Source organism: Nannobrachium achirus (genome assembly GCF_963921795.1).
Source record: "Nannobrachium achirus genome assembly, chromosome: 9".
Classification (NCBI taxonomy): Eukaryota; Metazoa; Chordata; class Actinopteri; order Myctophiformes; family Myctophidae; genus Nannobrachium; species Nannobrachium achirus.
In genome coordinates, this window is record NC_137818.1 from 33,161,660 (window position 1) to 33,233,569 (window position 71,910).

General features: G+C 41.8%; 4 protein-coding genes across 9 annotated transcripts; 2 read left to right on the top strand and 2 right to left on the bottom strand.

Annotated features, from left to right (window-relative positions):
* Window positions 1-13,767: 13,767 nt before the first annotated feature.
* cbx5 (chromobox homolog 5 (HP1 alpha homolog, Drosophila)) lies at window positions 13,768-21,039 on the bottom strand. 2 transcript variants are annotated; one of them, XM_080734270.1, is made up of 5 exons: window positions 20,927-21,039; window positions 18,673-18,879; window positions 15,823-16,063; window positions 15,268-15,368; window positions 13,768-15,157 (listed from the first exon to the last, which is right to left on the bottom strand). In XM_080734270.1, exons 2-5 carry the CDS (start codon window positions 18,801-18,803, stop codon window positions 15,016-15,018), a joined length of 615 nt encoding a protein of 204 aa, XP_080590396.1. In that variant the 5' UTR covers window positions 18,804-18,879; window positions 20,927-21,039; the 3' UTR covers window positions 13,768-15,015. The 2 variants fall into 2 exon arrangements, with proteins under 2 accessions (XP_080590396.1, XP_080590395.1); XM_080734269.1 differs by lacking the exon at window positions 20,927-21,039 and adding an exon at window positions 19,536-19,722.
* A 277-nt stretch (window positions 21,040-21,316) lies between these two features.
* On the top strand, window positions 21,317-25,708 carry hnrnpa1b (heterogeneous nuclear ribonucleoprotein A1b). Of its 4 annotated transcripts, none has more exons than XM_080734260.1 (12): window positions 21,317-21,445; window positions 22,023-22,139; window positions 22,845-22,991; window positions 23,080-23,290; window positions 23,387-23,476; window positions 23,557-23,667; window positions 23,764-23,826; window positions 24,010-24,057; window positions 24,169-24,348; window positions 24,489-24,665; window positions 25,112-25,184; window positions 25,380-25,708. In XM_080734260.1, exons 1-11 carry the CDS (start codon window positions 21,326-21,328, stop codon window positions 25,174-25,176), a joined length of 1,329 nt encoding a protein of 442 aa, XP_080590386.1. In that variant the 5' UTR covers window positions 21,317-21,325; the 3' UTR covers window positions 25,177-25,184; window positions 25,380-25,708. The 4 variants fall into 4 exon arrangements, with proteins under 4 accessions (XP_080590386.1, XP_080590387.1, XP_080590389.1 ...); XM_080734261.1 differs by having other exon boundaries at window positions 25,112-25,179; XM_080734263.1 differs by having other exon boundaries at window positions 24,169-24,333.
* Window positions 25,709-27,602: 1,894 nt separating this feature from the next.
* Window positions 27,603-30,621, bottom strand: nfe2 (nuclear factor, erythroid 2; the record flags this gene model as incomplete). Its single annotated transcript, XM_080732691.1, has 3 exons — window positions 27,603-28,883; window positions 30,318-30,455; window positions 30,574-30,621. The coding sequence occupies 3 exons, from the start codon at window positions 30,619-30,621 to the stop codon at window positions 27,603-27,605; spliced, it is 1,467 nt and encodes a 488-aa protein (XP_080588817.1).
* A 6,909-nt stretch (window positions 30,622-37,530) lies between these two features.
* Window positions 37,531-51,634, top strand: copz1 (COPI coat complex subunit zeta 1). 2 transcript variants are annotated; one of them, XM_080734271.1, is made up of 10 exons: window positions 37,531-37,613; window positions 39,471-39,539; window positions 41,392-41,473; window positions 42,038-42,129; window positions 44,689-44,744; window positions 45,114-45,191; window positions 45,313-45,364; window positions 46,805-46,843; window positions 50,001-50,105; window positions 50,803-51,634. In XM_080734271.1, the coding sequence occupies exons 1-9, from the start codon at window positions 37,596-37,598 to the stop codon at window positions 50,061-50,063; spliced, it is 549 nt and encodes a 182-aa protein (XP_080590397.1). In that variant the 5' UTR covers window positions 37,531-37,595; the 3' UTR covers window positions 50,064-50,105; window positions 50,803-51,634. The 2 variants fall into 2 exon arrangements, with proteins under 2 accessions (XP_080590397.1, XP_080590398.1); XM_080734272.1 differs by lacking the exon at window positions 50,001-50,105.
* The last annotated feature ends 20,276 nt before the right edge of the window (window positions 51,635-71,910 follow it).

Sequence of the window (71,910 nt, forward strand, 5' to 3'; positions counted from 1 at the left end):
ATTATTTTTCATAATCTTATCCATGTTGAAAAATGTTTATATATATATATATATATATATATATATATATATATATATATATATATATATATATATATATTTTTTTTTAAAGTAAAACATAGTGGAAATCGCAGATCTACAAGCTCACAACGCGTCGCATCTAGGCGCGTTGTGAGCTTGTAGATCGGTTGTAGATTTCCACTATCAATTTTCTTTTTTAAGTATAAAGTTGTCAAATATTTTAGTAATTTCTTTGTATATTTTTAGGTTATGTGTCATATCTACCATGTGCAACTTCAAAGCCAAACAGAAATGTAATTGTCAACGACAAAAACACAATTAAATCGTTAATCACAATTATTTGAGTGACAATTAATGGTCATGTAAAATGTCATAATCGTGACAGCCCTACAAAGTACTGTATAGACCCCTGAGGGACCCCGGTCAACGAAGTACATATAGGGTTTAAATTGTTTTTTAATTAAATTAACAACAACATATAAATATCGCAGAGACATTATGGGTCACTGGGGATACGGCTAATCCTATTACACTGTCATGACTGCACAGCAAAGAGCATCCCTATCTTGCTCATATATAACAGAGAGGGTGTCATCATTACGGCTGCATATCAAATGCAAAATAGAGATTTTGTTTTGGACAAAGAGAGATGGCTGTGTGTGTGATGATGGTTGACTGTTCCCACAGCATGAAGGAGATCATAGCGCTGGCAGGAGATGTTACACACTGCCTCTCTGCATGTTGCAACAGCTTCTATAGATCAGCAGCTGTGATAAAGTGTAGGTGTGTGTGTGTGTGTGTGTGTGTGTGTGTGTGTGTGTGTGTGTGTGTGTGTGTGTGTGTGTGTGTGTGTGTGTGTGTGTGTGTGTGCACGCACGTGCGTGTGTGTGTGCGTGTACAGGTGACGCATGCACCCACATGTGTGTAATCTTTGTGAGTGAAGGGCCGATGCGGAGATGAATAGCTTTTGCAGTAGCATAACATTGACTCAAGGATGCATCATATTCCAAGCATGATATTAGAGGCGGTGATGCTAGGTGGGTGGTTTGTGCCTAATTACTGGTCCTGGGAAGTCACGGAACCATCGCTTTGTAAACCTTTTGAATCTCGAAGGGGCAAAAAAAAGAAATGGTTTCTGTGGAAACTTAGATCCACAGAATTATTTCTATATACATGTGGAACTCCCATTTCTGTTTCAACAGTCAGTGGCAGGCTGGCTGAATGATGTTGCCCTCTGGTGGTGGAGGCAGGACACGGCATCAGTGGCTCCACAGGGCCTGAAGTCCATCAGCCAGCTGAAAGATTCACTGTATAGTACCCCATTTGTGCTTGAATGAATCTCAAGTTTTGATTTAGATAGAGTGTGCATGCATGTGTGCAGCCCACGTGTTTGTGTGTGCGCGCGCAAGAATGTGTGTGTGTGTGCGCGTGTGTGTGTGTGTGTGTGTGTGTGTGTGTGTGTGTGAGTGAGAGAGAGAGCGAGAGAGAGAGAGAGTGTGTGTGAGAGAGAGAGAGAGTGTGTGCACATGCGCCGTGAATGGACAAGTATAGTGGCCTTTGTCTGGGCTTGCATGCTAGTTGGCCATGCGCTTGCGCGTTCCTCCACTGGACAGCAGAGACACATAAAGCCTGGTAAATTGCACCAGGGCAATAAAATGGCAATAAAATGACAACAACAGTGCATTAATCCATCACCAGGGAGCGCTGGAGGTACTGTAAAGAGCTCTGGCTGGAGTCGAGAATGATTTCTAGGGTTTATCAGCTCAGCGGCTTGCAGCGCCCATTCACCGTACCAGGGGGCAGTGAGGAGCTGAAAAGGGTTGGAGCATTTCACTCCTACTGAGCCACTACCCTGCTGTCAGAACAGCGAAGAAGTGTTCAAGGATCACTGGATATGAGATTTTTTCCCCCCATTATCAAATGGTCCACTGTCTTTCACTTAGCACAGAAGAATATAATAAAGTGAGAGCGAGGAGCCTCCTTGAGCCAGCAGGGTTGATGGAAACCCCCGAGTGCTCTTCTGCGTCTCCCAGCATAGCCTATTTGTTGAAGTAGTATTTTCCATGACTTGTGCACAGGAGGAGGCAGAGTCTCAGTGTTCCAGCAACACAGCCCCTCCAGCAGCCTCCCCTTTGGCCTCACTGTCGCTCCCCGAGAAAGAAAGGCCTTATCCAGGAGCACCTGGATTTATGTGGGGGAACCAGAAGCAGCAGGTGTTGGAAACTGCCGGCCCAGTGGGTTGGCTGTGGCCAGGGGGTTCTGGCAAGGTAGTAAGTGGGCCCAGTGGGTCACGCTGTCATTTCCTGTTTCTCTGCCCCCACCCTCCAACCCTGCCTTCCTCCCAGTGGTGTCGCACCAAATTCTGGGCCCTGGGTACAAGGATTCACTGCGGGCCCCCCATGAATGTTCTTCATAGGGGAGGGGGTTTAACCCATTTAGACTGGGAACACACATTATTACGCATTATTTTGTGCTTTAACTATTGAAAAATAGCAGATATACAAGCTCACAGCACGGGCAAGCTTGTAGATGTGCTATTTTTAAGAATTCTTCTGTTTCTATGTCAGTGGTACTCAACCTTTTCATGTGAAGGACCCCCAAAATTATATGTATTTGGCCACGGACCCCCATCTCAAAATATTTATTTCCAGGGACTCCCCAGAAGCGAATTTTAAGTTACAAATGTTCGCTTAAAGAATATTATAAAAATAATCACACCCAATGTGAAGTGAGCGGTGGTCGTGCTTGTATAAGCAGACTAGGATTTAAGTCTAGGATGTACAGACTATACTACACACACACGTTTTGCTATGGCAAAACGTACACACATTTTACTATGGCAAAACGCTGAGGAAAAAGGCTACAGACACACGCACAGCCACTTATAGGAGCGGTTTGCACCGCTCAAAAAGATATATAATGATTTGCACACATTTTCACGACTTTTCAAAAATAGCAGATCTATAAGCTCGCAGCGCGGCACTCGGTGCCGCACTGTGAGCTTGTATATCTGCTATTTTTTAATAGCTAAAGTATAGAATAATTAAGGCCCCTCCACCTTGGGCCCTAGTAACTCAGTTCCACTTCCCCCCCCTTGTGACGCCCCTGCTGCCTGCCTCCATCACTTCAATAGGAAACAGATGAACACTTTCAGAGTTTAAGGTGGCCCTGCGTTGCCCTTCCCATCGTCAAGGCAACACATCTGACATACATTTTCACATAGTTTGGACTGAAATACGCTTTTAAAAGTTGTCGTTTTGAAGTAACACACACTCGGTAACAAAAACTATCAAAGGCTATTTTTCTTGGCTAATAGAGGCATACGTATGCCGCTTTCCATTGCTCCAATGGTTTTTTTGCCAGCGGAGTCTACTGGCTCTGCTGGGTTTTCCAGTCGTATCCCCAGCTCTTGGTTATATCCCGAGTTATCCGAGCTGTCTGTGATATTTGCCGTTGTATCACTGTGTAGGGCCTTAATGCTATCATGATGACAATGCATTTCAGGGCACACAAGCGATGAGATATGGCAGAGGATCCATGCTGTGGCAGAAACATTTTAAAATCTTCCCTTTCCTGAATGTTGTCTGCAGGCTGGTTTGCCATGATCAGCTTCTCCCACAGAAACAACATTCTAAACCAAACCAGGTGGGCAGATGCCATAGGGGAGAGGTCAAAAGTGGAAACACATGATGCAGTCTTTCTTCTCCTCTTCCTGCTCCTCTTCCTCTCATAACCGCTTGCCTGTTTAAAAAAAAAAAGAAAAAGAAATGCTCTGTGCTAAAATGGATCATTAAACCTCCCAACATTGCTTATGTAACGTGTATTTCAGTTCATAGCAAACAGATTTCGAACTAGGGCACCACAACTGCGGTGGAAATTACAAAAGGGAAATGAGTGAGTGTGTGTTTTCTTTTTTCTTTTTCCTTGGGGGGGCGGGCAGACAGGAAGATGGAGGTTAGGGGGGGCTACTAGAAGGAGGAGGGGAGGGGATAGAAGGAGGAGGTGTCCATGTAGTGGAGAGACATCTGTTTGGTCTGCTCTGCTTCCCAGATTCTCTCACGTTTTCTGGATTCCTGCCACACTGGCTCTGCCTGGGTTTATAACTGGCCAACAGATGAGATGAGGGACTCGATGTTTAGACACAGGCCGTTTGGATGAATTGGCTCATATGTGTGAGAGATCCTGCAAACGCGGCCCTGCATCACCTTGACGCGCTTAGAAGTGCGACACCTACGGCTCGTCATATTTCACTAACATGCTGCCATGAATCAGCACACTGGCCATCTTCCTCCATTTCGCTAAGTTTTATTACAAATTTGTTTACTGCTAATCAATGTAATGGACCGGACTGTGAGCGCTTGAATGTGTGTTTAATGTATATATCCTGTGGACTTCGGGAGTTGACAGGCCCCTTATAAGGATAGTGGTGATAATACTGAGCTGTAAAACTTATTCATGAACCCTTCAAGAGGTCTGCTACCCAGTGTGGTACAACATTTTATTCCTCATTTTATGTGCCGGATTTGTTATGCATTGTGGCTTTATAAAGTATTTATCAAGATTTTTATAAGACACTAAAAATTGTGATTCAGCGTTAGGGCCACCTTCCATGGTAGACCTCGTGTGTTGTTGAAAACCAGCTTTTCTAAGTCCAGACCTTTGTGGGCAGGCGTACAGCATTTAAAGTTGTGCCAGGACTATTCCTTGTGGATCTATTAATATGCACTTCAACATCTCCTGTTGAAATAAATACCACCCTAGAAAATCCTGGGGATTTGATGGACTCTCTGAACTCTAATCCTTCATGGAAATGGCACAGACCTGAAACTTACATTAATTTGACATCCTACAATTGAAATGTAGGATGTGCAGACTGAGACAGATGCGCCCCTTTTCTTCTTCTATGCCAAAATGGGGCTGTCACAGCTGGGCTTTTCTCACTTGGTTATAAGCCTCGCAAACTGAACCTCAAGCGTATAATAGCTCACATTCATGAACGGTGTAACATTAGATAGTTTATGGACGGTGCTGTATTATATCGAGACTGACTGTGGCCAGTGGCTGGGGGAAAGAGAATGCTGTGGTCAACGTTGGGCCACAGACCGATGGGGCTCAGAGCTGTTTGAAAGGCAGCCTCTGTACGTGTCTGTCTTGAATGTTAGTGGATTAACGCTAGCCACACATATGGCTACACTGGGAAACTCAAGATGACTTTTAATGTAAAAGGGCGCCAATAAGTCGCTGTCATAAATTCAGGGACACATGCTCTCCGTAGCAGCCAGGCGCATTTCCTCCGGGAGGCCAGGGCTGAAGGACTTTGTGATGGAGAACAGGGGAGCAGGTGGGCGCTGTGTGGGCTCACCTTGCCTCTCCAAGCCCCCTAGATATGATCGGTTGGTTTATACTGCATTGCACAATGGTGCTTGTCGACAAGAACTGAACTTGAAGCTGATCTCCAAGCTGTTAGCTTAAAGATCAGTTTTCGTGGGCAAGCGACACGTAATAATACGGAGTGTAAATTAGGTTTATGCTGCCAGCTGTGGCCTGCCTCAACAGAAGCCAGGGTGCAATGTGCAGCAGGTCAGTATACAAGTGGTCAGTCAAAGCCACTGGTCCTCACTCACTCCACACCAGGGGTCTTCAACGTTTTCAGGCCAAGGACCCCTTAGCTCTGAGAGAGATGAAGCAGGGACCCCCACTACATATTGTATAAAATTGTGTTGCAGATTAAAAACTTACATGGATTATTACAGTTTAGACTTGACAGCACTATCATCTGTGTAGGTTGGATTAATGTGTATTTTCATATTTAATGACTTGAACTGTCAATAACTACTATAGTCTGCTCTTCTTTTCCCTCTACACCAAACTTCTGTTCCAAAAAATAGTGATCTACAAGCTCACAACGTTGTGAGCTTGTAGATCGGCTATGTTCATTGGCTATGTTCATTGACGATTGGCCAATATTCCACTAAGAATGCTAGGGTTCAAGTGATCAAACATGATCACACAAAGATTTGGCGGACCCCCTGTAGTAACTCTGAGGATCCCCTAGGGGTCCCGGACCCCCTTTTTAAGACCTCTGCTACACTATGCTGTGCTCTATGTGGTGATTCAAAGCCGACCCTGCTGAGCTTGCATTTTCCACCACAACAGAACCCCATTCTGTTACATCATTTTCCTCCAAATTGCTTTGAGCTGGTAACTTGGGCTTGTCTAATGTGAATTTCCACATGGCAAAGGGGATCCGTAGTTGTAATGCAGACACTGTGCAGCGACAGCCCCATTCACTATGTGTAATTTAGCAGCGGGGGACAGAGAGCTAATCTCGCAAGAGAGCATAGTCCCAATTTAAAATCAATCAAGACTCATTTGGTATTTTAGAGCCTCCACTTGGGCTGCGCTGTAAATAAGAACCAGGTTGGAGAGGCACATATTGTTCTGTCTGGCTGGTGTGCAGAGTAGTTATTAAATTAATTGATGGATTCATAGCATTTTACTTCAAAGTTTCACATTCATTTTCATATTAACATCGACCTTTGGCTAATCTTTTTGTTACAGCACTGAAGGTAATTAGGCACAATTATGTCACTGGATAATTTCCAAAAATGTATGGAAGAACTGACACACAAGCAATCATTTGTGGTCCAGTGTGGTTTTCAATACCGCAAAGAAAAGCAAGTGAAATGGAACAAGCAAGGATAGAAAAGTTATAGTGTTGGAATTCGTAATCCAATTATCTTATTGTCATGATTAAAACACTGTGCATGTGGGTTGCATATGATTTTCTGTCTCCAATCACGAGGACTTACTTAATGCGTTCAATCTTTTTTCACTCTCTCTCTCTTTTCTGCAAATTAATTTATGGTCTAATTACAGGACAAGCCTCCAGTTATGAAGGAACACAAATCACTGGTCCTTACCAGATGGCAGAAAAACGGCACAGGATAATTGAAAATCTAGAAGTGGATCAATATTTAGAAGCCCAAGGTTACACGAAGTATGACACTACTATTAACATGGAAATATGATGCATTACACCCACAGGCAAATTGGCTTCCATTATTTGATGGTGGATGGATGTGGAATGGAATGCCTCTAGTGTGGGCTACTCAACAACATATCCATGCTCGCAGGGATTATCTCAGGATAGCAAGCTAGTAGGCTATATAGCAGTGTTTCTCAAACTTCTAAATTTTCAAGGTTTTCCCTTAACTCTGACAGTGTACAAATGGACCTGTTAGCGTCCATTTGGTTCCATTTGTACACTGTCAGAGTTACAGACTTGTATGGGTCCATTTAGACCCCCTAAAAGGAACCCACAGAGTCCCTGGAATCCACTTTGAGAAACACTGGGCTATAGGATAGCTGTGGTGTAGATAGCTACAGTATGCTAGCTTCACCATCCTCAGGCATGAGCACAACCATCTAAAACACTGTTGTCAAACTGGCGGCCCACAGGCGATTTGTGGCCCAGATAGAGGTCCATTGCGGCCCAGCAACATAAATTTGTTAATTCATACTATCTCTAACGTCTAACCACGAGTCGCCTACAGCTGTTTCAAAGGCACGATTTTAGATTCTAAAACCACACAAACGCAATTATATGATATTCATGTACACGCTCGCAGATGTTTTGGTCATACCACACATCACACACACACACACACACACACACACGCACACACACACACACACACACACACACACACACACACACACACACCATTGGCAAATGCTACGTGTGGAGCACGAAGTCTGGACACGTACTCTTCGGGTTTACCCCGAGTGGTGTGAGCCTGACCATGGCATATAGTCTACCTCTGGCCCACCCCACCTTCCTCTAGCATTTACCTCTGGCCTGTTAAAAATTATATCAGCTCATGGAGGGCAAGCATTAGCATTTGCATTTTATTGGAAGCATGGAGATTTAGAGCAGAGGATATATCAGCTCTGAGCAGACAGAATTAGTTAACAATGCATTACCTGCCTTTTATGGCAGCTATAACTCTTTCCCCCCGGTGGGGGAGAGGAGATGAAGAGAGGAGCGCGGGGTGGGGTGTGGGGGGCAGAGGGGCGGCGGAGGGTTGGTGACGAGAGGTGTGGCGCGGTGGAGGGGGATGAACACTTAGAATGAAGAAGCTTTGTCTCTGATGCTTTACTGCACATTAAGTGTGATAGCCACCCAAATTAGAGCATCACGCCGCAATCACCTTCACACGGATCAGCGCGCCGCGCTAAGGGATGATGCGCTAGTCATCACTGCAGACCTTTGTATCTGGCTGCAATGGCGAGCTGCAGACATACAGCTGTCGAGCAGCTGTGTCTACCTGATCTCAGCGTGAGGAAGACTACATCAAATGGCATCAGTCGGTGTGACACTCATGACTTATGACACTTGCGGCGATAGGTTTTCAGTGTTCCCTGGGGACACTTCCTGAGCTCGGCAAAGCTTGAGTTTTTTCCCCTCAAATAAAACGAAATGATGCATTTATGGATTGTGTGTGTGTGTGTACGTGCATGCACGTGTGTGTGTTTATGCACATTTGTTTGTTTGTTGGTGTTGTTGAACAAGCTGTGCTACATTGATGAGGCCCAGTGCAGCAAACTCTTCCCATGACTCTCAGACACAGCTGCACAGTAGCTCCCTGGGCACTCATTTGGAGTAATGTGCTGCAAGACAACCAACCTCTGCAATTGGCAATACCCTCTGGATCTCATTTGCACTAAAAGTTACTGGTGTTGCAGAGACTAGCTGTGCTTGAAGAGTGGTGTAGCTGCCTGGCATACAAAACTATCCTTACCCATATTAGTACACAAATATATATAACTGCAGTTTAACAGCAACTATATTTGAGAATAGGGATGTCCCAATCGGGACTGGTGATCGGGTATAGGATCGGATCGGGGTGAAAAAGATCGGATCGGAATTGGGAGTAGTAGTAGATCAGAATTTTCTTTTAATGTATGTATGTATGTATGTATGTATGTATGTATGTATGTATATGTATATATATATATATATATATATATATATATGTATATGTATATGTATATGTATATATATATATATATATATATATATATGTATATGTATATATATATGTATATGTATATGTATATATATATGTATATGTATATATATATATATATATATATATATATATATATATATATATATATATATATATATATATATATATACCGGTATATATATATATATCGGATTGGGAAAGAAAGGGATCGGATCAGGAGCAAAAATATGTGACCAGGATCGGGATCGGAAGCAAACAAACGTGATCGGGAAATCCTTATTTGAGAATAAACAATACTGTCCTGTTAATTTATAAGATGTAATTAAATAATGGTACAGGTAAAACAGCAGATGGTTAACAAGCACAATTGACAAAAGAAAATATCCTCTCGATATCACAATTACAAAGCACAGTCAAAATGTTACAAAAGCTCAAGACGAAGTTGTCTAATAGCAGATCAATGGGCAAGACTGTCACGGCTAATGAAGCACAGACAGCTCGTTACTGAGTGTGTGATATACACACATTCAGTTGCAGCACTGTCCTATGTCTGTACTTTCAAAAGTCCAGGTTTATTTATCTTTTAGCTTGACCAAGCTCTGTGTATACCTGTGCACAGGGGTGTCACAAGGGGGGGTGGGGGGGAGTGGGACTGGGTTACCAGGGCCCAAGGTGGAGGGGCCTTAATTTTTTTATACTTTAGCTATTGAAAAATAGCAGATATACAAGCTCACAGCGAGCTTGTAGATAAGCTATTTTTGAAAAGTTGTGAAAATTTGTGCAAATCTTTGTAACTCAAATGTTGCTTCTGGGGGGTCCCTGGAACGAAATATTTTGAGATGGGGGTCCGTGGCCAAATATATATAATTTTGGGGGTCCTTCACATGAAAAGGTTTGAGCACCACTGACATAGAAACAGAACATTCAAAGACTTGCACAAATTTTCATGATTTTTCAAAAATAGCAGATCAACAAGCCCACAGCACGGCACTCGATGCCACGCTGTGAGCTTGTATATCTGCTATTTTTCAATAGTTAAAGTATCCAGGGCCCAGAATTTGGTGTGGCACCCCTGCATGCCTTGCCCAGCTTCTGCCTCTGTGTTTACCACACACACACACACAGCACAAACAGAGCTCCCCTGGGTGCCACTGCGGCTCTCCTAACAAACCCTACTGGCCCAGGTTTGTCAGCAGACAGCTCCAGGCTCCATAAAATAGCCTACTGCTCACTCCCTCTGCTGGGCTTTAATGGTCCCAGGGGCTGGAAATTTACTAGTGACCTTTGCATTCCATTTGGAGTATAACAGTCTTTTTTTGCAAGGAAAATTCCACCGCCCTAGACGTAACTATGCAGCACTGTGTATGTGACAAAGAGAGAAATTGGTAGAAAGAGGGGAGAATAGCACTGCAGTTTGTTCCAGATATTTTTTTACTTACACTGCAGCATAACATTGTTTCTTAAATAATAAAGTTTAGTATTATTGATGTACACAGTCATCTCAGGATACAAATTATGATTCCCTCAGCATAACCAAATATCGTTGCTGTCGGGCAGAAACCTTGTATCTCCATATGTAAACTACAGTACCAATGGTAACCATTAAACCATTAACCATTAAAAAATCTCCTCCATCAATAATATTGGACTCATTGCAAACAGACCACTAGGGGGCGAGCCCAACTTGTTTGAGATATTTTTGGAGCGGTGAAAGTGCTCCCAATAGACAGGTATGTCTGTGGGTGGGTGGGTGGGTGGCTGGCTATGTGGGTGGGTGGCTGGCTATGTCTGTAGCCTGGCAATACCTTGAGTGGCCACACACAACACACAAGTTAAAGGAGGGGCGCTGTTGTAGAGGCACACACACACAGCTTCTATGGCACTATTGTGCAGACTAGACACACACACACACACACACACACACACGGTATAGCTGCTCAGATTCACCGCTCCACTTCGAACTAGGGCTGTGAAAATGTGCCAAAAATAGCATTCGAATATTCGGCCGAAAATCCACCGTTGATTCGAATAAATTCGAATATTCGAAAATATCGAATAATTCGAAGCATTCGCAATTCGAAGCTGTTTATTCTAATCTTTTTTTTTTTTTAAGAAACCTTTTTCTTTAATTATTTATTTTATTTGCATTGTTATATTGCTGTTGGTGTACTGACATATTAACGTGTTTATTATTGTGATGTGTTATCTGCTTATTGTAAATCGCTTTGGATTAAAAGCATCTGCTAAGATGCCTAAACTGTAAACTGTAGAGACAGTCGCGGTCGTGCAGCCAGGTCCGCGTTGGTCAGGGACGTGCCGTGCAAAGAATGTTAAGAGAGGCAGGGGCTGACATTTCTAAAAGGGCATTTTGGCGGACAATTCTCTCTTAAAAGGGCAGGGGCTCAAGCCCCGTTTGATGTCTGTGTGCACGCAGCTGCCAGCATAGCATCGTCGTTGCGAAGCGTCACACTCACAGCAGCAGCCTGTGATGGAGTTGGAACAGCCACGACATGAAACGAGCAATTATAATCACACCAATGGAGTATGTTTTGGTTTGAACCAAATTAGGTAGTCTACAACTTCTACAAGAGTGTGACGGAGGGAGTTTTACCGTGGCTGCGTGCGGGGAGAATAACTCGTGAGAGAAGAAATCCATGCTTTGTGTTTTTCGGTGGAGAAGTCTCGTTGTCCGGCTTCCCGTCACTACCAAATGCGTCGCCCGTTTCAGATAGACTCGTTAATCATTCTGAATCAAGTTTAAAAGCACTGCAAGGCGAGTGCATCTCTCCACCGTCGGAATGGAGAGAGCTCCCCTCCCCTGCGCGGAGCGGACGACGGCCATGCAGTGACAGTGTGAATGGAAAGTTAAGCAGCTGGAGGTTTATTCTTCGCCGTATGACGGTGTTGCTAAATAGGCACCCTTAATGTACAAGCCCACAGCGTATTGGATCAGTGACGCATTGTGGACTTGTAGATCAGCCCACTTTTGCAGCAGCTAATGGAGACTTCTGCCTTGCGAGACCAGGGACCTTTTAACGTTCCATGCGCCCAGAATCTCGCGAGAAGTGCGGTAGATTTTTTTTAATTAAATATAAATTAATTCGAAGCTCAAGATTTTACTTTCGAATATTCTTTTATTGTTAACATTCGAACGAATATTCGAATAAAGAATATTCTTTCACACCCCTACTTCGAACCGAGGTTTGATTTTTTGAAAACCTTATGCCCCACCACCATGCCAAAAATCTAAAACTTGTCACCAAGTGCATGATTTTCACAAGCTATTAAAGGAGTAGTTCACCCCCAAAATGACCTTTTTTTCTATTGATTCATGCCATGGAGACTAGAGTTCAATAATATTTTTAGTTTTTTGTCAAAAAATTTGATAAAAATAAATTACCCCCATTCGTTCCGGATGGGGACCCGTTTCGAAACGGGTCCCCATCCGGAATCAATGGGGGTAAATTTACTCGAATAAAAAAAATATATATATATTATTGAACTCTACTCTCCATGGCATGAGTAATCAATAGAAAAAAAGTCATTTTGGGGGTGAACTACTCCTTTAAGTGTGTGTGTGTGTGTGTGTGTGTGTGTGTGTGTGTGTGTGTGTGTGTGTGATTTATAAATATTGAACCAATGAAAAGCATTAACAAGGGCTTGTGACAAAATAATTACTACATTGGATCCATTGGAACACAGGTATTTTTGCCATTTCTTAATAAGGACGGTTTGGACTTTCCACTTGACAGTGATGGTATGCTGAATAACCAGCAGATTTTACAGGAGAATACAAAAACATACAAAATATATGCAGTTTCAGATAATCTGTGTACCCTTTAAAGATACACATTTTCCCCGCATAGATCATGAGCTGCAGTGCATTAGTCCTGTCCATATATATTACTCATTCGTGTCCAACAGCACCATCTGCTGAGTGCCTGTAAATAGTGCTTGAGTGATCAGTTCAAAAACAAAATGAGGATAATTGAACTGGGTTGATTGTCATTATGTAGGGGGAATCACAAATAAATGGTAGTGGTGTTAATTATCCCATTTATATACTGTATTTAAGTCTATTGTGAAGCATGATGAGAACAAATGGTGTCTATTGTAGCCTACTTGTTTCAGACATGCTATTGGACCGGTTCAACGGGGACAGTGACACCAACTGGAGTGTTGTGGTTAAGGGTTGAAACACTGCAAGGTTTGGGACCACCATCCAGGCTAAGGCTTTATCTTTAGAAAATGGATTATAATCTGCATCTTTGACATATTTATTAACTGAATGTCTCAAACCTTTCAAAAAAGAACTACTTCAGTCATGTTAACATTGAAATACTTTTATTAAAATTTGACACTATACATGTGTGGATTCTTCAAATCCACATAAGGAATGCAGAAGCCACATCATTTGTTGCCAATCATAAGTGACAAACATGAGATCTACGGTTAAAGACTGAACCATTCTCAACCCTGACATCAAGCTTCGAATCCCACTTTTTTTAAAGTGATAATTCGGAGAGGGAACAGGAAAGTGTAGTCTTACTGTTGCAAAAGACCCAACTTGTGTTGGTCCACAATACTTAATTTGTAACATTTTAAATGCAGAATATTTCAGAGTACAAGTCTAGACTGTGCAAAGTAGGGTCCACAATGTTCAAATTGTTCATCCAAACATGAAATGGATAATGATGGAGATGGTCAAAGAGTGATTTCAGCTGTCTTTAATTTGTCAACATAATATCAAGGACAAATACTTAAATGGCGTGTGTATGTCACCACTTTAACACCATAAAGGAAAAGGAAAACATTGTAAAAACTGCAGAAACTGTTAAAATGCATTGTTTATAAACAATGTTTTACTCATGTTAACCACAGGGTGGCAGTCTGATACCTGGCCATGAAGAATGCTGGTTTTAGTTTCCCCTGGAAATATGCAATGAAGATGGTTGTAACCGTCCAATTGTTTAATTACATGGAACAAAAACAGTATTTTGACAACTATACCATTCAAAAAACTAAATTCTGCCATTGCCTATGCTGACTCAGTGAAGACTACATTCCAAGTTTCAAACATGACCCCCCTGTGCTTGTACCAAATAAAACCCTTAATGACAATCATATCCCATAAACACTAAAACTTCACGATAAAGACGTTTAAACAAGTCAAAGTTGAATACAAAGCAAAAAAAGCACAAACCCTCCCCACCCCAGTATCTCTCCCATGTCCATCGCATTCCCATCATATTGGATCATTCTGGGCACGTTAAAAGGACAGCTTCACCCATCTCCAACCTAGAGTATCTACAGTACATATAATTGGTTCTCACTAATGCTCATAAATGTACCATTTAGTTCTACTCAGTTTGCCTCAAGAGGGCTGTGGACAGTTTAGAAACACGCCTACCAGTGACATCAAACAAGATTAGAATTTTGTATTAACGCTTACAATATAGCAACTTTCCATAATTATAAAGTTGGCAGTTTCCATTACAGGGATGAACGACAAGAGTTCCAGATCACATTCTGTCAGCCCAAGACCGAGTTTGTAGAAGGAGAAGAGCATGAGCACAGGATCACCAGCCGGATCAACCTGGTGGATCTGACAAGCAGCGAACGCTGCAACACTGCACAGACCAGTGAAAACCACCTCGGGGAGGATGCCTCATACGTGGGTTTCTGAACTGTCCACAGCCCTCCTGAGGCAGACAGGGTATACAAAATGGTACCATATTGAAATGAGTATTGGTGAGGACCAATTATGTGAAGATTTTAAATGGATGACGTTGTCCTTTAAGCTCTTGTAACTATGAGAGAGGCTTTATGACCGGGGCAGTCCATTTGTGTGTGGTACTGCGGTTGGACATGGTCAATAAAAAGGATGAGCGGTTTGGGTGTGAAAATGTCTGTTGGTCCTGGAGTGAAGTGGACCAGTTTCCCGCCTGAGTTGACAAACTCACACACTCACAGCATCTTTCTCCTTCTTGTCACTGTCTTCATGCCAGGTGAGACGCTCCTCATAGAAGGCTATGACAATCTGTGGGCACTTAACATTGGCCTCTTTGGCAAGCACAAGGTCAGCCTCATCGGAGTCCTTCCTGCAAAGGATGTACAAAAGTGTCAGGCTGTCAGCTAAATGTCAGCTAATGCAAACAGAACCAATATCCAAATGCTAACTAAGGACATCCAGATGTACAACAAAACCTACCACTTCATAAGGAACATGAGATCTCCACATGAATCAGTGGCTCCAATGATCTTCTCTGGTTCAAGTCCTCTCTCAAAGCCTCGTGCGACCAGGACTTCTTCCTGAAAAACAAAAAAGGAAGGATCTTCATAAGCAAGTTAAGTGGCATGGTGAGATCCTTTCAACCACTCATGTTGCACACAGTCTATGTAAAAACATGTTTTACTTAAAATATACAAGCAGATCAAAATAATTGGAGTTTGTTATGCCCAAATTATCGTGGAATAAATGTTTTATACATCAGTTCTTTGTTGATTTCAGGTCCATAAGTTTCAGCACTGGCTGTAAGTCAGGTACCACACATATACAGTTGTAGTAAATTGTATTTACTTTTACAGTTTAATAATGTTTAAAAGTGATGTTAAAGTTTGACCTCTCACCAGTTTGGAACTGAAACAGGGAATCAATCAAATCCTAATGATACCCATCCCTACTAAACAGGGAATCACACCAACACCAAGTGACCATGGATCATAATATAATATAATTGACCCTTTTGCAACATCTATTACTTACTTCTTTCTTCTTTTTTGCCTTGTTCGCCACCACCTCCTCCTCGTCATCTGAGTTTTTCCTCTTAGAACTACTGGTTTCTTTGTCTTTGGTGCGTCCCGTGGATGCTGGGCTAGCTTTAGCCCCTCCACTGGGAGTGGGAGTGCTGGGAGCAGGGCCACTGCCTTTCTTGTAAGTCTTCATGAACTCAGAAATGAGTTCGGGGCAGTCGAGATTCTTCTCTGGTTCCCAGGTGTTGTGTTTCCTGTGTGGGATTGGAGGAGAAAGTCAGCAACACACATAACAAAACAAAAAGCCCAGTGGCTCAGGAGGCAGAGCAGCCATTGGGAACCGGAAGGTTATCAGTACGAGCCCTGGGCTCCCCCAGAGATAGTGTCGAAGTGTCCTTGAGCAAGACACTTCACCCCTAATAGTCCGGGAAAAAAAACTGTGATTTTTGGCTGAACGTGGTTTCGTCGGTAAAAGTTTTTTTCTCAACTGATTCTTGTAGCTTGGGGTTACCTCTTAACACATGGGCGGCCAAGGTTTATAACATTTATAGCTGTTGCTGGTGCCACCATTGACTTACGTTATGTTTTGATGAGCCCCGCAAGCTTCGTGCGTGTGCACGTGCGTGTCCAGAGAAGATTGAGGAGGTACTCCATTTGTTTACAAACGCTCGCGAAACTCGCGGTAAAAAAATCGCGGTAAATTCGCGGTAAAGTGTCGCCGTGAAAACAATCAGCTCTCTGCCTCCATGGGGCTGTTTTTACCTCATTCTCAGATAAAGCCGTTCTAATGTTTCAAAGTAGAATCTAAAGCCATGTAAAATCCTTCCGTGTGGGGAGAGACAGGGGGCTTCCTGCCCTGGCTGGGTGACGTAATGGATTCAGGGCATGCAAAGGGAAGCTGCGGTCTCGAAAAGTTAACTATTTGTTGACTCGTCCCTCGACGATATAACTTCCTGTGGCAGGGTGACATCTAGTGGCCATAACTCGTCCCTGAACGCGTTTGGCTCCCCAAGTGTTAAGGATTCAAGAGGATGACCAGTGATATCCATTGAGCATTTTTTATTATTAACCCCTTAATGCCTGAAACATGGGCTCCCATTGACTTTCTATACAGGAGGAAAATACCCAGAAAAAGATTATTTTTCGGGGTATTTAAGGAGGATCTGAGGGGTCTAACTAGGGGTTTGTCATGATGCTGAATCCATTGCAGGCATTTGTTTTGCACAAAAAACATTCAGTGGGCTAGAAATAGCCTCAGAAAACAATACACGTATGGGTGAGTATTCATGTTAGTCGGAGGCCTTAGGGTTTTTTTTCTCGTGCTAATCAGTCTAAAAGTGCAACATTTTTCACAGATTTAGCTCAGGGCATGCTCTAATGATTTAGCTAGGTCGGCGACCTTCGGGGTCACCACAACACCCACAAAACTCTGAAAAGTGATGACTCATCACTTTTCATCACTAAAGTCGATGGGAGCCCAACTTGATTTGGCCGCTGTGGCGACCCCGAATGTCGCAGAATCGGGCGCCCTAGCTAAATCATTAGAGCATGCCCTGAGCTACATCTGTGAAAATTTTTGCACTTTTAGACTGATTAGCACGAGAAAAAAAACCCTAAGGCCTCCGACTAACATGAATACTCACCCATACGTGTATTGTTTTCTGAGGCTATTTCTAGCCCACGGAATGTTTTTTGTGCAAAACAAATGCCTGCAATGGATTCAGCATCATGACAAACCCCTAGTTAGACCCCTCAGATCCTCCTTAAATACCCCGAAAAATAATCTTTTTCTGGGTATTTTCCTCCTGTATAGAAAGTCAATGGGAGCCCATGTTTCAGGCATTAAGGGGTTAATAATAAAAAATGCTCAATGGATATCACTGGTCATCCTCTTGAATCCTTAAGAGGTGACCCCAAGCTACAAGAATCAGTTGAGAAAAAAAACTTTTACAGGCGAATCCACGTTCACCCCCATTTTTCCCGGACTCCGTCGCTAAGCCTCACCTACTCAACTCGCACGGTCTGGCAAGCCCTGCTTCCCTCTCACCCAATGACTTTTGACTGCCTTTTCCCCATGTAAATAAATCATTTCAGGAGCAAGAGCTTCAAAATTTCTCCTAACTTTAGTCAACAAGGCCTGCAGTAGACTATGCAATGGAAAATGTGCATGACTTAATTTCAATAAACTAAAAACACTGGGAAATGTTGGAGGGAGAAACAAATTAATACATTTTAACGTGCAGAATCTCAACAGGCCAGCACAGCAGCCGTCAACACATCAGTATCAGATCACTGCATATTTGTTTGTTATACGATTTGCACATTTGATAGAATTACTGTGATCAGTATTATTGCCATCACCTGGGTGGGTGAGTCATGTCCCTGATGTGTTCAACAACACAGCCATGCAGCCTTGCAGTTTTAAGCTTGGGGAAAATGCACTCTAAACCCGTTTTCTGGGTACATGGAATCTGTTGTTGGGTCATGGTCACCGTTGCGTTATCGTGGTATTCCTACTTTTACCATGATGTTGCAAATGACAATGGCATGCTGCCAGTTTAACCACAGTTGCTAAGCTAGTATTGTACAATCACTTTTGGGGGTGGGGTAGGGAAGGGTCCATTGCTACAAATGTGCCATGCATGGTTTCCTCTGCCATTGTGTATGAATTTAATGCACTTACTCACTATATAAAGCGACATGACAAAAGGCACCATTCACCCCCTCCCCCAAGGCTCACTTGTCTCCATAACAGAAATAGCTGATATACACACTGTTTGTTTATCTGAAATGCACTCCCAGGCCAGAATATGTGTTTGAAAAGGGTGCACAATGTAGATCTAACAGCGACGTGTCAACTTACTCAGAGTATCCTTTCCATTTCAGGAAGAACTCGACTCTGCCTTTCACCACTCTCCTGTCGAGCACTTTCTCGACCACATACTCCTCTTCCTCGGAGGATGAGGACTGGTCTTGAGACGACTTCTTTCCCATGGCGACGTCGGCTTGCTGCTCAACGTTGTGTTTCAATTAAAACAAATGGCACTTCCGTGTACAGGAAGCAGGCAAACTGTACGGCAGAGGGGTAGATAGAAAGATGGCATTAATTTTACATAAAAAACAGGACTATGTTAGTAAGAAAACGTAAATACAATAAAAACAAATCCGAAACAAGCGTTTTATCTTTTATTATTGACTTAAATGTGACCTGCTAGATGTGGCTGGCTAACTAGCCAACTCGCTAGCTCAAGCTAGCAAAGTGAGAAAACACACCTTAAAAGAAAAAACGCAGTTTACTTGTATCACACCACAAGTAATGCAGAAAACGTGCAAAAAAACAAACCACCGTTACTAGAATCGAGGCCAATCGGGGCTTAATGTTTTTACCAATTCAGGCACGTGGAAAAACAACCATTGCTTGCGGAAGACATTTAGCTCTATCGGTTAGCATACAACCAGGGCTAACTAACAAAGCAGATTAATGTACACTTCGTCGTGTGGATCTTTAGGCAAACGTCGCGCAATGCACCTAGATCTTGTTTAATCGGATACAAGTCTAGTCGACACTGTTTTCGACTACAAATCGGTAGTTTTTCGGCCCCAGAGGCCAGTAAAAAAATAGAATCTAATAAACAAACGACACACAATGGCGCTGCCAGTGCAAACTGCACGCTGCGACTTGAGGTTGATGAACCTTGTTTGTGATCAAATGTGCATGTTTCTTACCCCTTTCACTGTACGCAGTCGTTTCGCGTTGTTGACGCCGAAAATGAACCGCCGGCTCCCCTGTTTTATTCGATCGTTTGTTTCTGTTTTAAGGCCTGAAAATGGAAATGCAACTAAACAAGCTGTGATGCGCCCGCTTGCTTGTGCGTAAAGAAAAGCGCGCGGTAAGTACGCACAAAGAATGACACGCCCCTCCTCCTCCTCAGACCCTGACCCACATGTCTTTGTCCCATAGCTCGGAGGGACACACGAAAATGTTTTGTTTTTTTAGCAGTTTTGGAAAAGGTACTCACGTTCTTTACTTGAGTAAATAACATAAATACTGCAACGTACGTATAAATATTTTGTTACAAATAAAAGATTACTTGAGTAAAAGTACAAAAGTGTTGGTATCAAAATGTACTTAAAGTACCAAAAGTAGTAATGAGTAGTGCTCATTATGCAAGTTTTCAAACTGTATAAAAATCTTTTGAAAATAGCAGATCTTAAGTACAGTACTTGAGTAAATGTACTGTAAACTACATAAAACTTAACTTCTCTTTTGAAGCTGTGGTCTAGAAAGCAAATAGGCCTTTCGATGAATTGAGTAGGCTACAAAGGACCCCAATGGAAAGAAGCCATAGGCTTTCTTGGGTTTACTTTAAAATCCTCTTAGTTAGCACTGTACTTTGCTGTGCTTTTTTTGCAAACTGCTAATGAAGTATTCAATCAATCAATCAATCAATCAATCAATTAATCAAGATAGATAGATAGATAGATCACGACCAAACTCTTCCAAGAGCACAAAGAAAACAAAAACAAAACAAAACAAAACACAGGCCTGCATTTAGCTTGGTGTTTTCAACAGTCTTATCAAGCTATGCTTTTTTTGCAAACTGCCAATGAAGTATCAATCAATCAATCAATCAATCAATCAACCAACCAATTAATCAAGATAATAGGTGTTTTCAACAGTCTTATCAAACAAGTTTTCTATAATCTTTGAGTCTTTATTGTGTTTATATCGACTTAATGTTCTGTGAAGTAAATAATATTGTACAAGCATCCGATCCAAGTCCAACGTCAGCTCTGTGGTATGAAAAACTAACTTATTATAACCCATTAGGTGTGGACAATATAATTCTCTGCTAATGGCTGTCAACTCTCAAAAATCAAAGCAAGATCCAATATGGCAACAATTGTATCCATGACTTGAAGTTGAAAGGGGCTGTGGACCTGTGCGATTGGCCAGATATACCACACTAGCTATGGGATCTGTTTTGTATCAAGAAGTCTTTTTTGTGTCCCTGTTGTGTTACCCTATAGTTCCGCACGCACGGTAACACATCTGTGTTGAATAATAACAATAACAACATATTGGAATATATGTCTCCCCAGAGTTTAATACATACGTGTTATTGTCCAGGTATCATGCCCAATATATTATGCTCCGCGGCACGACGGTCTCGCGCAAAGAAAATAGCCGATCTACAAGCTCTCAATGCGTAGCGTCCGCGTCGCGTCGTGAGCTTGTAGATCGGCGATTTACTAGTGTTCTCTCTGACGAGACCTCTCTCTATGCTCGGTCTCCCCTGGTAGCCATTTTGATGCGTAAAAGTCTCCGCCCTACAGCAAGAGTGTATGGCTGCAGGCCTGGAGACACCTCCCTCAGCAGTCACTGTCGACGACGTGTCATTGGTTATTTGGCGGTGACTGATCGCCGCGTCGTCCAACCGCCTGCGATGTGAACGGTGACGAGCGACTGCAGCGGGAAGTGGCGACCAATCGGAGAGCGAGCGAGGCGTATCTTTATGCTACATATTCTAGTTCTCGGGTGTCGTTTACTCTGTCGCACATCTACAACCCACCAGCGAAACGTCCGACCAGCACAACACATCACAGCAAAGGAAGAAATCATGTCGAAAGGAGAAGTAAGTGTTGTTTGTTTTCCCCGTAATGTGTTTCTCAATCACGTTTCAGTTGGATTTTATTTAATATGGTCTTCTAGTGAGTGCACGACGTGGGTAAACCGCCGTGCTAACATGTCGCATTTATCTGCGAGCAATGCATGCCGAGGCCGCCATCTTAAAAGAAAGAAGCAGGCCTCGTGGCCTTTGTTCATGTTGTAGTAGTGTGTTGGAGGCCATTCATGGCTCCGTGTGTTTTAGGCAAAACGTACAGTGGCTCGCAAATAAACGTATTCCTCGATATCCCGGTGAACAAAGCTACGTTATTAGCATGCTAATAACGCTGGTTGTTCAGCGTTCTATCCTCCACTAAGGAGCCGCAATCTGGTAATGGCGGCTGCATCGATTTCTCCCATCTCCACCCTTGTCTTGGCCTTGTATTTGCTTTACTTGATTTGCAATTTTTTTTTTATTCCTACGTGTGCCCGTGCAGTATTCCATTTCAAATGGATTGAATATCTCCGGGTGACCTTTGTGCGTTTCATCGATCACGCTGCTAACAGGAGTTGTATGCATTCATTCATTCATTGTCTATTGTTAGGCCCCGCGAGAGCCGGAGCAGCTCCGCAAGCTGTTCATTGGGGGCTTGAGCTTTGAAACGACCGACGAGAGCCTCCGAGCCCACTTCGAACAATGGGGAACCCTTACAGACTGTGTGGTATGTTACTCATTTGAACATTTCTCCATTGTTGTTTGGCTTATACACAAGTAGTGCTAACATTTTTGTTGTGTGTACATGGTACCCCGATTATTATAAGCCCCTACCATAATGCATAGAAATATAAGCCCCAACCATTTATAATGTATAGCAAAGGGTTATAACTATTTTGACCACAGTCACATCAAGACTAATGCTGCACACACTGAGAGAAGCCAAGCTAATGGTTGGCTTGGTAATTCAATGTATGTCTATGCAAACCAGCTTTAAAAAATGTCAAGCTTTTTTCCAAGCTTGGAAATGTTAAAAAGCTGGTTTGCATAGAGATTACATTGAATGACCAAGCCAACCATTAGCTTGGCTTTTCTGTATGTGAATCAGGCATCACTCACTGTTAAAAGTGAGTCCTTATCAGGGCAGACAAATCTGTACTTCGAAAATGGAAATTGCATAACTAAAATGAAACAAAATCAAAGGAAATCTATGGTACTACAAGGTATGCAAAAAGTGTACAAATATAAACATTTGACAACATTAGTACATTTTGAGTGATAATGTAGCATTTGTAACCAATGTAACCTGAGGCTGATTTTTACAAATCCCAAGCCTTTTGACTGTTTCTATACATGTGTAGCTAAAAGGACATGTTTTAATGGTTTACAATTAATGAGGATTGTATTGAAGATTTTAACTTCTTTGCCACAGGTAATGAGAGACCCACAAAACAAAAGATCCAGGGGCTTTGGTTTTGTCACCTATTCCTCAGTAAATGAAGTAGACGCTGGGATGGATGCACGCCCTCATAAGGTTGATGGAAGACTGGTAGAGCCCAAGAGGGCTGTATCCCGAGAGGTAATTTAGCAACATATCCATCAAGATCTTGTCTGTAATTTGACGATTGCATTGGCCGTGTCTTATGCTGTGTTATGTTACATCACAGGACTCGAGTCGACCAGGTGCCCATGTTACTGTGAAAAAGATCTTTGTTGGCGGTATTAAAGAAGACACAGAAGAGTCACACCTGCGAGACTACTTTGAGTCCTTCGGCAAAATCGAGGTCATTGACATCATGACCGATCGTGCCAGTGGTAAAAAGAGGGGATTTGCTTTTGTGACCTTTGATGACCATGATTCAGTGGACAGGATTGTCAGTAAGTAGGGTGTACCAATAAATATCAATTTATTATCAATAAACTGCTATTGTTTTACGCTTTGCTCTAATTTCTCTCATTCTTCTGCACCTATAGTCCAGAAATATCACACAGTCAACGGCCACAATTGTGAAGTAAGGAAGGCCCTCTCAAGACAGGAAATGCAGAACACTGGTATGGAAAGAGGTGAGCAAAATTCCAAATTAAACGCAGCTTGCTAACGCGGGCGTTTTTTGTATGTTGTGTTAACACTGTTTTTCTTCCAGGTCGTGGAGGCGGCGGTGGCGGCAGTTACGGAGGGAGGGGAGGATATGGAGGAAATGACTTTGGCGGTGGCCGTGACGGTGGAGGATACGGAGGATTTGGTGGTGGCCGAGGTACGTACTTGTAGGATCTTCAGGTCACTGCCAGAACTGCCTGTATGCACGCCAGGATGCAATTGCATCATTTAACTGATGTTTTGCTTGTTTCAGGGGGTAGAGGTGGTGGATATGGTGGTGGAGATGGCTACAACAATGGATATGGTGGCGGAGATGGTAGGTTTTAGTAAACGCTAAACAGTCTTTGTGATAATCCATTTTCAGTTCGAGTAAACTGTATTTGTGATTAACTAGTTTCAGTTGATGTTTCATTTGTTTGGCTCTGCGGCACATTTGATTTGGAAATGCATGCATGTGATTGTTGTGATTGTGATGTGTTTCCTGTTCAAACCTATGTAGAGCCAATCAAACGAAGCTATGGGGGAAAAGATCTGGATCAGGAAACGGGTATGCTACCTTCTGAAAAACGTGGTGCTACTGGGAAGTTGGTGCACAGAGCTGAGAGGCAGCAGTTCTGCTAATGGCTGTCAAGTGTACTTAATGGCATTTATGTTGCAGGTGGCTACGGTGGCGGCCCTGGTGGTGGATATGGGGGTGGTAACCGAGGCTATGGAGGAGGAGGTGGCAGCGGCGGCGGTTATGGCAACCAGGGTGGTGGAGGAGGCGGAGGCTACGGAGGAAATGGGTATGACAGCTACAACAATGGCGGCGGAAACTTCGGAGGTGAGACTACTCGCGGTGAGGCAATCTTTTTTTTTTTTCAACCCCCACACATTTGCCTGGCCTTAGGAGTTGTACAGTGCACCAGAAGGATTTATCCTAAAAGTTGTCCTCCCCTCCTCCCCCCCCCCCTTTTTTTTTTTTTTTTTAAATTGCAGGAAGCTTCGGAGGTGGCAGCGGTGGTGGTAGCGGTGGTGGCAGTGGCTACAACGATTTTGGCAGCTACAACAACCAGTCATCCAACTATGGCCCAATGAAGGGAGGAAGCAGCTTTGGCGGCGGTGGTGGCGGCGGCGGCGGCGGCGGCGGCGGCAGGAACAGTGGCCCATATGGTGGTAAGGATGTCTGATGGGCCTGTGTGGCATAGGAGAGAATATCTGATTGTGCTGTTGTGACTGACAGCAACTGGATGTTTACATTTTGGGCATTTAGCGGAGTCCTAATCTAGAGCGATCTACAATAAGCAACAGCACAAGGTAATGCATAGAGATGGTATCTAAAAGAACCTATTGTCAGTCTAACATTAGAATAACCACAATCTGTACATCAAATCTACACACACGAAAGGATGCCCTGGAATCGGTCCATATGAAAATATTATCTTAATTACATTTTAGCCTTAAACAGATAAGCCTGGTTATCAAGGGTAGGCAAGTGCTTAATTACATTTTAGCCTTAAACGGATAAGCCTGTAATGGTTATCAAAGTGCTGTGGGTGTCTTCAGGTGGATTCTGAAGAGAAGGACTACTGTAAGATAAATGTTTGTCTCTGTTGCCTCAGGTGGCTATGGAGGTGGCTCAAGCGGTGGCAGCGGCTATGGCGGCGGCTCTGGGCGACGATTCTAAACGGTGAGGTAAGTGTCCAGCTGCATGCCTGGATTGACAGGTTTCCTTGTAAATGAATCATGATGACATCCATACTTAAATGTAATGTAGTCATTCTCAGGGATTTATTGTAACTCGGATCCAAAAATGAATTGACTGTGCATTCTCAGGATTATTCTAAGTCAGTGCATAGTTTAACAATGTTGTTCCATATTGTTCAACAGGACTGATTACTTAGGAGAGGAGAGCAAGGAGAGGAGAAGCGAGAGAAGTGACAGGGCAGCTGCAGGTTTACCTCCTAGATCTGCTCAGCCAAACAGTTGTGGCAGGTTTCAGCTGCTACAAGAAGAGATGTACATTAGAAAAATCATGGAGGGTCTTCAGAGAACTTTTTGTCAACCAGGATTATTTTATATTTTTATGTTTCTGGAAAGCAAGCATTCCAATGAGGTTTTATGTAGATTTTCTTTACTTTACTAGTCTGGTTTTATTTTATTTGTGTATCTGCAACAAAAAAGCAAGTTGAAATAAACCACCTTCAGTTTTTTTTAAACCATCGAGTGTTCTTTTAGGGGTTGGGAGAGGGTGGATGGGATTTGTCAGAATATATTGGATGCCCACAGTGGTAATTATTTGCGTATGAGTTGGTGTGAGAAGATTGTGTGAGCCCCCATGTTGAAACTTGAGTGAATGGTGAATTCTTGGACAGTAATTGTTTGAGTGAGGAGGAGTAAGGTGCATAGGGACAACAAATGCATTTGCAATACATACTGTAGAGCACAGATGCATTCATCTGAAGGGCCCATCACTTGCACCGACTCCAGAGTTTTTTGGAAAGATCATCCGGACGAGGCTAGCTTACATGCAAAGTCTTTTGAGGCTAGCCATGGAAGCCAGCTGAGGGTGAGAAGTAGCAAAACCATCGCCAGAGAAGCAGGGGGAGATGAGAACAGAAGGTATGTAAGACTAGCAGGTACAGCCAACAAAGGGCTTTAAAGCTGACTGTAGGACAGGTAAGAATGGACTTCTCAAATACTGTTAGTTAATCCTTTTTGTTAAGTAGTTGGTAGTAAGCCGTTAAGCACACTAATGTCTTGGACCTTTGAGCAAACCAATATTTTAACTGAGTATTAACGGGCCTCCACTTGGCCTTGCTAAACATAATGTAGGGTGGCCCACAATGTCCGCTGTGTGTTAAGGTGAAAGCAAATACATTAACTGACAACGGAGAACTTTAGGAGGAATAAGAGCTGGCAATTCCGTTTACCAACTGAATATTTTGTTGGCTTAACATAATGTAGTTGGGACAAAGTACAGTTTGAAACGACAGACCATCTGGTAATTGTCTTAGTAGTGTGTATGATTGGTCAACGTGGTGTTTTGAACAGGTTCTAGCAGCGGTGCTTTGAATTAGACTAGTTTCAGCTGTTCAAAGGATTCTGTCCTGACGCTATCCTGATTCCGATTGACACTGTCCTGACGCTATCCTGATTCCGATTGATACTCCTGTCTGGAAAGTGAACATGTTTCTCTTAATGGATTTGCTTTTGAATAGACCTTGTAGGGCCACCGTAATGCATGCTGCAAACGGTAATGACAATCGACATTGACACATTTTTCAAGCTTTACTTTATGCCATACTTATTTGTATTTCTTCTGCTTTACAGGGGGGAAAAATCACACTGGTCTGCAGATGTCCATGTTCCACATTGGTCTCCATGAGTTTTGAAGTCGGGATGACTTGGCAACATTCTTAAATAAGGTTTGCTACAATTACAACCAGAACCTTGTCCATTATTGAATTCCTGAGGAAACATTACACTGACATAAATCTTCTGTCATAGGATGCAAGAAAAAACGATGGAGGTGTTTTACTACAGAAGACTGCTGTGCAGTTTTTTTTTAAATCTTTTTTAATAAAGCATTTTTACACAACTCTCTGGTTTGGTTTGGCTTAATATATCTGACTGTAAACATGTTGAAAACTTACATGGAACCATACAAGTTCAATTGAGGCACATTTCACTTGTTTTGTGTGCAAAATAAACTGAAGACGATTTATGTTACATGATGTACATACAGATCAATCTCAGAAAATTTGAATATTTTGTTAAGGTACATATTGAAACGTTCACATTTCTTGAAACTTGTATATTCTAGATAACACATTCTGTGAATTATTCCAAATCTTAAGATTTTGAATTTTTATGGCATAGAACTCAATGAATATCAAAAGTAAATATTTCAAAAATATTACAATATTACACAAGACTACTCAAAACAAGGATTATATTAGAAAATGTCAACCTTCTGAAGTCAGACTTGCTTGAAATCCAGTGGGAAGTTTGCGAAGTTATATAAGATTACAAAATATTTACATTTTCAGAGATTGATCTGTAGGACAGTGGTGCAAACTGTATGTTTATAGGAGTGGCAGTCCTGTAAATCTAGCATTGCGCTCTTCCTTGCAAAGCTGTGCGTGGGACCAGGTAGATCTTGCCATCAGGGGTCTGCTGTAGAGAGTATTGGTCGATTGAGTAAGGTTGTCCCTCCTCATCCCGCAAGTGAGCGAACACTTCTGCATAGAGCTCAGTCAGTCTGCATTTAATGTAGGCCAGGCTATGTTGGAACTCAAGCCTTTCCTGTGCCAGGTGATCTCTCTGAGCCTGTAGCTCGCCCAGTTCTCCCTCCAGGTGAAATATGTTATCCAGCTTCCTTTTCCTACAGTTCTGGGCGGCTACTTTATTTTTTCCCCTTCGCCTGATGTCCCTTACCAGAGCCAGCTGAGAGTCATTCAAAGTGTAATGGGTCAGGAGCTCGTTAAAGTCGTCCACTGGCAGGTTGATGATCTTGTCCAAGGGGAATGGAATCTTCAAAGACATGGCGCGCCGCTCATCTCTGCACAGTGGCGTTGGAGCAGAGCCGTTCCCCTGTGTCTTGCTGTACAGGCTGTGGTGGGGGCTCCCTCTGCTGGACACTCCAGAACCATTAAAACACAGGTCACTCAGGGCACCGCTTAGACTATGTTGCTGTTTCACTGATTCTGGAGACAGACTGGTTTGGGGATGAGATGCATTGTGTTGAGCTAGGAAGTATGATGAATGTGCTCCTGAGTATGTGTAAGTGTGAGACTGATTCTGATAGTCCATGGCGTATTGGAGTTGTGCCCGACTAGTTGGCTCAGTCGTGTCCACCTCCCTGTCACTAAAAGTTAAGCCTACACCTGTGTTCTGGAATGTTGGCACGCCAGTCATGGGATTATCAGGGGAGGCAAGCGGCGGACTAGAGCCTAGGGACAGGCCAGAATCTGACTCCAGATCATCTGCTGAGGAAGGATGTAGGTTTTGTCCATGAAAAGCACCCAGTATGTGTCGATTAAGACCCTGAGAGAGGCAGATGCTGGGTTTCCTGTGCCCTTCGCTGGTACCCGACATGTTCACCTGCTCCATGAGTGAGGGCTGTGGAGCATGAGAAGTGGGCACAATTCTTGGGTTGAGCGGAGAACCACAGTGCCCGTACATGGCCTCTGCATTGCTTATAATACGATGACTGGCAGGCTGCACTTCAGAGTAAGAGCTCTCACAAGCAGCAACAGGATTTAGCTCGCAAGCAGTGGGAAAGGCTTCTGAATGGGATTGGGACAGCCCATATCCTCCTATAGGGATCACAGGCTCCATGGGATGGTACTGTGTCATCTCATAGGGGCCTTGACTGGGGACTTCAAATTCCTGTAAAGAAAATGAACAAATGTTAACTGAATTGTAATTTTCAGACAAAGCACTGGGATTGCATAGGGCTTGCAAGGAAATAATTATGTAATGCATGTAACCTCTGAGTTAATTAGTGGGATAGGGTCTCATAATTCATACATTGTCTGGCTTGCCAAAGCACACAGTTAAGCCCCACTTCAACATGCCACCCATAGCTTATGCCGGGCTCGCTTAGGTGTGATCAAATTTCACATGGAAACAGATGGCCATTGTGCTGTGCAGGGGGCTGCCAGCAACATACAGCACTTGCCCCCTCTCCCTGTCTCTTTATCCAGCCATCACTCAATTGACTCATTGTTGCCCACCTCACCTGAGTGTGTAAGTTTTAAGGGACTCTACATCTCATCAAGATCTTCAAGTATTAACAATGCTTTTTGTTTCACTAACCAACATTTTATTAGTATAATCATGTCTTCTACTTTTATTTTTGCCTACAAAATATGGATGTAGGTTGAAAAATTGCTGTCTGTGCAAAAAATAAAATAACTTGATTCAATACACTATCTGTTGTGATTATTAATGGGAATTATACAACCCACAGGCTTATGGAATTTAAAACTATAGACAAATCATAATGTGGGCAAATAGCGGTAGTTACTATTGTCTGTGTACGCTACATGGTAAAGACAACATTGTACAACATTGTTGCATTTGACACGTTGCAATTTAGAGTTAAAGGGTTATTTCACTTTCAAAAATACCTTTTGTCATTTTATCGTCTAATCAGGCTTTTATGAACACCCTGAACAGATTTTAATTGCTTAATTCAGTATTTAGATATTTGATGTAAATGTTTTCAGGCCCTTCTCCTCGTTTGTAACGTCAAACTACATTTTAACCATGATATCATAAAGTCATCAAAAACACCCATTATTTTTTTACTACCCTCCTAATACTTGAGCGATATATATATTTTTTACATAATTCTTTGGGAAAATGGAAAACAATGAAATAAAACAAAGAATTCTTAAAAAAATGAAAAAGATTATCGAAAAAACACGCCCTGCTCACGACACGTGTTAGGAGGGTAGTATGAGTCACTAGAAAAAATGATGGGTGTTTTTAATGAATATCATGGTTAAAATGGAGTTTGAAGTTACAATGGGTGTGGGGAGGGGCCCTCAGTGGTACATCAAATATCGATTAAATGACCAAAAGTTTTTTTGAAAGTGAAATATCCCTTTTAAGTCATTTTATGGCAATATTTTGCTTAATTTGTACAAAGGTTGCTTTTTATGGGTCAATGAAATTACTGATCTAGTTGTGCACTGGTGTCTCACATTGAAAATGGCATGTCTAATAGCTGGTATATAGCTTAATGTTTATATGCTACTTTCGGTGCGAGACACAATGCACAACTAAGTATAAATCAGGCTCAAGTCTGGCATTTACCTGCAGCTCAGTGATGGCCATCAGCTCCTGCCAAGCCAAATCCATATCTGTGTCCTGGGGGGATCCATAAGACCGGGCTCCAGGAAAATTAGAGGGCATGGACACTCCACCACACAGCCTGCTTGGAGTGGTTAAGACCTTGAAATAATGAGGGAAATGGATTACCATGTAGCGTATAATAAGCCTATATTTCATTTTAATTATGCAATTATAATCCATGGCTTCTCATATTTGCCACCTCTTAAGACAGACCTACCTCACAGCTTCTCCTCAATGGGAGAACATAGTTGGCTGCTGAACACATTCAGAACTGGCTCTTGGTGCATAAGATCCTCCTTGAGAAGAAAGAAAATGTCACGTTACTATTGACTGACACTAAACTCATTCTGACAGCACATTTCACAACATGTTAGCCTGTCACAACTTAAGTAACAAACATGCCATTAAACAACATGTAGTGCATACAATACAATATATAATACAATATAACTTTGACCAATTGCCATGGTGCTAAATAACAGTATTTTGGGTCAACTTTAGGTGTGAGCTTTAGGAATGCATGAAGGGTACAGTTCCGTTGGGTCGGCTCCTCCCATCAGCTGTGCTGTGGAGCTATGCCAGCTACTGATAAGACAATCTTCTGGAAAACAGAGGCTGGGGCCTGAGACAGCTTTGGAAATGTTTGGCGTGTGGCAGACACCAGACATGTTTTCATGTTAATTTCTGTTGGTCTATTTCTGATGATGGAAATAATTACCACCATGTTGGAAAGTAGTATTTCACAGAACTTGTTCTCAGGTGTTTGTGCATCAATTAAAACGGTAGAACATTCATACAGGCAAGGATTAAAATGTCTATATATTAGAAGTGTCTTAGTTCAGATGCTTATAATGAATGTTAAGCATTATTCTTGTTGGATATATCAAATTTACTTTGCTAGAGGATCAGCAAAGGTTTAACCCACATACTGTATAATGCAACAACAACACCATCTCCAAAATGGTTCTAATGAGAATATGAGTAATTTTAATGGAAGATACCTAGTTTCCAGGTCTCCAGCTTGACTATAGAACACATCTTGGCTCTTGGTTTTGCCGCAGGTAACATTTAATGGCCACAGTATTGAACATCCCATTTAAATTATTAAAACCAGGAAAGCATCTGTGTCATTTTAGATTTTAGCGTTGGCTATTCAACAATAGATATACAAGCTTGTAGGCTACATCTGCTACAGATATGTTTTAAGAAACTTGTTATTCAAATCTTAAGTTAGCTAGACGCATTTATTCACCATAATAATAATGTAGTGTATTGTCTACAGAATCCCATGCTTGTGGTTTTAACTCTTTTGTTGTCTTTGTGGTGAGTTTCCTAAGACTAGAGTATTTCCTCTACTCTTTCTAAGAGGACAAAGTAGACAGTCACTTCTCCAGTCGTGTTGATGCTCTGGCCCAGTCAAAACATTAAAATCCAATTAAGTAAATTGTATTTTGTATGATGCTGCAATATATTTGTTGAAACTGAACAGTCAACTTGAAGTGAGCAGGCTGTCATCCAAATTGTATTCCATGTGACTCCAATCCAATGAATGAAAAATGAGACAAACAGCATATGTCTTTGTTAAATATTTAAATATATACACATACATACATACATCATTTAGTTTGACATCTTTATCTAACAGAAAAAAACAAATTATTGCCATTTCTGTCAAAGTTGTAAGTGCGCAACTTGGTCTGCAACCAGAAAGAAAACAGCAGGTAGAAAGCTGTAGGATGTGAATGAACATACCTGAGCCACATTCTCTCCGTCTTCAACAGGTGAGGAGTTGGAAAAAAGAAAAAGAAAACTTCAGATTAGTAACATAATCCTAGCGGTAGATTGAAAGAATCAGAGTAAAAATGACTTTCTCTACTCTTTGGTATATATTGTTTATCGTGGGATAAACAACTTGTAACAGACCAAGGACTAAATGAGCACTCCTTCTAACTGTCTTGCCCTCATTCACTCTGTCTCTCTCTGTTCAGCTACACACACAGTCACCGGCATAAAAGGGATGGCTCAGCGACGACAAACGCAATCTTCCTGTAAGGCACCCACACTGCGCTTTTTTGCACTCTCCTCCTTAATAGCACACTTGCACCCCAACCCTGAAATTTCCCCTTTCTCCACATGAAAAACCACAAACCAAAAGTCTGACATGCACCAGAGCAATCATTCTATAAGTCTACTTTCAAATACATGGATGTTTACAAACGGGAAAAGATGTACTAATAGTGTCTAATTATGTAATATGTAAAGAAGTCATTTAGATTTAAAAGATCAAAGTGTGAGTTAAAAGCTATAGTCGATGGACAACTGTCCTATCCAAACGTACAAGAACACTGTCCTCACAAATCCTCACAAAATGAAAGGTATGAGGCGTGTGATGTGGAGCACCTGTAGTTAAAGCTGGCATTGCTGTGAGGGCCCTGTTCATGCGGGGGTGGGTTGGAGACTGAATTGGGACTTGGTTTAGTAGGGATGGAATGTACACCTCTGACAGGTAAGAAAGACCACATTGTTCCTATATCTGGCAGAGCAACCACCAAGGGAGAGAGAGGAGCAGGGGGAGAATGGAGGGGAGCATGTCTTACATAGCAAGTGACCATTAAAATCCCTCACACACAAAAATCCCCTCACTGCCCTGTTCTGGAGCTTTATGAACAGTGAGAATACACAAAGGCAACAAGTTATATAGAATAAGTCTATTGTATAGCAGCATTCTCTTGGTTAATTATGGTAGAGATGGAGAGATGCATTATTCATTCAGTGTCATTGATTATATTTTAATATCGTGATGAAACTAGTATAACAGTGATGATTTTTGTTCTAGCCCTATTCAAATCCCTTTCCTAAAAGACCCAATCATACAAAGTGGTACACAGTATCTCTAAAGTCATGTCATCAACATGGATCTGTCCCATATTCCCTCCTGATTGGCTTGACTGCCTTCTAAAGTTTAGAAAGCAGTGACGTTTGCTTATCTCCCGATTAGGGAGTCTTACTGATAGTCCTGTGATTAGTATCATAATTCTCTTGATTGTTCCAGTTATAACAAAACTGAGTATTAGCAGATGTATCGTTTTCCAAAGCATAAAATGAAAACCATTTAATGAAACAAAACAAAATAATGTTCGCCATCATAATTACATTTCACACACACACACACACACACACACACACACACACACACACACACACACACACACACACACACACACACACACACACACACACAAAATACTTTATCTCATGTAAATAAAATACAATTCATTTTGACCATTTCTACAATAACTTTGTTAAACGGTAATGGTGCAAAACCAAATACGAGAAATGAATCACTTAAACAGATATTGTTAAATAAGAATGCACAATTACAACATGTTGTAAAAGGAATATGGACCGTAGGACAAGAAATTAAGCACATTTTGTCATGCAGATAATAACTTTGTTAGATGCTGTAGATTCAGCCTAAATGAGGTCATGGAAAGTGTTGTCTGGTCCGTGACACTGTCGGATCCCACTAAATCACAGATTATGATGTTTCGTGTCATTGTTCTAAGATGGGAAAAAGTAGGTGGCTGACAGAGTCAAGAAAGGTGGATGTCTACCAGGAATCAGAGAAGGGACTTCCCAACCCAAGTTCCTAGCACCCAGCCCCCTACTCAACCACCGCCAAAGACTGCCTAAGAGCAGCCTGTTATTACATCGACCACAGTGGTTTCAATTCTGGACACAGTTCCCAGGTCAACGCCCACGTTCCCAGTGTGTTTGTTTGCGTCAATTAGTTTTTGACATCTCTTTGCCTTTCAGCTTTTGGCTTAATTTCTGAGGGTCTTGTTAATTGTATGCTTCGTTGGTAGGAACAGTTATATGCTTTTGCTACTTGATGGTTCCTTGCTACTCAAGGTCTGCTCAAGCTCTATACCAGTGGTTCCCAAACATTTAAGCTCAGGACCCAAAAGAGAAATGTTTGTCTGGTACCCAAACTAGCAAAATTGCAGATCTGCAAGTGATTTTTGTAGTCATTTTTTTTTATTTTTTATGTTTTGACATTTAACCTACCTGTGACCCACAAATGGGTTCCAACCCACTGTTTGGGAAACAGTGTTCTATAGGCTACTGTAGTACATGTACACCCTCAACTACACCTCAATCTGACCCTGGTCTCATTTTAATGGAATGGAGCTGTCTTGAAGAGTACGTGTGTGTCTGTCTGTCTGTCTGTTTTTGTGTCTGGGGTTAATCGCTGTATAGGCCTACCGATCAGTGCCACATTTCTTGTGCACATTGCCAGTAGGCCACAGAAGTTGTGCTTCTCGTTATGTTTTAGGCTTTTTAATTAATTTTCATTTTAATTAATGGAAATAATCCTTGACAGATGTATCAGCACGTGTTTAGTGGATAGTTGTTTGGGATTAATTATGTTTGGTTATGGTGTTTTTTTGCCACCCCCCCATGTCTCTCGCCATGACATTTGCTCATTAAAGATGGAGGAATGTGGTATTTGAGGTCTTGTTTTAACAACCAGAAAGCATGCTGTATAATACACTAATGGAAAAACGACCTTACCGCTAAACAAAATGAGTGTATTCCTTTGGTTGTGGTATCAAGAGGGGAATATTTTTGGAGTCAGCTGCTGGGAAAAGAGGAACAAGATACAGAGAGGGCGGATGACTGAGAGTATTCTTGTACTTTTATCCAGGGCCACATTGATTGTATTATCCAGATGCAGATTGATACATGTCAACGCACAGACAAGTGAAGGTGTAGATATAAAGGTATTTCTACTGTTGTTCCATGATGCTCATTGCTTATCATTTCAAGTCACAAGAAATAAATGAGGAACCTGAACCTGCAGAATCATTGTTCCGAATTTCTCAATAATTATCTTATGATTTCCAGATGGAGATAAGATTCCAGAATGACTCAGAATGTTCTTTTTTCTTCTTAAAAAAAAGAAAAAGGAAGTATTGTGTGTTATACTAATTGAAGCTGCTTGTTTTGTTTCATATGAATTTAAAAACCTGTCCTTGTTACAGGAGTGGTGTCAGGAATCTTATTTAAGGGTGTGTTACCTGCACAGCCCATGCATATGTACTGTACCTACTGTATGTGCATGTGCGTGCTCATGCAGAACCAGAGAGAGAGAGAGAAAGCAGACGGATGTCGGGTGGCGGAAGCTCTGCCTAATGCTGATAACAGCAGCACTAGGTTCCTATGAAGGGAGCTACCAACTGTTGTGCTTTTTTGTTGCATAAACTGAGGACTGTAGGAGAAACTCATGCTATCACATTGTCCCTTCATCTTCAGCCTCACACAAATTTATACAACTTAACAATTTACCTTCACTGAGATAAAATGAATGGCTGTGCTCTGCTATTGGGCTGATGATGTATGGAGGTTTCTGTACAATGTTTTGTTTGTTCAAGATAAATAATGATCAAATCGAATCAAGTTGACTTGAAAAAACATTGATTGCTATTATACTCTCATACTGCCTTGGTTCACTTTCTATTCCATATTATTTTGTTTCGGTTATAATCACAAGATGACATTCATCCACTGTGCATAATACGGTATAAATAGATGCAGTGAAGAGAAAATATGTAAAGGTACTGCAAATATGAGGGTATTTGTGTTGTGATGACCCAACTGAGACAAAATAAATAAATAAATGCATGTATGCCAACGCCCAAAATAATCCTAATTGAACTGGGCAACTGTGGGAATTGAGCCATTACATTCCCTCTGTTCCACAGATAAATATTGTGAAAATAGCAGATCTACAAGCTCACAACGCCTTACAGCACGAGGTGTCGTGACCTTGTATATCGTCTTTTTTCAATACATTTTGCCCCTTTCTTAATATTTGACATGCAATTTGGCCAATATTTGAATAGTTTTTATTGTATAGTTTGTTTTAACATTTTACGCAGTCTTTTTTTAGGTATTATTCCAGTCAGAACCCCCACAACAGGTTGAAAACCACTGCACTGGTGCATGAGTTATCCCCTGGTGACCACAGGAACAAGTGATGACCAGAATACGGGTCTTTGAATATGTGAACAAATAAACAAAGTACACAAAAATGGCCCTGTGTGAACATGAAGTTGTATGAAATCGAAATGTAAGATTAACTTTTCTTTACTGTTAAAGGGTGTATGTTTCCTCCCAGGCTTCCAAGGGTAATTTTGAAATCTCTGTGGTTGAATTGTGTAAACATGGTGTGTGGGTTGCAAAACTTCATGGTTGCCCACACCACAATACTGTTGCAAATGTAAGTTACGGTTTGTTGAATGTTATCAATGTACAGTAAGGCTACTATAAAACATTTGTAGTAGTGCAATAGTGAATAAAAGGTGTGATTGTGTCTATAATGTGAATGCATATGCATCTGCTGGTAAAAAGAGATTGGGATCCTAAACCATCCTGCAGCAAGGCGGTCTCAGTGATGTCATCCATGGAGTGATACAGGGGGAATACCCACCAGGCAGGGTTTCCAAATGCTTCCCAGAAGTGGGAACTGGGATAATTAGGTTGGTTAAATGTAGGAGGATCCATAAAAAAAAAGTTGTTCATGAGTATACAGACAGGCTAAAATGGCATATAAATAAAACATGCGAGGTCAGTGAGGTCACCCACTACAAAGAAGGAAATGGCCTGCACACAGTACAGCAATTACATAATGTGTTGTTGTTGCAGACTATTTTTTTGTGTATTTTTTTTTAATTTATTTTTAAGAAAAAATTATGAAATGATCCCAGCTTTATCTTAAATTATTGTGCAGGTGACTTTAAATTCACTGTCAAATTGGCTTTATGTTTTGTTATGCATGATGTTCAAATTCAATTACATTATTTATTTATTTAGTTATTTGTTTCAATATTTATTTAGTTCGTTAGTTAGTTAGTTCTTCCGTTTTTGGATCCACTTGTGTTTAAATAAAACAAATTAAAACACAAAGAAAAGCAATAAAAAAAAACTTTACGCCCAACGTGAACTCTGAACCGTGTGGCCTGATTCATACTTCGTCGTGCGATGGTGTCACGCGACAGTAGTCGACGATCTACAAGCTCACAACGCGGCGCACTGTGACTCCCTGTGAGCTTGTAGATCGGCAATTTTCCTTTCTTGACTCATAGACCGACTCTTAGCCAATAGGAAAGGTCCTCTTTCATTTGCACCACTGTACACTTCTAGCTAGTAGTTAGCCTGCTAAACAGACAACAGAAGATGGATTCTCCGATATTGGTATTATTATATTATTATATATGTATATTATATATGTATCCGTACATAATATCCGCCCATTGATTAAGCTTTACATTTGATGTATACAAGTACAACTGCTATACAAAACCGAGCGAGAATCACCAGTAACTGTAACGTTTAGGCTAGCTATAGCGTGCTAACGTTCTCCTGGTGAAAGTGTATGTGTGTTTATGGATGATGTGGAGGTTTAACGTCCGTCGTTGTCTGCAGGGACGTCGAGCTGCTTTCCACCTTAGAATGTCGGACAAGCTACTTTAGAATGTCCCTAGCCTAGCTAAGAAAATGACTAACTAGCTTTACTACAGGTTACTTCTTTACAATACAAGCTAAAAGTTTAAAGTAGCTAGCCTACCAGCCTAGGTACGTTTTTGTTTCTGAGGACATATGGATGGATGGAAGTTTTGATTGATTGAATAATTTATTAGAAGTTTGCAATAGCAAAAAGTACAGTTTCATGACAAATCACTGACAAATCACTGGTACAAGGTCAACAAAAAAGAGATCGTAGAAAGCCGAGGCTTATTTCCACAGGAACCACAAGTCTCCCTTGATGCGATGGAGACACAGTGAAAAGAAAAACTCCCCTGTTGTGCTATTTTATGTTGATTTGTCTCTTAAGATTTAGTGATGTACCCCAGCTACTTGGAAAGCTACATTAAGAACATGCTACTAGGAAATGCCCAGCACTCGTTCTAAATTGTACAATGAAGTTTAACCAGATTAACTAATTAATATGGGCATGGTTAGGATACCCTTACTGACTACTATGCGAACATGACGTGTCGCTAAACCCAAAACGACACATTTTCCCAGTGTTGACTGACATTCTTCTTTATAGTAAGGGGATTTTATAAGATATTTGACCAATCTGCGAAGTAAATTGTTACCAAGACATTTCTTCACCAATGTGTTTCTAAAGGTGTGTAATAATATGTACTAAAAGGTTGAAATTCAACTCCTGGGGGAAACCTCATAAAAAATGATTTGTGTTTGTGTCCCATTAATTTACTATACAGGAAAAAAATACAATATGCTTTAAGTAGCATGTGAGGGGTCAAACTAGGGGTTCTTCATGATGCTGAATCCATTGCAAGCATTTATTTTGCATGAAAAACATTCCTTGGGCTAAAAACGGACCCACAAAATGATGGTTTAGTGATGAATCATCACCTTTTCTCCGTTTTGTAGGGACCATTTGTAGCCCACGGAATGTTTTTCGTGCAAAACAAATGCTTGCAATGGATTCAGCATCATGAAAAACCCCTAGTTTGACCCCTCACATGCTACTTAAAGCATATTTATTTTTTGTATTTTTTTCCTGTATAGTAAAGTTAATGGGACACAAACACAAATAATTTTTTTTATGAGGTTTCCCCCGGGAGTTGAATTTCAACCTTTTAGTGCATATTATTACACACCTTTAGGAACACATTGGTGAAGAAATTTCTTGGTAACGATTTACTTTGCAGATTTTCTTATGTTCCCCTTACTATTAGTCATTGTTGTCGTGCGACATAGTCATGTGATTAAACCTGCCAGACTGTATTGTGTATTGTTAATTTGTTATTAATAAGATAGGCCTATATTACCCATCATGCAGTGATGTGGAGGTGTCCCAGACAGGTCGGGACGATAAGTAGTACTGCATGAAACTAATAAGTCCTATATCTCCCCATGGTCAAGAGGGGATTGCATGAAAATATAATATTAAAATAGTAATACAACTCTTGCTTTAATAAGCAATTTAAAAACTTATTTAAAATTACTGGATTTGAGTCACACCACCTTGCTACACAAATTGTTTATAATTTTGATCTCTGTTTCTTTCTCATGCAGGAACCGTCATTGTACACTGTCAAAGCAGTTCTCATTCTAGACAACGATGGAGACCGGCTTTATGCCAAGGTATCATCTTCAAGTTGAGCAATGATATAACTTTCATAGGCGATGTCTTCAACAATACACTTTAGACAACATTTTCTTGTTGGATGGCTTCTTGGGCATTTTTGGGAAAGCATCTGTGTCATTTTAGATTTTTACGTTGCTATTTTAAAATAGCAGATGTACAAGCTCACAGTTCGTCTCTTAACTCTTTGCGTGCCAGCGCCCTCTAGGGGCCAAAGAATGCCAGCGCATCTCTCATAGGCGAGCGCTTTAGCTTCCAGGACTTCAGCTTCCAGGACCTGACGTGCTCACGTTGATGCACAGCATGGAAATGTCCCGGATGAAGATGCTAACAGAATGGCTATTCCCATTTTGTCATCTAAAAGATCATTTTTGGGCGATTTCGCCGTAAATAAACCTCGCGCCGCTTTCCTAAAACACAAAAAAGAGATATAAGCCTTTAAAGATGCGGTCATTCATTGGATTAGGCGGAGATTGGCGATTGCGTTCGCAAATTACGGCCGGCTGGGACGTTGTTAGCTTTCGGCTAGTAGCTACAAAAATCAAGCCAGGCTTCAGAAGGCCTCTTATCATTTTATTCATTTAATTAAATAAAGCCGAACTACTTCGGGATCGGCACACTCGTGTACTCATCGGAAGCGGCGCCGAACATCGGGTGAACATTGGGGAGCTCAAAAATGTATTTTAAACCATTTTTAATGGAATATATCGTCGGACAGAGTAGAACGGCTAGCTGGCTAGCGGCTAGCGAGCCAGGACCACCCACGACTCTACAAGCAGCTCGGGGTAAGTGAATTAATAAAAAAAAGATTGTATTGGATTGAAATAAAGCCGAACTAGTTCGGGATCGGCACCAGATGAGTTAAGGTGCCTCCACACCGAAAATACTACAGGAGACTTGTTCAAACTGTTCACAGACTCCAAAGAACTGCAATGAACTGCAAAAAACTAAGCACATTGAATTTTCCAGCTGACTGTATGCCGACTGTAATTACTGTACAGTTTTGCGCATGCGCACTGTGTTGCCATATCGGCTCGTTACAAGCGACTTTGATCCTGTTTTCCTATAATGTTGCTAGTTGTGGGTTACTTTTGTTTGGGCATGTTTCTGAATTGTAGTTGCTTATTTGGCCTTGCTTTCAACATTCTTTTAGAAAATAGCTAATGTAATAGAGCTCAATGGGTGAAACTGGACGCTCCTTTAGGCTTTGTTTTCATAGACCTGGTCGCTTGTTTAACTCACAGAATCTGGCAACCCAGGAGCAGAAGCGGAGATTCTTCCTGTCCGGTGATTTCTTCTCCTCACACCAAAACAACACACATCACTATTACTAGCGTTGCCTTGGAGTTGATTAGTATAGGAAATTGAGAGTTGAGATTGTGAATATGCTATTTAGTTAAAATATGCAACGGGAAAATGTCTCTGGCTTATTTAGGCTTGGTTTTGCTGCAGCAGTAGCAAACTAATGGTGCATTACAACTCGCTACAATTCACCGACGTCCAGGGGCGACTCTACAAATGTGAGCAAGTCCAGTCTTCCAGTTTTCCGTCGCTAACGTTCCCGACCCGCTGCCGAAAACCTACCGATGAGCTCCCGTTCGGCAACAGACGCTTTCCGCCGCCGATTCGGCCACGAATCTGTTTGGTTAAAAGTGGCCTTTAGTTTGTGTCGTGCTGCCAGGTTGTACATGTGCTATTTTTTGAAAATGTTTAAAAAATCTTGAAAGTGTGAGAATTAGTCATTTAGAAGGCATTTGTGGAATGGGCCTCAGAGTTCTTGGAGCATGAACAAAGTTCACCTTATTGATACACAATTTTACTTAAATATCCTCTCTCTTAATTGATTCACAGTATTATGATGACACATACCCTACAGTGAAGGAACAGAAGGCCTTTGAGAAGAACATTTTCACCAAAACACACCGGACAGATAGTAAGAGAGAACATGACAACCACAACAGATGTTCCGAGCTTCTGACTCATTTTCGAGGCCGGGGGTCTTCAACAAGGGGTCCGGGGTCCTCAGAGTTACTACAGGGGGTCCTTCAAATCTTTGTGTGATAGAAACCTTTTTTCTCTTTTATATTAACCACTTGAATCCTAACGTACATATTCTGAGAACTTTAGCCACAAATAGCAGATCTACAAGCTCACAATGCCTCGTGCTGCGAGGCGTTGTGAGCTTGTAGATCGGCTATTTTATGCAAAGAGGTTTGGTGTAGAGGGGGAAAAAAGAGCAGACTAAGTACAAAGTGAAAGGTCAACTTTATTAAGTATTGACAGTTCAAGTGGTTAAATATCTGATTGACAAATTGACATGAATCCAAAATACACTGATGATTGTGCTGTCAAACGATGAAACTATGAAAAGGTTGTGGGGGTCCTTGCTTCTAAGGGGTCCTTGGCCTGAAAACGTTGAAGACCCCTGATATAGGCTAATTACAGATGAAACTGGCCTTGTGTGTTTATGTTCTTGTGTTTATGTTCTTCCTCATAGGTGAGATAGCATTACTGGAGGGCCTCACAGTCGTCTACAAGAGCAACATAGACCTCTTCTTTTATGTGATTGGAAGTTCACATGAAAACGAGGTAGGCTTAAGCCTTAAGTTAACTGTGTTGTGTTCCCAATTTGATATCCATCTCTCAAGGAGAAAAAGCCCGGAAAAGAACCGGTAGTACATTAAGTACAGGGCTACGTGTTGTCCAGGCTACCCAAAACATCCTGCTTCTCTATATATCCAGTTTAATCTTGTATAGCCAGAAGATCAAGAAATCTCCGCTTTGCACTTACTGATCATCTGGGGAAATCTAAAGTGCTGTGGCTTGAACAGTGGAGAAAACAAACCGTAGTCTACGGTCACTGCTTTCAAAACCAATACTTCTTACACCTTCTATGATGAAGGGCCACCCCAAATTCTTTGCATTGGTTCTGCATTGCAGTTTTGTTCTGGGGGATTTTCTGCCTTTATTGCGACCGTAGGTCGCACTTACTACAGAAAGCTCCACCAGGTGTCCGTCTGTCCGTCCGTCCGTCACACACGTTTTGCCCTGCTCATATCTCGGCAACCGTTGCCCCGATCCATGCCAGCTTTTGCACACACACTCCTTGCCTGCCAAACTACAACCTCCAAGGACCCCCGGAGCTCCAGGGACCCCCAAGTCCCTGGGGGACCCCCTGGTGTAAAAAAAGTTCCCTCCGTGACTCACGTCACACGTCACACTTTTGCCCTGCTCATATCTCCGCAACCGTTGCCCCGATCCATGCCCCCTTTTGCACACACACTCCTTACCTGCCAAACTACAACCTCCAAGGACCCCCAGAGCTCCAGGGACCCCCAGCTCCCTCGGGGACCCCCAAGTGTAAAAAATGAGCACATGTGCAAAAATTACCAAATGACCACCCCAACGGGGCTGCTCACGGGGAATTCCCGGGGACCACCCACTCCTGGTGCTCCAGAACCGATGCAAAAGTGGTGGCGCCCCCAGTGGAGGACCCCCTGCCACTGCAGCTCACATAAAATGCCGTAACTCGGGCTAGGAGCGTCCGGGAGAGCCGGGGCCGGTACCTATTCGTCCGCCAAGGCAATGCGGACACCCCACCCCTCATTTCTCACATGGCCCTCTTCTAGCGCCACCTACAGGCCGATTTTTAAAACACTGGCCACTGCTCCTACAGTTTTTGCCCTAAAATCACGAAAATCACTACACAGTATGTCCACACTCATGTCATCAACATGGATCAGGAAGTTTTTGGAAAAACACATTTTTGCCCTATTTGTGGAGATAAGTGACCTACGGTCGCTTATCTCCCGATTAGGGAGTCTTACTGGTTAGTGTACAGTGGAGATGGACAGGAGACGGGGAAAGACGGGCAACAAAGATCGTCGGGACGTGAACCCGCGATTCGCTGTCAGTAAACATTAGAGCCGCTAGGCCACTGGTCCAGGCCTTGCAGTTTGTTTTTAAATTTCCAAACTGTTTGCAGCCAGTTTTAGCGCCTACGTTAAATGTAGATGTCACCAGATGTGACAGTAGGCGGAGATCTACAATCGTCTGGCTGTCAAAAAAATGCATTTGTTAGCCGACCTTCCTTGGCCTTTGCTGTTAATGGCAATGTAGAGTTGCCAAAGCGTCTGGTAACATTGTCTTCACCTCAGCTTGACCACTCAGCTTGCTCCTCCCATGGGTTCCCAGAACTCACGGTGTTACAACCTCCTGCGCAGGGCCCAAATTAGGCTCTGAGAACTTTACTGTATATCAATCTAAAACAGTGATGTAGCTTATAGAAAACTAGATCTGTCACAATTACAACATTTAAGTTTGATTGATTGAATATTTTATTAGACAGAATGTAAAACGGTACAGTCAAACACTTTAAAAGTCCTTGTGGTCTAGTTTCCATTGGGGTCCGTCCGAGGTATCCCTAGGTAGAATGTACCCTTTCGTCTCCTGATAGGACCTTTAAAACAGCCCCAAAACTTCACCTATCAGTTTTTAAAGGAAGCCAATTTTTAAGGGATGAGATCAGGGCATTCCACACATGGGTAGCAGTGCTATAGAAGGAGAATTTAAATGCACATTTCTTGGAACATATGAATAAATTAGTTTTTTAGGCTTTGCAATTAGTGATTATGAAGCCTAAAAAACTAATTATTAATGATTATGACAAATAACTTAAATATTGATAGAAATTACACATTTAATTATTGTATACTTAAAAAAAGAAAAACAAAAGAAAAGAAAATAGCCAAAATAGCTGATCTACAAGCGTGACATGATGTACGCTTGTAGATCAATTAGATAATTTAGCCGTTTTTCTTTATGATTCACATTTTAGATCTTTATTGAATTGCACATGACTGGCATCACAGTTCAAGTGGGGCATTTCTTGCACTCATATCTATGGATTCAGATTCTGTTGGAATGTAAAGCTCACCAAATTGGAGACAAACTGGAATTGAAATAAGGATGGCAATAATTAGAAGGAGATATCAAAATACAGGTAGTTAGTTTAACAGTATTATGTTTTTAGTGGCATCGGTATCATTGTGTGCATAGTATAGCACTTGGTTGATATGATTATTTGAACACTCTAGCTCCATAAGTCACAAATTCTAATGGTTTATTCCCCCTTTTATTATCACCTAGCTTATGCTGATGGCCGTTCTGAACTGCCTATTTGATTCGCTCAGCCAGATGTTGAGGTGAGTTGTGCAGTACAATTCCTCCCCTCCAAATCGCCAACCTCATATATCGTTACTGTCGGGCAGAAACCTCGTATCTCCAAGTTTCAAATTTGTACTTTTTTCACCAAGTAAAGCCCTGCTTCACCATACAAGGCTGTCGCACAAAAGTAGTGAAAACAGCCGATCTACAAGCACACAACGCCTCGTAGTGCGAGGCGTTGTGTGCTTGTAGATCGGCTATTTTCACTAGTTTAATTCATTTTTAAAATGATAAATACAAAACGAACGGTCTTGGACATACAAGGTTTCCACCCGACAACGACAATATATTATATATAACCTTATATGAAGTCCAGTTAATTGTTATAATTTCTGCTCACTTGGCAGGAAAAATGTTGAGAGGAGAGCTTTGTTGGAGAATATGGAGGGCCTCTTCCTCGCTGTGGATGAAATCGTAGATGGGGGGTGAGTGAGAATTTATTAGATTTATATTATATAAGACAACTCTGTGGTTATAAATGCCTGTGTGTTCCTACATCTCGACTCCTAAATACTAATGTACTAATGTATCTGCTGCCCCCTACAGGGTGATCTTAGAGAGTGATCCGCAGCAAGTGGTCCACCGTGTGGCTCTCAGGGTAAGTTAATGTATATTGAATAGTAAAAATAGGCAATCTACAAACTCACAAGGCGTCGTCGCATTGTGATGAGTTGTGAGCTTGTAGATTGGATATTTTTTAATGACTTGGAAATTTGGTAAAAATGTTTGCCTATAATAACGTGTCCAAAATAGGGATGCCACACTGTGGCAGTGTTCCCCTATATGCATTCCGATCGACATAATGCATTCACATTTGACCGCTGATGCTATATTTTTATGTAAATAATATTATTTAGTGATGGATGAACTGTCTTATGTATTTACTTTACTTTTTTAAGTTATATTATTTTGCGCTATCAGTACTGATGCTTCATGTACAGTTACACACTTGTAAGGGGAGAGGATGCATCTCTATCCAGCCAGACCTATAGAAAGAGCCACAAGACACTCATTGTTCTTGCCATGACACCTTCACGTTACTTCAGCATTTTTCTTGTTCTTGTCTCTGAGCACGCAGAAACAAATTCTAAATCAAGTTGGTTTTGGCAATAAATGTTTGAATATTTTGTGAATGGAAGTCTATGGCTCTATGGCATCTATTTTCAGAACAACGTATTGCTTCATAATCAGGTCAATTAGCTTACCTGATCATCATCTCAGCATTTTAAATGAAGCTACAATAGGCACCAGGTAGATGTCAACAGAATGAAGTAAAAAAAAAACAATGTTGATTAAGATGCAGAAGACAAAAAGATAGTCCTGTAACTTCACTTTGTTACATCGACTGCATCCTAAAAAGAACAAATTTAATTACAATCCATCATCGCGTTGCAATGCAGCGTTGAAAGCCTTGGAGATTTGTTCATTTTGGCAAGCAAGCAACACTGTTGTGCGATGGAGTATAAATTAAGCTTAACGTTACAACAAATGTAGGAATGCGCAAGGAAACATCTGTGAAATAAACATTTGGAAGATCCATCTTAAGAACATGAATCCTCGCTCGGTATTGCCCATCCACAGTGTTTTGCCTGGAGGTGGTCCACAGGGCCACCGTGACTCTTGACGCCTGTCAAAAAAGAATTCTGTGTGTGCGAGATAAATATTCACCGCTGCTGCTAGAACCTCATCTTAAGGGAAACACTGAAGTGGTTTATGCTTTGTGCTACTCCACAAAGATGGTTGATGTAATGTCAAGAGAGCAGATAATTGTCCTAGACATGAATATAAAATGTTTCTATCCTGGGCGCCCTGATATCTCAGCTGGTAGAGCGTATACCATGTCAGGGTTAAATACTTGCTGCAGGTGGCTCGGTTTTCAAATCCAACCCAAGGCCCTTTGCTGCATGTCATCATCACCTCTCTCCTGCCTTCCCTGTCTCTCTACTCATTGCCACTATCAAAATAAAGTGTAACATGTGAAGAAAACAAAAGCAAAAGAACAACAATCTAAAAATAAATACTTGTGTCTGTCCTGCAGGGGGAGGATGTGCCTTTGACAGAGCAGACAGTCACCCAGGTAAGAAATGGTGTTCCTGCTGAGCTTTTTGTCCATGCACTTGAACATGTGTATTACGTTATTAACTGGTAATACTCATAACTGTCTAAATTGTGTATTGGATTCAGGATTCCTTTCATTGCCATTTGTACTTACAAAGAATTGTCTTGGCAAGGGTGGTGCATTATACTCGAGGTGATAGTTAACAAATGATTCACAACAATTGAAAAATGTAAACAAAAAGCTTAAAGAAACAAACTTGTGTACAAGGTACAGTAAGAGACTGTGGGGGCTGGTATAGCAAGATGGGTGGATACATATATGAACAGTATCATATTATTAGAGGGGTTTGTTGGATACCACATCCACAGAGCACTTTTATCAATACATGAATTACTGATGGCATCTTCTGTATTGAGTACAAAGTGTACTCACACTTACAGTAGGCTGTCAGAGCATACATAAACATGATGGCATATACTGCACTTGGGCCAGTGAGGGCCGGGTCACAATCCCACAGATCTGTCTGTGAAGGGCTGAGGGCCTTGTTAATGAGCCACCAAGGCTCTGTGTTCAGACTGGCAGCTTCAATCCAATTTTGGGCCTATCCAGATTGGAATCAGATTGGTGTTATCAAGTCTGAACTGCAAACAACCACACTGGAGCATATTTGCTTGATTTCTAAATTGAACCAAATTACCATTGTACAATATAGTATAAAGTTAAGCTTGACTCGCGCTCATGTCTTTTTGTCATCACCACAGCTACCAATGCAGATACAATCGATAATATCTGAATACACACAACTGATCTGATCACTAAAAAAATGGTCCGAAAAGGTGTAGGCTGAAGTTTATTTTGCCTACCCCATTTCTATCAAAAATCAAAACAGATCAATGAACATAGTTTCGTATTTGATTTAACAAAACAGAAAAACTATTGATAAATATTTTTGCTAATCCTAGTAAGAAGAGAACAAATAATATAAAGTTCCAGTCAACTGGCACAGCATCTGGCACAGCATCACGTAGCAATATAGACGTATTGCCACAAAACTACACCACACTTCACCACTAGCTAGATACTTATAAAAATAAACATAATAGTATATGATACTATATAATAAACACATACACATATAATATATGTATAGATAAGCAACATTAATACTCATACCCACTATCGTAACAATGTTTGTTTAGCTATTTATACATTTATTACTTAATAATACATGCATTCATCTGAGATATTTGTGTATTTAAATATCCTACAATATTTACTGGTTCTTTATGATAAGGATGCTCTATTATAATGTTTAATATTTATTCATTATCTTTATTTTGTTTGGTGACTGATGTGCACATTTTCAGTTCTTTACCCAAGCTGTTCCATAGGGCATATCCGTGGGCATGGTTTACTGGTGCCACAAAAAAATTGACCATTTTCCTATAGATTTTATACAAATATTTATATCATATTATTTTAAACCTAGAATCAAGCCAACCAGGATCCTGGTGAATCATGACCATAAAACCATTGATTCTGTGAAGAAGAAAAACAAACAAACATTTGAATATTTAATTGTATGATATTCTACATTTCAGGGCTTTTCACGACTAGTGATTTTTACTAGTCGACTAGTTTGACCCGCTGGTAGTCAACTAGTGGATAACCTATTATGTAATAATAAAGACTGCAGACGCTCTGGGCACGGCATTTCGCAGCAGCTACTGTAAGTTAGGTTGTCATGACCTTAACATCTTAACATAATTGATATAAATATTTTTGTCTATTGGAAAAATGAAAGCAGATTATTTTTGTGGCACCAGTAAAACCACGCCCACTGCTATGCCCTATAGACTTACTCCTCTTACAGAGATGCATCTAGCTTTTGTGTTGGTCCTTGAGTTTGATCTCTCAAATACACCTGTGCCCCTAAGTTCATATTTAGTCTCTCGCGCTTTGAACAGCTCCTGCATGCAGGGTGGAAGTTAATTATGGTGGGCCTTATATTATGGCAGTGTTTAGGTCAACTAAATCTTCTAATGTTAGAGTTTGGATTTATTTACAATTCTTATGGCTTCTTTTTGAGCGGTGCTCCTGGAAGAAGCTAAGCTCCAGCATCTGGCTTTGTCCAGGCTCTGAAGCGTGGCCTACATCATGGGCACAAAGCGCTCAAGGTGTTTTGTACGCCCAGGGTCACATTGGCCAAGCTTAACGGGACGCTTAATGAAATTAACTGTAGCACCGCTCACTTCACACTATGTTATATTTCTTATTTTTTAAGGTAAGGTAGATTATAGTTTTATTACGACCGTCAGGTCGCAGTTTCTATCAAAACCTCCACCGGCTGTCTGTCAGTCAGTCACGTCACGTCACACTTTTGCCCTACTTATATCTCTGCCACCATTGCCCCTATCCATGCCAAACTTTGCACACACACTCCTTGGCTGCCAAACTACAACCTCCACCCTCATTTCTCACATGGCCCTCTTCTAGCGCCACCATGAGGCCGATTCTTGCAAAACACATTTTTGGACACTGCTCCTACATATTTTGCCCTAAAATCACGCAAAGCGGTACATAGTATGTCATCAACATGGATTCTTCCCATTTAGCGCCACCATCAGGCAGATTTTTTCAGACATTTTTGGACACTGCTGACCTGACGGTCGCTTATCTCCCGATTAGGGAGTCTTACTGGTGTGGTCTCCAGCAAAGTTTGTTGTCTATGGTGATACCCAAGAATTTGTTCATTTACTCGTTCGATGTCCACATTTTGGGTTATTAGTGTGATCGCTTTATTTATTTTTGAGTGGTGCTCCTGGAAGGAGCTAAGCTCAAACATCTGGCTTTGTCCAGGCCTACATCTTGGCACAAAGCGCTCAAAGTTTGTTGTTCGCGAGGGTCACATTGACCAAGCTTTGCGTGACGCTCAGTGAAATGATCTCCTAAATAGCACCGCTTACTTCACACTAGGTGTGATTTTTCTATTACATTTTATGATTTAGTGATAGTTTATTGACGTCAAACCACTTTTTAATGGTTTGTAGTTCTTTTCCCACTGCATACAGAAGCTGCTCAAGATCTCCTCCTGATCTATATAGGCTAGTTTCGTCTGCAAATAATACACATCTAAGTTGGGTCAATGCTTGACCTATATTATTTATACTATCAGTTTTGGACCCAATACGGATTCGGAACCCTGAGGGACTCCATGTATGATATGCAGTGGGTCTGAGTCAACATTGTTGACATGCACATACTGTCTTCTATCATGCAGGTAACTTTCTAGCCACGTGTTGGCGACTCCTCTAACACCGTACCTCTCAATTGTTTAAGAAGTATTTTATGGTCAATACTCAATAGTGTCAAATGTGAGTGGTCAGGGCCTTGTAAGGGCAGTGATCCCGCAGTACTGTCTCTCTCCACTCTGTTGTCACCTGCATACATTACCTTAATATTTTGTATGCATGTATACAACATGATTGCTAATTATTTGGTGGTAAGGTGGTAAGTAGCCAGCGGTGGTTCCTGTCTTTTAGTGCTGTGATGAGGTGTGTGTGTGCACGTGTGTCTGTGCGTGTGCGCTGCTGCTCCTGATTAATGTTCTCATTTAAAAGGCCTGTGACAGCCTAGTGGTATCCCTCCTCGAGCCATGATTAATAGCTGTCTCCCTTCCCCATGCTTTATGGTTATGGTTTGCCTCTCATTCAACGAATTAAGATGATTAATTAAATCGTGCATATTTTCTCTTGATGCGCATCACTCATTCCCTCATTTTTCTTCATTTAAAACAGACGTCTGACATTTATCAATACCGATACCATTGAGTGATATCAGATGGACTGTTTGGTTTTCAAGGTGGTGATTGAGACAGTGAGAAGTTTACTGCATTGCCTTTTTAAGTGTAATACTGTTTTATACGTTTTTTTTGTTTTGGAGTGATCTGCTTGTTGAAAACCGGTTCTCCTCTACAGGTGCTACAGTCTGCCAAAGAACAGATCAAGTGGTCACTTCTTCGGTAGGACCATCACAGATTCCCTCCTACCAGCCAGCTAATTGCCGTGGCACTGCTCCATATTTTCCTCTTGGATTTCACTCCTCCCCACGCTCCCCTTCAGTCTAGGCTGTGGAGAGAGCTTAGAGCCAAATTCTAAGTCTTGTCTTAGCTCAGCGTGTAGAAATTGACCTTTTATGGGACCATTTTTGCACTTGGTTAAACTAACTCTTAGAATCTTACTGTTTACTGTGACTCATGTAACAGTTATGTTCAGAAGAATTCTTGTCCTCAAGGAAATATCTTGTGTTGCCCCCCTCCTTCTGCAAAGTCTTGTGTTGTATGACATTATAGTCACGACAGGTATTAAGATGCTATATGATGGTGTACATTCCAAGTGCTGGGTCTTGTCTGTCTTTTTGTTTTCTCCTTGGAGACCCTCAAGGGTTTTTGATGAAGTGTTTGAATCTGCATAAATCCTTACCTTCACCTGTGACATTCCGTTTGATCAAAAACATGCTTCTCGATTAAATGAAAAAGTAATTGATAAACTTATCGAAAATAATCAATAGTTACAGCTCTGTTTTCTTTAGCCCGGGATGATTGACACGTACAGTATGTTAGCATCCTATCACATCTTAATGACTACTGTACAGACTCAAATATCGAGGCACTGATTCTGTTCACCTTTTGGATATTATGAATGTTGTGTTAAAACATGTACTGTATGATAGCAAGAACTGTCAGTAGACCACTGGTTGTAGAGGCATGTTTGTCTCATCCCAGGATCATCATCAGATACTTTTTGAATAAAAAACATTTCTTCATGTTGGTGCTTAAATGGTTATAATATTATTACAAATGATCACATTCCCAGCCTTTATTTGCCCTGGGAGGAGATGGGGGTGAAAAGAGGGCAGAGAAGGTGATCTCAATCTGATGACCCTGAACGACAGCTAGCCGACCAATCATTGAAAGCAAAAGTAGGGGTTAATTGAACTAATCGATCAATAAAACTTTGCACATCTACAAGCTTGCGAGTCGTGAGCTTGTAGCTTGGCTATTTTTGCATGACACTGTCGTATAGGGCTTAAGTTTTCGACAGACTGATTTCGTTGATTGCTTAATATCTTAAAGGAGCTATAGTCAACTTTTTCTTGAAAAACGGATGCTAAAATAAAAATAATGTTTCGAAAATATTTTATAAAAAAATAAGCTTCATATATGTGTTTCAATAAAAAAATGACCACAAAAAGCGGAAAAATAATGATAACATAATCATTTTGGTCCTTTGTTTACATTTACAGGGTCCGAAAAATGTAAACAAAGGGCCAAAATGATTATTTTATCTTTATTTTTCCGCTTTTTGTGGTCATTTTTTAATTGAAACACATATATGAAGCTTATTTTTAGCTGGTCAGCAGGACCAGCTCTTTAAACAGATTACATTGTCCTGAGACATTCAGGGGACCTATTTGCCGATTGGCTGTCCATGTCACATGGTCACCGAGCTCATGATTGGGAGCCATTCCTGTACTGCTGTAATGAAATATTTTGTCCAGCAGGGAGCACCATTCCTTCACACTGAGCCGGTGCCTGTGGCCAGCCTGCTTGTGATAAATGAAACAGAAGAAAAGAGAGGTCTATACTTGAGTAAAAGTACAAAAGTATTGGCATCAAAGTACAAAATGTTTGTATGATTGCTTGTAGATCGGTTATCATTCTTTGATTTTCACAAGTCATTGTTGACATCATCATCCATTTAAGCTTTATAATTAGCTTCATACTAACATTAACATTATTTTTCTTTCAATTCTAAACGTAGAGATTAGGTTATGAAAGGAAGGTGATTAGGTGATGAAAACTAGCAAAACTATAGCAGCCATTCACTTTAATCAACGCGATGCATCCAATGTAATTGTGATGAGGATGTCAAACAAACGTTAATCACGTCGTATTTAATTATACTTCATCTGTTACAGATGATTGTCCAAATAAACCGTACGTTATTTAAACTGTGAGCCATTTATAGACAATATGCAGTGTTGCCCTGGGCATCGTTGTAGGCTGTAGTAGGTGATGTGTCACACCATCTGCATACCATCTGCATTAACATATGAACTGAACGAGTATGCAAGTTGTCAATGATTTAACTCTATGACCATGATATGGGCTTTGGTGTGAAGTCATGAAAATATCGTACCCTACACAATTTACAAAAGCAACACAAAGTACATTCATTGATGAGCTGCTTCTTCCTGTCATCTGATCAGTGTCCACACAGTAGATTAATTCGAGTTGCATTTTAATATCAAATGAAACAGAGCAAAAACGATGTGCTGAATGAACCAATGCGAGTCTTTGAGAATTACAGTTAGTATCTTCACCAATAATGAGCACATTTCTAGAGACACGGTAACACATTCATTGTACTAAATGACAAGAAAGCATATATTTAGAACGATATGTAGCAGTGAAATACCACAAGATTTTGGAAAATGCCTACAATCAATACACTTATTTGAACACCTTGGTTACATTAAGTTCTGCATAATGCGTACTTTCTGCTTTTGGTACATTTTAATACAAATACTTTTTATACTTGTACTCAAGTATCCTACATTTTGAATACAAGACTTCCACTGACATTGCAGTATTGCATGATACTTAAGTAAAGAATGCGAGTACTTTTCCCACTACTGCCTAATAAGCATGCTAGTTTTAGTACAATCAGACATCACAGATAGATTTATAGAGTAATAGGCTCTAAGGCAACTGCAAACTTAGCAGGAGTCCTCCAGGCTATGGGGGAAAGTAGCTGTTGGAAAAAGTACTCAAATGTTTTACACTTGTTTTTTTAAAAGTATCTTAAAAGTATCAATACTGCACTGTAGATGTACTCAGTTATAAGTAAAAGTCACACACACACACACACACACACACACACACACACACACACACATACACGGGGGGGGGGGAGTGACAAAATTCATAGATCTAGAACACAGACTTCATAGATATAGAACACAGAATATGTACAGTACAGTACAGTGAGGTACAGTATACAGTACAGTAAAGTACAGTAAGGTAATACGCAGTTATTACTGTTGTTTGAGCACGCCCGAGTTTTTTCAAAACTTTTTTTTTCCAAAAAACTTTTTTTTCCAAAACTTTTTTTTTTTTCAAAAAACATTTTTTTTTTTTTTTTTTTTTCAAAAAACTTTTTTTTCCCCATCTGACCAGCTTATATATTGACTGTGTCAATTCTTGTTTTATAAAATATTTTCGAAACATTATTTTTATTTTAGCATCCGTTTTTCAAGAAAAAGTTGACTATAGCTCCTTTAAGTTATCAGAATAATTACTAAGAAAATAATCGATAGTGGCAGCACTATTGATGGCCCCTAAAGCTGATACGACAGGTGGCTTACCAAACTTTGCAATCAAAAGTACCAAAGTGTACTGAACTATTACTGTGAGCAACCTTTCTGTGGTGGGAACTCGGCATGCGTAACATATTGTCGCCACTTTGTAAGATAAGTATTGGATGTTTCTGTTTGGTTATGCGATAAACTATCACCTGAGCATTCTTGGTTGACCTTGTTTGGATAACCTTGGTGTAAAGGAGATGAATGGCCAGAAAATGCCACAGATAAGGCCCATTCCCACTGGGCCATATAACAATTAAAGAAAATCTGCCACAGATAAAAGAAATATCTGTGGCAGATATTTTTTTTATCTGTATCTACCATCCACTTTGAATGGAAAAATATCTGGAGAAAGAGATTTTTTTATTGGGTATCTGGCCCAGTGGGAAAGGGCCTTTGATCAGCATCTTTTAAGGAATGGAACTTAAAGGGGGGAACGGCCACACTTAAAGGGGAGCAACAGCAACACAGAAGAAGCGGGGGGGGGGGGGGGGGACTTTTTTTCGTATTGCTGCATAACTCAAAGGTATATTATATTTAATACTATAGATTAAGTTTTCATTCAGTCTTAATGTGATGTGATTGTCTGCAAATGACATGGCAGCCCTTTTGTAGGCATATTGTCAGAGCAAGTGTTATTTCCTCATTCCAGAGCTACCAAGCCAGATCTGTGCTCTTTGTTCTTCATGACAGTCAGTGACAACCAGGGCCCCTCTGCTGGAGCAACAGCTCCATCTCCTGGCTGATGCGGAAAAGCACAAGACAATGAGGTACAATTAGTGATGGCACAACACAAGAGATGTTGTGCTTTACTGTGCACTGGAGATTCAATTTGGGGAAAATGGGATCATCATAGATTCATTTACACCAGTGGCTTTACACCCCCTGGAACACCCAGGGACCCCCCAGGGTGTTCCAGGGGGTCCCCAGCTAAATTGAATTCATTTTACTTTTTAATTATATTTGATATTGGCCTATATGAAAATAGCCTACAAGCTTGTACATGGGCTATCAAAAAATCTTAAATCTTTATTATAACATCTTTTCATATTATATGGGGTTTGCGGCCAAATCCTTAACATGAAAATGTATTGAGAACCACTGATTTACACTGTTCAGAGACCAGTCTGGGATATCATGACTTTTGTGTCGTCATGCACGCCTCAAGCCCACATTGTATTCTCTGCATTTTCATGCAAATGAGTGGTACTCTCCAGAGAGAATGTTGTAGAGGTGAGAATGGGCATTACATCATCTAGGCACCTGATTCACATCACAGGAGAAGACATCTACCTGCATTCTTCCAACTGGGGTACTTCCACATGTTGTCATGCTGACCTCTTGAAGGGATTTGGTGCGAGCTGAGGTTTGCGTTTCGTTGCGCAACGCCAGATTCCACCATACCTAATGTAAACCACACTGTGGCATCCAGGCAGTGTTGCCAGATTTTGAGAGAGAAATAAGCAACCAGGTCTATGAAAACAAGCCCAAAAGAAGTGACTAGCCTATACTACTGGGGCAGCACTTCAGTGGCTCAGGAGGTAGAGCGGCCGCAGTTCGATCCCGGGCTCCCCCAGAGTTGATGTCGAAGTGTCCTCGAGCATGACGCTGGTGAGCAATTGCTCCCGGTGAGCAGGTCGTGCCTTGCATGGTTTCCTCCGCCATCAATGTATGAATGTGTGTGAATCATGGGTGTGAATGGGTTAATGTAATGCAATCATTGTAAAACATTTAGGCCAGTGGTTCTCAACCTGTGGGTCGGGACCCCCAGGGGGGTCCCCAAATTATTTGGGGGAGGTTCCTAGATGATTAACTTAATGTGCAACATTGTTTTCTCACTCAACAGTAAACTATGTGCTCCCAATTTGTGATGTAAAACAGTGGTTCTCAACCTGTGGGTCGGGACCCCCCTGGGGGTCCCCAGATGATTAACTTAACTCTTTCTCAGCCTGATCACACTTTTACACAATTATAGCTAAGGTGTTCTCAGCCTGATCACACTTTTACACAATTATAGCTAAGGTGTTCCCAGCCAGAACACACTTTTACACACTTTTTCTAAATAGGTGAAATAAATGATAATGATCGAAAAAAAACGATCGGTAGCCCTTCTCTGTCTCACCACCGGTCTAACCAATAGCATGATTCTTCTCTATACATGAACCGGAAGTGCTTTTGATTGCTTCCGGGGCAGATTAGCCTTTTCCCATAGACTTACTGTATAGACGTTAGCGTTAGCATAGCCGTTGTCCTAGCGGCTAGGCTAATGAAAATTTTTCCATGGATTGTACACACGGAGATGATCACATGCACCCACATAGATGTGCACGGATCGTGCACGTGAAACGCACGGGTGGAAAGACGACTCGGCCAAAATCCCCACTATATGCCAATGCAGATCCAGATAGTTATGGTGAGTTTATGACCGTGGGATCGAAAAAAAGAAGGAAAAAATGGCGTCCAAGAAGGAGGGGGGGTGGGCTGATGTTTATAAACATAATATCAGATCATAATACAATATTAGAAATTTCCGGCTAGTCCACAGACAAGCCCATTCTGACCATGCTAGTCCACAGACAAGCCCATTCTGACCAGGCTGTGAAAGAGTTAATGTGCAACATTGTTTTCTCACTCAACAGTAAACAAACCAGCATAAAGTTTTAAGTGTATAGAGGGTATCTGCACATTTCTAATGTGTGACAATTTAAGGACTTTTGAAATACCTATAAAATGACAAATGGTCAAATTGTCAAACATCAGAGGCAGAAATTGTGAAAATAGCAGATCTACATGCTCACAACGCGAGCAGTTAAAACAATATATGATTATTTTGGGGGTCGCGGCCTGAAAAGGTTGAGAACCACTGATTTAGGCCACATGAGCACTTTAAACCTATAAATACCTAGGCTATTTGAAAATGGCCAATCTACAAGCTGACAACACGTCACATACAAATACGTTGTAGACTAGACACATACATATTAATTTGGGGGTTTCCTTGACATGAAAATGATTGAGAACCATTGTTTTTATACAACATTAGGAAACAAGCCCAAAAAGTGGCAAGTGGCAACCCAGGCCACAACCAATATGTACAAGCAACTTTACAATAAAACAAGCCCAAAGTCACATATTAAAAGCAGACATGGCAACTCTGCATCCAGGCTTCCGAGTCTGAGCTCCCGACTCCTCTGGAGACTTGTTTCATTGTCCTACTCAATCACAGACGGAACATCCCCAAGTTACCTCTGCATGCAGTGGCATGTCTATTAGAGCACGAGCTGTGGAGGAAGAAGTACTCCGATTATTATCAGGTTGCTGGTAAGAGCGACCTATCAATATACAGGCCGATTTCTAGTCACCAAAGGTGCATTCGAAAATGCGTACCATGGGTACCATGGGGCTTTTAAGCCGTGACATCATTTCGTAGGCAGAGGAGAACTCTGCCCCCAGAGCATTTTCTGTCCCTCGCTATTTCAACAGATCCGAGACAAAAATAACGACTAAAGTATAATTCTAACACTTTCCTTTCAACAACAAAGAGAAGAAACATGTGTAAATAGTAAAAATAGTAAAAAGATTCACGGAATTCACTACAAAATGATGTCATACTTAACAGCCCAATAGGCACATTCACGTATCAGTTTGTATTGTCTAGTGCCCTCGGTGTGCCCAGTGCTGTATATAAGTCATCCTTTTTTGGCTAGTCATCATTCTCTGGCTAGTCATCAGCACGTCATCAGCAAGAACATGTTAATTTCTTGGCGCCCCTCCCTCCTCTCTGGGTTTCATGGAATCGAGGAAGTGCACTGTTTCCTTGTTAGAATGTAATCTGTTTCACTGTCTATCCTTCAGGCAGGGCCGTTTTTCTGCACAGGCACGTTAGGCACTGTGCCTAGGGCCCGTCATGGGATGGGATGGGATTTGGGCTGTAATCTCTCAACAGATTTAGTGCTACAATAGGAACAAAACAGACAGGGCGCTGTTTTTCCCTTTTCTTTGAGATTGATAAAGGCTAGTTGTTACATGTTTTATAATAACTATTAGAATCTACAAAGTAGACTAACTAGTTTTTAAATAATTGTTGTGGAGTAAAAGTAAAAATGTTGCCTCTGAGATGTACAGTAGTGGAGTAGTGGAATCAGATATACTCAAGTAAAGTACAAATACCGTAAAATTGTATTGGGGGGTAGAGTGCTGTAGTGTTTACATATGGGGAGCGATTTACATTATATTAGCCTATTAATTATTGTATGGAGAGGAGGGGAGCGACTTGCATTATGTTAGGCTATAAATTATTGTTTAGTGACCGTTTTTAACCGAGAAAAACTAACAATTTAACAGAAAAAAAGGCCCAGTTTTACATTAATACGGCCCTGCCCTTAGGCTTTACATATTGGACTCAGCAGGTTTTCTACCTTGTGGTTGCTTTTGGCCACGTATAATGTTTATTTGAGGTTGGATACTAAACTGTTATTATTTCTTTCAATCTTCGTTTTTGATATTTACAACCTGGTGATACTGCCGTGACTCTGTGTCAAGCAAGCGCAGTGCATTATCATGATGTTGTCTCTGTGACTGTGTATAACACTGACACTGATGAGCGTGTGTGAGTCTGTGTGACTTTGTGTGTGACGGTGGACGCCATGGCGATGGCGTGTGCATGCATGCACTGCTCGAGCGGATCGGAGGACATTGTTGAAACCGTCCACAGTCACTTTTGTATATCCTAATAATATATAGACGCTGTTTGAACTAAGTAGCTGTGATAGCCTGTACGTTGGTGTAATTTTTTATTCTTTGTTATACTAAAGACAACAAGTGCAACCTGATATGTAATGACTTTTGACATTTCTAGTTTGCTAATAATCTGAAAGAAAAAGTATTGTCATCAAAATATATGTAAAAGTACTCATGCAGAATGGCTGATTTCCCAATAATATTGGATTGTAATTAGTAATGCATTAATGTGTTCATTACTAGCAACTGGTAACAGTGGGGCTGATTTGAATTACTTGTACTGTATGGGCTGATACATAATTTATTAGTTAATATATGGATTGTAATGATCTCAATCTGCAAAGTAGACTAAAAAGTAAAATATCTGCCTACGTACGAATTGTACAGTACAGTGGAGTAGAAGTGTAAAGTACTGAAAAATAGAAATACTCAAAGTAAAAGTACAGTACTGGTACTTGAGTAAATGTTACTTCCCACCACTGTTAGGTTGTGGCACAGTGAGTGTTTTCTCTTTGTCCATTTTATTCCATTTGTCTCTCTGTTATAGCTGTGTGTAACAACATTTGGCTCACATATCAAAGGGAGAGCAGATAAAGAGTGCTGTGCAGTCTGAGACGTTTATGTCCTGGGGCAGAGTGCAGTGGATCACACACATTCCTACTAGTGATGTCAGAACAATGAAGTTACATTTCAACCTGAGCTGCATTAAAAGTAATGTATTTATTACTCTGGGTCTGGGTTTACTCTCAGCTTCTCTCCGTTATAACCACATAAACCCTTATGTTGACTGGAGTACCGCAGGGCCTATAGCAGGGTTCCCCAATTAGTTTTCCCCAAGGGCCGAATCATGTCTAGGGTACCAAGCCGAGGGCCACAACATTGCAGGGGACGACGGTGGCGTTCTCGCTACTCCAGTGACAGTTCGGATATCGTCGTTGTGGAGTGAAAATCTTGTATGTCCAAAACCGTTGTTTTGCATTTATCATTTTAAAATGTATTTTAACTAGTGCAAACAGCCGATCTACAAGCACACAACGCCTCGCACCGTAGATCTGCTGTTTTCACTACTTTTGTGCGATGGCCTTGTATGATTTCCGAAAGAACGTACAAATTTGGAGATACGGGTTTTCCACCCGACAATGACGATATACTAGTGTTGTTGCTGCTCTTATACCACCATTATTACTGGGGTTGGTGGGGGCCAGACAGTAGCCCCCCGCGGGCCGCCTATTGGGGAACCCTGGCCTATAGTTTGCCCCCTCCCTTTTCCATCTACACTATTTGTCGAAAATAACTAATTTACTAGCTGGCAGATCTGCTATTTGTGCTATTTTCAATGTTTCCCCCGAGAAGGCAGGTTGCAGAGGCTATGGGACAGCTCAGTTTAAGAATTGGGTGTACTGTATGTCTAACAGCATTGAGATTCAGATATGAAAGCTGAACGTCAGTGGTGAATATCTGGGAAATGCATTTTCAATAATCAACAGTAGCAATACTGTAGCGACCTCACAGAAGTGGGCCAGCAGTAACTCGCTGCTCGGAGGGAGCTTGCTCTCTTAGTGTTGCCTGTTGCATGCCGGACTGGGCGAACTGGAGATCCGGGTTTGATCCCAGCACAGGGTGATCAAGGATGACTTGTGGGATAAGACTTTGTGTGTGGGCCACTGGTTTCTAGCTTTGCAAAAAGTTGTCGATTGACTAATATCAATCATCCGCAACTCATGAATAAACATTAGTCAATTCCCAAATGAAGTCATTTTGCAGAGTTAGGACTCACAGACCTACAAGTACGTATTATGTTAAGCATCAATCACAGTTTACTGTAGTGTGAGACAGCAGGGGTGTGTGTGTGTGTGTGTGTGTGTGTGTGTGTGTGTGTGTGTGTGTGTGTGTGTGTGTGTGTGTGTGTGTGTGTGTGTGTGTGTGTGTGTGTGTGTGTGTGTGTGTGTGTGTGTGTGTGTGTGTATGAAAGAGAGAGAGAGGAAAGAGTGAAGTCAATGAAACTGTTATTGGCTCTGACCTATGGACCCATTGTGTTGGCATTTCTCCAGTTTGATTCAGCCCGTGAATCAGTGGCTCTTTATAGCTGTAGAGATACCATGAATGGAGGCTATGTTGGCAGTACTTGCTAACCGTTTTACCACAGAAAGAGCAAGGGAGTAGAGGAAGGTAATCATTATAAATGGACTCCATTATCGCACCAGTTTACTGTTATCGCCTCAGTTTGCGGGTGTATAATGAGAAAGGCTTTCTGTCTCTGTGTGTGTTTTTTGGGGGGACACCAGTAAGGCATGTGAAGGTTAAATAGGACGAGGTTAGCAGGAGTAGTAGACGGCAGCAAATGTGATTAGATGAGATGCCACTGGGGGCGTGGCGGAGAAGAGGGGGTTAAAATGGATCCCACCCAAGGTGCCTGTCCAGACCCTCACTTTTTCATCCAGATAGCCCGGCGGCACCTTGGGCCACTCGACTACTCGCTTTCATCCGCTAATTACAGTTGCACCATCGTAAAAAACCAGAAAGGTAATTTATATTAATTATACAGGAATGAGTATAATAGTCTGGAACGCGGTGGCTTGACACGCTGTACATAACATGCAGTAAAGTTGTCAGAGACGTGTGGGCTAAAGCCCTGTAATTGATCGATGCATACAGCGAAAGTCTCCTCTCTTCCACCCCACCCCTCCCTCTCTCTCTCTCTCTCCCTCTCTCTCTCTATGCCTCAATCTGCCTCTCTCTCCCCATGCCTCTGTCTCTGTCCTTTTCTCTCTTTCTCTGCTTGCCTCTCTCTCCTTGCCTCTGCCTCTCTCCCTTTGTCTTTCTGTCTCTCACTCTCTCTATCTCTCTGTCTCACTGCTTTCCTTTGTCTCTCTCTCCTTGCCTCTCTCTCTCTCCTTGTCTCTCTCTCTGTCTCTGCGTCTCGCTCTCTCACTCTGTGTGGAGTGTGTGAGTAAAAGTCAATAAATTATCATCATCTGCAAGCTTACAGAGTCTTTATGTCATTGTCAATGTGCCTGAGCACCCATCCAATGGCCTGCCCTCGCAACGAGAAACCACAAAGCAATAATAATGACATTGTTTTGGGTCCAATGCAACACACCGATTGGATAAAGTGCTGTGAGCACAGTTCGGAGTAAGATGAAAGGCTATGGTACATATACAGTATTAATATATGATAGTATAGTTGGATCACTTATTATGTGAAGCAACCATTACAAAGAGCTATGCTTTAAGTACTTAAACCCTAATAGACCGGTGTCCCCCATGCAGGGCTCCCTCTATACTTGATTCACTGCTTCCCAAACACACACACACACACACACACACACACACACACACACACACACACACACACACACACACACACACACACACACACACACACACACACACACCAAAGCTCTGCTGAAAATAGATAGGCTATTTTTGCCAAATGTTCGCCCCCAGAATAGTAACACATGGTGTTGAGGCTGGTTTACGAACTCGAATTAAAGGACAACTTTGTTTTTTTTACAACAAGGGTTCAAATTTTAGATTTCTTAGGCTTATTGTGTCTAAAAAGACAGATTTAGCCACTTGTACACATGCCCCCAACCACTGAAATCAAAATCATAAGAATTACTAAAACGATAGAAATCAGTAAACTAAATCATTTTAACACTATTCTTTTCTCTAACTACAATCTTAAATATGAACCCTTGTTGTTAAAAAACAAAGTGGTCCTTTAAGCCTCATCTTGGACCGACACTGTGATGCCTTTTTTAGCAAGACAGAACTGTATGCAACGAAGGCTTCTAGAGCTCTGCTGCATCACTGGGGCCTGAAAGAGGAGCCTCTTTCTTTGTGTTTCCAAAGTCTACTCATCCATCTTCAATCTAAACCAAACGGAAACATTCTACGCACAGTGTTAGTATATCAATTTGTAACTGAGAGAGTGTAACCCAAATTGAAGGTCCCTTTGGTTACATTTGTACACTTTGCCTGCCACAGACAAATTGATGGTCGTACTGTGTAGAATGCATGGAAAATGGAATGGTTGAAATGGTTCGATTAAAGGCTGTTCAGAGTGCGTGCGTGCGTGCGTGCGTGCGTGCGTGCGTGCGTGCGTGTGTGTGTGCGCGCGCGCGCGCGCACACTGTGCAGGCAGAGTGGAGGAGGGGAGGCTATATAAGGAGGTGTGGGCCTGCCGGGCTGGTCTCCTTGCTTCTACAGCATCTCTGCTGCCTGACATGCTTTATGGCTGTGGTTGGCCTCGCTGGGCCTGTTTATGGATTCCCATAGAATAGAGAGTCATGGCCGCTGGAGGAGAAGCCTGCCAAAAACAACACCTCCACCATAGCACTTTTGTCTGCCCTCTGTCATAGCTCAACATGCTATTTATGTTTCTGAAGGGGGGAGAAAAAAAATGGTATTCATAGTAATGACATAAGATGACTGTAAATTCTGATGCTAATGTTTAATTTTTTTTGTTGATGAAAGATAAAAATGTCACAGCGAATGTGGCTGGTTTATTGGGTGTCGTAACAATTTGGTGAGAAAATTGTAAGGCTTTGTTGAGGGAAAGCTTTTTTCTTTGCCATTGCAATAGCATCGCCGTTGCAGTATCCAGTTATTTTTATGATACCTGTAAGATTTATTTCATGAAAATGTTCCACTTTGATAGGATAATGAAAGTGCATCACCAAGGGCGTTGTTAACGTAGGAAATATTCTACCTGATGTGTTTTTCCTCTGCGGTTTCCCCTGCAGTTCTCCTGGACCAGCAAGCGCTGAAAGCGTGCTCGAGGAGAGCGATAGTGATGTTCACGGATGGTATGTGAACATCCTGTGCCGAGCGTAGAGCCGTTGATGTTTAGAGGGAAGAGAGAGGCTGCATCGTGGTGTCTTATGTGATTTAACGGCAGAACAATCTCTTCCAGCCAAGAACCCGGCTCGGAGCCTGCTGTGCTCGAATGGCCAGACAACCAACCGACCGGTTCTCCCCATGAGGAGCCCAACTGGGGCACATCTGGCCAGTGGTTGGGCTGGACCGGGCTCGAGCCTCACCCCTCCGTCTCCCCCCCCCCCCCCTTCCTGGGCCCTCGCGGGCTGTCAGCCCCGAGGGCAGGCTGCAGCCCGGCGCCCGCCACTGGCACTGATTGTGCTGTTTCATGACAGTCAGAGGTTACTGGGTTACTACTGTTATCAAACAGTCAACACTAAGTTTGGGCCTAGCGATGATGCAAGAGAGTGCTAAAGAATGGCCATCAGTCATTTTCACTGTAGACAGTCAACATCAGACACAGCCATGCTGGCAGTAAAGCTTTATGAGTGTTTCTCCTGGTGTTATTCAACTCCCATTGCATCCCTCAGGGGGACATGTGTTTCTCCTCTTTTGTGGCTGTGTTTAGTCTTGTTTTGCTCCGAAAATTCCTCCACTTGCCCTCCTCCGTTTTACTACAGTATGTGTGTATGTGGTTTTTATCGGGGCCAAAGAATGAAAGAGAAAAGCAGCATTTTATTCTGTGGCATGCCTCTGAACCCTCAGTTCATTCCCTCCTCTCTCTGTCATCTACTCTTTCTCTCTTTCTCTCTCTCTCTCTCTCACTTTCTCCCCTCCCTCCCCATGGATTCCCCAACCACACCACCACAACGCCGTTAACAGACGCAGGCCTGACAGATTTACCGCCATCGTCTTTCCATTGGCCGCCAACGTGACAGCCGAGATTTAACGCCAGCTTCCCATTGGCCAAGCCGTGACAGGGTAATTTATGGGTGCACTGTGATTTGATGCCTGCTGCCTTTGAAGTGAGTTACAGCTCTGTCGCTTATAGGACACAGAAATGGTGTCAGGTTGCAATCGTAAAACCTTATCCCTGAAGGGAGGTGGCGCTGGTGTATAACAGTCCTGACGTCATGAGAGGAGGAGAGACCTTCTGGATAGTGCAGCTAAAAGAACAGAGAAACAGAAAGGAAAGCCCATTGCTGTTCAAAACATGTCAGGATTAGTTGACAGAATGTTCTATTAATGATGTGGTTCACAACTCTTTAAAGCTACATCGGATGCATGCTCATTTACTGTGCTGTCGTCCTAAAGATCTCGGAGATGGAAGTACCAGTGACTGCGTCACCGCATGCATCTTGTCACATTTGACTGCCCTCCTGCAATCACAATGTTCTCTAAATTTCATGAAAATTCCATTGGGTCCTAACGGATGCTCTGCGTCTGAACTGCCTCCCATCGCCGGTTCACATTTCATGCCTCCTGTGCTCAGCGGGCTTTCCAATGACTCATAATGGCTCTGAAGACCTTAAGTGACAGAGAGTAAATCACCGCATCGCAGAGTCTGATCAACGGCAGCCGACTGCCAAAGTCACTTTGATATCTGTCTACTGTATCTGCTCACTGCAGCCTGGCTGCTCGTGCTGCACCTTCAATCTATCTGCATCCCATCTCTTCATCCGCCTGACAGACTATCCTATACAGAGCAAGAATGCACCCACATAACCAGGGGTGTCGCACCAAATTCTGGGCCCTGGGTACAAGGATTCACTGCGGGCCCCCCACGAATGTTCTCCATAGGGGGAGGGGGGTTTAACCCATTTAGACTTTGAACTTATTGTTACACATTATTTTGTGCTTTAACTATTGAAAAATCGCACCCGTGCGAAGTGAGCGGTGCAAACTAATTCCTGCGCGAATCAGTGTTGATAGGCATGCATGGCAATATTGTTTTTGTTGTGTATGATGTCAGTCTAGAGGTCTGCTCAGACTATATAAGTCTTTATCGTCATTTCTCATCAGTTAGTTGACCAAGCTACGGATTGTAACTTGTAAGAGTGTCGTAGTGTAATGATAAGTGACCTTATTTACCTCCAGAGAGGCCTCCAGAGAGGCGAGAAGAGGCCAGAAGATGAATATTTTAGTTTTTCAAAGTCTGTTCATTTGTATTTTAAACTTGTATTAGCTGCCTATCATTTATAACCTGTAGGATTGTCCACAGTCTGTCTAAAAGTGTGGTTATTTTATCGCTTATAAGTGATATTCATCTAATACAATTTTGAAATTCAAGGTTAGCACCCTCAATAATTTTTTTATGACGTATTTTACGCGGCCTAAATGCGTTATGACGTATTTTACGCGGCCTAAACGCGTTATGACGTATTTTACGCGGCCTAAACGCGTTCTAAATCAGGGTTAACCAATCGGGTGCCTCTGTGACTATGACATCATGGACAGATCAACAGAATCGAAGTGTTTCATTGGTCTAGCGAACTCATGTCATCATCATTTGTGACATCATAGTTTTGGTAAAAAAGCGGTCTATAGGAGCGGTTAGCACCGCTCAAAAATAGCAGATATACAAGCTCACAGCGCGGCACCGAGTGCCACGCTGCAAGCTTGTAGATTTGCTATTTTTGATCAAATCGTGAAAATGTGAATATTGAATATTTCAAATCCTTTTCAGTTTTTTTTTGGAAAAACCTATGTTTCTATGTCAGTGGAGCTCAAACCTTTTCATGTAAAGGACCCCCATAATTATATGTATTTGGCCACGAACCCCCATCTGAAAATATTTAGTTCAAGGGACCCCCCAGAAGCAATATTTGAGTTACAAATGTTGGCTTAAAAAATACATATATTCCAAGATGTCCACACATTTTTACGACTTTAAAAAAATAGCAGAACTACAAGCTTGCAGCGTGGCACTCGGTGCAGCTTATATCTGCTATTTTTCAATAAAAAAGTATAAAATAATTCCAGGTCCCTCCACCTTGGGCCTAGTAACTCAGTCCCACTTCCCCCCCCATTGTGACGCCCTTGCACCCACATAACGGCCATGACCCACGGAAGCCTCTCGAGATAAATAGCAAACCTGCCCCTGCCCAGTCTATCAACCCTGGTGAATTCATGCACCATTCCCCTTGGATATGAGCTCTCTCTCCCCTCACTCTTTCATTTTACACTTATGGTCGGTCTGCTCAAGTGGAAAATTGCTGGAAAAGGGAAGAGACCGAGGGAAAGCCCCAGACTCCCCTTGTCAAGTGCTATTGCATAAGAGACCAGCTCATGAACTTGATAAACTCGGGGTTAAACCAAACACCCTCTCTCTGACACAGTGCCACACAGAGGAGAGAGTAAACAGTTTTTTTCTTGCAAAACAAAACATGACCCCCCCTGAACTCGGGAAAGAATGATGTGTCCTTTGGGGTTGTGTCAGAGGAGATTTAGATGCACATCCTGATACAGATAGTGAATGTATTTTTTGTTAGACCACATATTATGGTTTATACCTTTTAAACATTTGTCCCATTGCTGAGTATTCAGAGTATTGTCTCTCTAATATCCAGTAGTTGATCTTGTTTGAGACGGTGCATTGTATCGTCTCAAAACAAGACAAGATTATAATTAGGCTGTAATCAATGCTATACTAAATAACCCACCATGCAGGTTTATGCTAACATTGAGCTATAAAGTAGTCAGACTTGTCCCTTTGGCAGTTTTATCTTTATATTTAGCCAAATATTTCCTTTCTTGCTATTGGTCACAGTTGAATTAACCACTTAAACCGTATATACTTCATCGACTGGGGTCCCCCAGGGCCCTGTGCTTGGCCCTCAGTTTTCCCCCTTCTACAACAAATCTCTTCACCATAAATAGACGATCTACAAGATGTGTTTTTCAACACATTGAAAGCTTGTAGACTGGCTATTTTTTGATGAATGTTTGCTTGTTTTCACAAAATGTTTGTCTTTTATGACATGCCCATATAGGCATAATATGGATGCTTAGGTTCATGTGGTTAAACCTTGTGTTTTAGACCATAACTAACTATTTGATATCATGGCCAGCACATAATGCTTATTGCTAAAGGCTTAGCACCGTACCTAGAATCAATGATCATAGACATAAAGTAGGCGATTAGACCAACAATTGATTCCAAAGGACACGTTGTTTTGGTCAAATGAATGGCATGTATATCGTTGTTGTCGGGTGGAAACCTTGTATGTCCAAAACTGTTCGTTTTGTATTTATCGTTTTAAAAATGATATAAAATAGTGAAAATAGCTGATCTACAAGCACACAACACCTCGCATCGCGTGCTTGTAGATCTGCTATTTTCACTAGTTTTGTGCGACAGTCTTGTGTGATGAAGCAGGGCTTTTACTTTGCGAAAAAACGTACACATTTGAAACTTGGGAGATGCGAGGTTTCTGCCCCGACTGTGACGATATCCTTGACCCACCATTTACTTAGTGACCTCTGAGATGATCCGAGCACATTGTTAGATCCCTATGAACCCTGCAAGGTTTCTCAGTGAGCTATGTAGATAAACAGGCGTGCAGAGTTGAAATCTGGGGTGGCACTCGCCGAGGGACCATCGTTGTTGGTCGGCCGGACGCTCCCAGGAGAGGCAGCTTGGGCCCAGCGCGTCCCTACGAGCGGTAGATTAATGGGGTGGCATAAGGCCACGGCATGTTAATGTATCTGTCGGGGCTAAACGCGCCTCTGTTGGAAAGTGATTTTTACACAGTCTACAGGGCGCCGGGGTGTCCATCCTGTCAAGGGGAATGTGGATGACTCTTGGGCGAAATAAATCTCAACAATGAGGTGCTGCCCCAACGGAGCTGGATCTATGCACAATACTTCTCCGCGTTGCTTACTTTGAGTTGAGGATGTGATGGCCGGGTGAGGAGTCCTCCTCACACGCCAGTGCTGAAAGTATTAGCATCTGGACTTTAAAGGACAACTCCACCCTAAATAACATCATTCATCACTCATTTTACTACTTATATTGATCCATAATTACTGTCCATGGGGTCTATTAGACAGAAATGTTTCCCCAGCAGAACGGAGCCTGTAAGCCTATCACTTTTACACTATTTGTTATGGTCAAAAGTGTTTTTTTCTTTTTCTTTCATGAATGTGTTACTAGTTGTCATTACAAACACATGCATGCCTTGATTGTCCCACACAAGCCGCCACACTCTGCTAAATAGATGTTATAGATAGAGCACCGAAGTTTGATGTAATTTACACATCCTACCTGGTTCCCCCCCATTCTGAATTCCCATAGATTTCTTTCATATCGCTGACTCGTATCGCTGAATCGTTTGACTCATATGGATATAAAGAATCAACTGATGGTGAGAAAACGCTAATGTTACTGTCGCCGAATTAGTTACATTTTAGCCAGAAACAGACTGTATCAAATATTAGTGACTGACTATCACTAACCAAACAGAGCCACCTCCACAACAATATCGCGGAGACTGTTTGTTTATTTTTGGACCACAATGCTTATATGAGACGATTTTAAGATGACTTAATGTTATTCTCCATAGAGAAGTTACTTCTGTGAACCGGGGGATGAGCGAGTGACGTCATGACTCTATGCTGTTATGTGTTTTGCCAAATCCCAGAAAAGACGCGCTGTGATTGGCCATTTCGGTCACTTTGATTGGAAGTTGTGCCGAATGCTCACCTCAAAACATGATTTATGAGATTGTGTTGGCTTGTGTGGGCCAACCAAGGCATGAATGTGTTTGTAATGACAACTAGTAACACATTCATGAAAAAAGAAACCACTTTTGATCGCAAACAAATAGTGTAAAAGCGATAGGCTTATAGGCTCCCACTCGCTATGAGGGCTGCTGGGTTCTGCTGGGAAACTGTACAACAGGGGCATTTCTGCCTAATAGACCCCATGGACAGTACTTTTGGATCAATACAAGTAGGACAATGAGCCTAGATGTTATTTAGGGCAGAGTTGTCCTTTAAGTCTTTTCTCAATCTCAGTACGTACATTTTGTTTTCACTGGTGTAAAATTCAATTTAAACTAATTTCAATTTAGAAGTTAATAATTTACACAATGGGTCCAAATACTCAGAAGGTGGCCTTCCAATAACTCTGTGCTCTGACAGGGCTTGGCTTGTTACAGTGTTAAGAATTTCAGTCATGCTCTGCTCTTGGCATTGCTTTCATTTTTGCACTCGACCCTTGAGTCTCTCGCCAGTCTTTACTCTCTCACTCTCCTTTGACGAGCTGCGCGTCACCAGGTTTTTGTAACAAAACATCAATAATACGGCACCTTTTTAATTTTTACACTAAAGTTGCAAAATTGCATTTGCATTCTGTTTTAACTGGAGTGTGTTGTTGACACTTAAATGTTACTGGAATAATTAATAACTATGTAAGTAGGCCAAAGTAAAATGTTGTTTTCCCTTGTTACCAGTCAGATTGTAGCTGTCATACCCTTTACTTCAGTCAAGGAAATAACATGATGCTTTGCCTTTGAGTATTGGGAATGATATGCAGCGGCTAATTAATCTTCTTGAGTTGTGCTAATTAGAAAAATACTGGCAGACCTCTAAATATGGGACATATTGAAGCCTGACACCAGAGAACATTCCTCATCATCAGTGACATTATAAGACTAGACTAGTTGGCAGACGGCCCCTTGGTACAGCAGAAGAGACAGAACACCTAGCTACGCATTCATATGTTTTGATCATTGGAAAACAAATAGCAAAGGAGTTAAGTCAACATAAAGATATACCAGATTATCTCATTTGGGGGGCCATTTTATCCGTCCTCTCTGGGTTGTGTGTAAAATGGCTGCCTTTTGATAAAGGGCCCTTATATGCTGTTCTGTCCCAGGAGAGCAGTCTAAGCTCACTGATATCCCAGGTTCCATCTGATTGCTTGGTCCTGAAGTTCTCATAGTGGAGGTGTGGTATTGTGCCTGAAGCCTTATGCAGAGCAGGCTTCAGTTATTATAACTTATAATATATAATTCATTTCAGAGTAATGGCCTCCAATATTAGAACATATTAAAGTATTTTGCGTTTTGCCATCATTAATAAGTAATGCTCTTACACTTCTGCTTGGGGTCCGGTTTGATGAGAACTTCAGATTTATGACAAATACTTGCTTCGGTTGCTTGTTATGCAAAAATCATTCCTTTCGCAAGCAGGAGGAAGAAGATTTGACTTTCATCTGGATACCAAGTTTCCTATTTTCCCTTTGGAGAAAGGCAACTGTTGTGCTCATATTGTCCTTGTGACTTTATAAACACTCTAAAGGAATACCTGCATGCATGCATGCATCCGTGTAGGAATATGTGTACACCAGGGGGGTTGTCCACAGAGATGGGAGTAGCCAAGACAGCGGAATTGAAATTTTAATGATGAGCAGCATTGTCACACTGATGGCCATGGAACGCTTCGGACGGCTTAAATATCACCGCTAATTAACACAGTGAGGTGGGCTGTCACACCCATGATGGATGTTCGGGGAGCAGATCGCTGCTTTCACCCAGCCGATGACTCCTTTATTAATCAAAGCCTGAGATGAAAAGGCGCTCCCACACCTCGGGGAGAGCAAGATAGAAGGAGCCATTGTTGGGAGGCCTTCAATCATTCAATGTGAGTATGGGAGGCATTTGATCAGAGGGCATCCAAACACGGGCCAGTGACAGAGGGGCTCTGCTGCTAGGAGGTTGTTTTTGTAAACCTCTGAACCACTCATAAGATTACTGGGCTGGGCTGTGTGTAGTCAGCTGAGATTAAGCGATTGTCCCGGGAAATCTCAGTGTCAGTCACTTATTTTCGTTTTCTCGGTATGCCTCTGACGGAAGATGTGTCTATGAAGAGAGTTAAGTTCTGTCGGTCTGCAGAGAGAGAGAGAGAGAGAGCGAGCCGTGCTAACCCTGACAAAGTCTGCCAGACACAGACAGTGGTTCAGGCAGAACTCCTACGCTCTCCTTCTGGGTCCACTCTGTAACCAGTCTGTCTTGCCGAGGTGATTTCAGACCTAGATGATTTCAGCACTCGCTGTATGATGATGGAGTGGCATCTCCCCCTCTCTGCTCTCCTCCCCATCTCCCTCACTTAAGGCGGCCCAGTGTTAAGTGCTGGGGGCCTGTGGGTGCTGTAAA

Excerpts from the sequence above, each read along its gene's own strand:
- cbx5 (XM_080734270.1), bottom strand. The coding sequence starts at position 18,803 with ATGGGAAAGAAGTCGTCTCAAGACCAGTCCTCATCCTCCGAGGAAGAG. Across the intron at positions 16,064-18,672 it reads AAATGGAAAGGATACTCTGA|GAAACACAACACCTGGGAAC; the intron begins GTAAGTTGACAC and ends AATCCCACACAG. Across the intron at positions 15,369-15,822 it reads AGGCAAAAAAGAAGAAAGAA|GAAGAAGTCCTGGTCGCACG; the intron begins GTAAGTAATAGA and ends TTTGTTTTTCAG.
- hnrnpa1b (XM_080734260.1), top strand. The coding sequence starts at position 21,326 with ATGCTACATATTCTAGTTCTCGGGTGTCGTTTACTCTGTCGCACATCT. Across the intron at positions 22,140-22,844 it reads GAACCCTTACAGACTGTGTG|GTAATGAGAGACCCACAAAA; the intron begins GTATGTTACTCA and ends TCTTTGCCACAG. Across the intron at positions 24,058-24,168 it reads AGATCTGGATCAGGAAACGG|GTGGCTACGGTGGCGGCCCT; the intron begins GTATGCTACCTT and ends TTTATGTTGCAG.
- copz1 (XM_080734271.1), top strand. Across the intron at positions 41,474-42,037 it reads CAAAACACACCGGACAGATA|GTGAGATAGCATTACTGGAG; the intron begins GTAAGAGAGAAC and ends TCTTCCTCATAG. Across the intron at positions 44,745-45,113 it reads TCGCTCAGCCAGATGTTGAG|GAAAAATGTTGAGAGGAGAG; the intron begins GTGAGTTGTGCA and ends CTCACTTGGCAG.